The sequence below is a fragment of the Lethenteron reissneri genome, chromosome 31 (assembly GCF_015708825.2).
Source record: "Lethenteron reissneri isolate LAM-NWPU_2019-01 chromosome 31, ASM1570882v1, whole genome shotgun sequence".
NCBI lineage: Eukaryota > Metazoa > Chordata > Hyperoartia > Petromyzontiformes > Petromyzontidae > Lethenteron > Lethenteron reissneri.
In genome coordinates this window covers 275899-345105 of record NC_083809.1, presented here as the reverse complement: position 1 = coordinate 345105, position 69207 = coordinate 275899, and the positions used below count along the sequence as shown (strand labels likewise).

At 53.3% G+C, this 69207-nt stretch overlaps 1 protein-coding gene across 7 annotated transcripts; it reads right to left on the bottom strand.

The window, feature by feature from the left end:
* Positions 1–13461: 13461 nt before the first annotated feature.
* Positions 13462–67036, bottom strand: LOC133349613 (uncharacterized). Of its 7 annotated transcripts, XM_061563177.1 has the most exons (15): positions 64986–65066; positions 64495–64569; positions 63530–63805; positions 61892–61940; positions 61413–61462; positions 61166–61207; positions 55676–55721; positions 24213–24365; positions 22954–23156; positions 20429–21504; positions 19553–19652; positions 17329–17417; positions 14792–17213; positions 14395–14466; positions 13467–13566 (listed from the first exon to the last, which is right to left on the bottom strand). In XM_061563177.1, the coding sequence occupies exons 3-13, from the start codon at positions 63771–63773 to the stop codon at positions 15960–15962; spliced, it is 3306 nt and encodes a 1101-aa protein (XP_061419161.1). In that variant the 5' UTR covers positions 63774–63805; positions 64495–64569; positions 64986–65066; the 3' UTR covers positions 13467–13566; positions 14395–14466; positions 14792–15959. The 7 variants fall into 7 exon arrangements, with proteins under 7 accessions (XP_061419164.1, XP_061419161.1, XP_061419159.1 ...); XM_061563175.1 differs by lacking the exons at positions 64495–64569; positions 64986–65066 and adding an exon at positions 66867–67036; XM_061563178.1 differs by lacking the exon at positions 64495–64569 and having other exon boundaries at positions 64986–65081.
* Between the last annotated feature and the right edge of the window lie 2171 nt (positions 67037–69207).

The window sequence follows — 69207 nt, the reverse complement described above, 5'->3', positions numbered from 1 at the left end:
AACATGGACACGCGCCGGACAGCTCGAGCCGGGGTACCGGAGGCGGAGGACACCGCTGAAATTGTGGAGCCCGAGACGGCTGCAGGAGGCATCGAGCAGCCGGGGCCGGACACATCCTTACCTGGGCGTCGGGATGAAGAGGAGCCGGCATCAGAAGGACTGAGGCTGGCTCACGCGAGGCTGGTGGAGCTGCTGTACGCTGCTGCCGCCACGCTCGAACACATCACACGGCTGGGCGCTGCTGGACCGCCACGGGGCGAAGATAGCCGACGACCGGCGCGCCTTCCCGCCATTTCAACGGACGTCAACTTTGAATCTCCCGCCATCGCCGCTGCAGCTGCTGAGGGCGTGGCCGGCCTTAACCTCGGGTCCGACATCGGCCTCACAGGGGCTGCCGCGTCATCACCAGCGGACGGAGCGTCACCATTGGTGCGACCGGCGATGCCATCCGTCGTTCGCGCCGAGGCACAGACGACTCACGGGGACAGTAAAGTTCGAGCTTCCACGGCGACCGCTGCGCTGCACCAACGGCTGCCCCCGCTCAAAGAGTTTGTGGGCGAGGAGGGCGACTGGGGCGGCTTCCAGCGGCGCTTCCTAGCGCACCAGGAAATGGCGCAGTGGTCGGATGCCGAGGCGCTCTGCGCGCTGCCGGCGCTTCTCGACGGCGACGCCCTCGCCGCTCTTACATCAGCGCCCAAGGAAAAACGCTCCACGCTTCAGATGGCGCTGCAGTTGCTGGCTGCGGTCTACGGACCTTCAGCGGAATGCAGGCAGCGCTTTTATGATCGCCAGCGGGGGGCAAAGGAGTCGCCCCTCGCGTATCGTACGAGTCTCCTGGCGCTGGCGAAGACGGCCTTCCCTCGCATGGACGACAAAGGCGTGGACGCGATGGTTACGGAAAAAATCCTCCTGCTGGCGGACGACCTGGACATCGCCGTCGTTTGCACAGGAGGACACAGAAATGGGTTCCCTCCAGGCGGCGCGGCTCCTCCACGCCAACCTGCTGTCGCAGCGACGGAAGGCCAACAGAACGGCGGCCGGGCATGCGGTGGCTGCAGCCGCCCTCCCGACGGAGGACGTTTACGCCGTCGACCATCGACAGCAGCAGAGGGCAGGTGTATGGGCGGGCCGCGACGGGTCGAGCCGCTCCGACCGTCCCTCATTGCCGCCAGCGCTCCCGCGCTGTTACAACTGCGGCATCCGGTGCCGCTCTCCTCGGCAGCGCGGGGCGACACCTCGACAGGACACCGGACCTCCTCCTCCCAAGCTCCATCAACATAACCCGGCGAGTCGCAGCACCCCTCATGTTTGGCCCATGCACACGCCCGTCACACACTCGCACACCGCAACGAATGGGGGGCCGACATTGCGCACCGTCGGGCCAACACGCACCACTATGGGGACTCAAATCGAACCCAGCCAGTGGTCCATGTTGGCCCATCGCGTTGTGGCTGCATTGTCGGGCTCGTCGGCCGTGGTAGGGCACATTGACGGGGTTGAGGTGCACATCCTGGTCGATACAGGAGCATCGGCGACCATCATTTCGGAACTCATTTACAATATTCTCCCTGTCCAGAGCCGTCCTTTACTGCCGGTTAACGTCCCATTCTATGCTGCTAACGGGGGCTCACTTGGCATCATTGGACAGATTCGAGCCCAAATTTGTATCGGTGATATCAAATTGTCCGGCCCGATTTTTGTTTCCTCCTCGCTGGCGGTTCCGTGCCTGCTAGGGACGGACTTCTTGGCCAAAATGCCGATTCGTATTTTAATAGACCAGGGCTGCATTGAGCTCCCGTCGGGGCGACGCATGGCGTTTCTGCCTTCCCCTACTGCGGCTCGAACGGCGTTCGCGACAGTACCGGCGTTCGTCGTCAAAACGGTTCGCGTACCGCCAGGGGCACAAATGTTGGTGCCTCTCAAACTTCGTCGGCCCTTCGCTAAGGGCATTGGGGACCAGGGAATTCTGTTGGGGCCATCTAGGGCCGGAGTTAGCGGACCTCATTTAATTCCAGCCCAGACCATCGTTAAAGGGGACAGGGACCCTTTCATCGCGGTCCTCAATGTGGGGTCGCAGACAGTGGTAGTTCCTCAAGGGACCGTGCTTGCTCACGCAACGCCGGTGCCCTGTGAGGAACCTGTCGCGAATCACGTCGGCACTGTCCCTCTACCGCATCCACATTCGGACACCGATGAAGGGTGGCTCGAGGCGCTTTGTGCGGGATCGACGGACCTGTCGGATTTAGAGCGTCAAAAACTTAAAACACTGCTGCGCGAATTTTCCGACGTTTTCAGTCAGAACAAATTCGATTTAGGCTGTACCCATCTGCTGCGTCACCATATTGATACGGGTGACAGCGCGCCAATACGCCAAAATCCCTTTCGGTTAAGTCCCGCCGAAAAGGACCATGTCAAATCGGCTGTTGATGACATGTTAGCCGCCGACATCATTTCTCCCTCTACCAGCCCGTGGGGAGCGCCGATCGTCCTGGTTAAGAAACAGGATGGCTCGTTGTGGTTTTGCGTCGATTTTCGCCGCCTCAACAAAATTTCCGTTGCCGACGCATACCCGCTCCCGCGGATTGACGAATCGCTTGACGCCTTGGCGGGAGCGTGATTCTTCTCCACATTGGATTTGCTTTCGGGATTCTGGCAGCTTCCTCTGGACGATGATTCTAAGCCTAAAACTGCATTCCGTACACCGCACGGTCTCTTCCAATTCAACCGGTTGCCGATGGGACTCCACTCGGCGCCGGCGACTTTCCAGCGATTGATGGAATTGGTTTTGGCTGGATTGCAATGGGATTCGTGTTTAATTTATTTGGATGACGTTATCGTCTTTAGCAGAACATTTGACGAGCATCTCCAGAGGTTGCGGGCGGTTTTCCTCAAAATGCGGGCTGCTAATTTGAAATTTAAACCCCAAAAGTGTCATCTGTTACGCGAATCGGTGCATTATTTGGGGCACATCGTCGGACGGTCAGGTATTGCTACCGATCCCGCCAAAACGCAGTGTGTCAGCTCCTGGCCGACTCTCCACCTCTGTGGGAGAGGTCAGGAGTTTCATTGGATTCGCGTCATATTACCGACGCTTTGTCGCGGATTTTGCCACAATTGCTAAACCCCTACACGCTTTGACGTCAAAGGGGGTCCGCTTCCATTGGGGACAGGAGGAGGAGGCTGCTTTCAGCTCCCTTCGGGACGCTCTGGTTAAAGCCCCTCCCTTGATTTACCCCGATTTTTCTAAACCCTTTGTGCTCGACACCGATGCGAGCAACACAGGTATTGGGGGCGTGCTTTCCCAGGTGGTTGATGGCGTGGAAAGGGTAGTCGCGTATGGCAGTCGGGTGTTGTCTCCAGCAGAGCAACGATATTGTGTCACCCGTCGGGAACTGTTGGCAATTGTCTATTTCATCCAACAGTACCGGCCATATCTGTACGGTCAGCGTTTCACCGTCCGTACAGATCATGCGGCACTACAGTATGCCCTGCGAGTTCAACAACCATCAGGACAATTGTCTCGATGGTTGGAGGTTCTCCAGGACTTTGATTTTGAAACCACGTACCGTAAGGGCGTTCGCCACACCAATGCGGACGCTCTGTCGCGCATGCCAACCACCCCCGAATGCGCATGCCTCCTGGGGTCGGGTCGTTGCAGGCATCCGGTTGAAATATCTGTTCCGGTCTTGGCGGCCGCAGACGACGCAGCATCGATGACGAATTCGATCGCACAACAGGGATCAGATTCCCTGTTGGGGTTGCCTGTCACTGAATGGGGGCGCTTGCAGATGGAGGATACCTCCCTCCTCGCGTTGTGTCGTCGCGTCGGGGAGGCTGGACGGGGGAGGGGTGATGCCGACGCGTGGGAAATGCTCACGGGTCTGCTGATGCATTGGGACGGGAAATCCCATCGACACCGGCTGGTGGTCCCTTCGGGGTTACGGGGTAAGGTGGTGTGGGCCGCTCATGAGCGCCTCCTCCACCTGGGGACCCATAAGACCCTCGCCTTGCTCCAGCTTGATTTTTTTTGGCCGGGCATGACGAGGGACGTCGCAGATCTGTTGGGGTCATGCCCTCAGTGTGCGCAGCGAAAACCACCAGCACGGGAGTCAAACCCGCCTTTGCAGTCTATCAGAGTCTCCAGAGTGAACGAACTTGTCGCGCTGGATATTCTGGGCCCATTCCCCGCCACCCCCAGGGGAAATAGATATTTGTTGACCGGGGTGGAGTACTTCACGCGCTGGCCTATGGCCTGGCCCCTGGCCAACCAGTCGGCAACAGCCATCGTGGAGGCCTTTGTCCAGGGATACGTCCTGGACAAAGGTGCTCCGGAGCGGACTGCTGACCGACCAGGGCAAAAAATTTTCCGGCAAACTGCTCCAACAGGTCTGTGAGCTCCTGGGTACGAAAAAAATTCGTACCTCTCCCTATCACCCGCAAACTGACGGGATGGTCGAGCGTCTGCACCGAACCATCACGTCTATGTTGTCACAGCAGGTTTCGGACTCACAGACCGATTGGGACTTGCAAATTCAAGGGGTCCTCGCAGCATACAGATTGGCCCCCCATGCTGCGACGGGATTTTCCCCCTTCTTCCTCATGTATGGCCGCGAACCTGACCCACCTGTTCGGGCCCAGCTGCAGATCCCCGCGCCGCAGGGAAAAACTAAATTGGCCGACCATGTTAAATTTAACCTTGCAAAATTGACAGAGGCGCGGGATGCGGCCATGCAAAATTCCGACATGCGTCAGAAAGCTAATGAGCGGCTCAGGCTGGGTCGCGCGCACGTGCTACAGTGGAAGCCGGGAGACAGGGCATGGCTGCACTGTCCCCAGGTACCACTCGCGACCTCCTCAAAACTGGTGCGGCCGTGGCGGGGCCCCGTCGAGGTGGTTGAGGTTGTGCGCCCTCAGTGCGTGCGCATCAAATGGGGGAAGCGCCGGTGGTTTGTACACCCCTCCAGACTGAAACCCTTCATTGCGGCGCGAGATCCCACTCCACACACGCGTGGCCAAACATGTGGGGGGTCGACCGACTCAAAGGGTCCGTCTCCGCTGCTCTCGCCTGACGTGTTGCCAGCTGTCCCGCCCCCAGGTGCACCAGGAATGACGGGCTCACGCCCGACAACCCCGACGGGGGATGCCGAGGGTCTCGCGACATCAAGAACAGACCCACTCGGAAATGGACAGTTGCCACCCGACGGGCCGCCATCCGGGGTTGCCCCGTGTGACGGGCCAGCGGCAAGGATGCGTGCAAGAATGCGCAGACTCTTGTGATGAAAAAAAAAAATAATTCCCGTGTCATGTTCACTGTGTGCTGCGTCGGTGGCGTGTTCCTGGCACATTGGATCGTACGTATGTTGTGTTCCTGGTGTGTTGTGTGTGTGCTGGGGTTCCCTCCTGGCACATTGGATTGTACATATGTTGTGTTCCTGGTGTGTTGTGTGTGTGCTGGGGTTCCCTGAAAATTGTATATACGTTGGTTTTACGGTATTCGTATTTATTCGGGGGTGGGGTGCGTTGGGTTGTTTTCCCTTCTGGCTTTTCTGGTTTTTGTTGTTGTTCTCGTTGCGTTATGGTTCAATAATTGTGAGGCACACGCGGGGTCAAAGGGTAAATAAAACTTTTATTGTTGATTGATGCAGCCGGGACGGCTGCGGGCTATGTAGGGGGGGGTGATGTAGGGGTGTTACGGAGGGGCAGTATACATGGGATCACACGGGAAACAAACACAGTGGGCGGGGCTCCGTGAGCACACGGGGAGGTGCTCGCAACGACGTCCGCACCAGGCAGCCTGGGGGGCTGGCCCGGAGTGTGATCCCCCGGGGGGCCCCACCCCTCAGCGGGGGGTTGGGGATATAAGGGGATGAGCCGGAGGGCTCGGGGCACAATGTTACAGCTAAAGGAGTGAAGACCCAAGATCATCTAGCTAGAGCCCTGGACTCCCCTGGAACGCCGCCCTTGTCAGGGCCGCGCAGGACCGAGCCAGCGGCGTGGTCCCGAGAACCAGAGTTAGTGCTTTGGGACTCCGGGTACCGTAGCCCGACTCACCAGTGTCGGGCCAGATAGCCTCCCCTAGCTCTTTAGCGGAGGACTAGGAGGTAGGTTAGAGATAGCTAGCAGTGTATTCCTAGCTAGCCGGGTGAGGGGGCCGATACCCCCTCTAGTATTGTATGCCCGCGGTTGTAACCACTGTGCGGAATAAATACGTGTGCCTCAACCCCGAGTGTCCAAGCGTCCTCAACGGTACTACACATACGATCCATGTGACAATTATGTTATATATTTTTTTATCTTAAATCACGAAAACACGTCCAATACCGACGTTTATAAAGGTTTGGCTTCTCTCTCCATCTAACACTCATTTATTTAATATGTATCTGTATTATACTCTTTGGGTCTTTCGGTAAAGTCACGTCGATAGAAAAACAATAGATCACGACGTTTCGCTCGCAACACAGGCAATCGTCTTCAGGTGAGAGAGAGAGAAAGCTCCTGAAACTCGGTCTTGTGTAGGTCTGAGATGGGAGTCCCCTCAGGGTGAGAGGGCAGGGCTAGAGATGGTCTCCCTGGTGCTGTGGAAGTGGCTATTGTATTGTGAGAGATTAGCATGTCAATGATGCTTCAGGTGCAGATCGAGTCCAGACATCCAGCCTGTCAATACAAAGACATCCAACCTAGTGATGCAATTCAGAGAGTCAGCTAACATCGGCAGGAAGGATGGAAACATAACAGCAGGTTAAGACTTTACTGGGTTAATCACGTCCTTCCAATGATCGCTCAATTTGTACCTATCTTCTCGGTTGAAGTTGTGTCTGTGTTTATATATCTGGATGGCTTCATGAACAAAGCTTTGTTGATAGCCAGTGGGTTTGCATAGTACCTTCGTCTTGGAAAAATCAATTTCATGTGAGCCCACATCGTTAAAACAATGATCAGCCACGGCCGAGGAATTGGTCCTACCGTGTTTCAGATCCGCCTTGTGTTCACGAACACAGTCCGAGACATGTCGCTTAGTTTCCCCAATGTAACTACTGCCGCAGACACAATTTAGTTTGTAGACGCCGGGGTATTGCATATCAGGGATCACATCCTTCACAGATGGGATCAGATCACGAATGTTATATACTGTGTTAAATCGAACCTGGATCTTGTGTTTGTTCATGATTTTGGAAATATTTTTGGTAACCCCTGCTATGTATTGCAAGGTGATGGTTTTGATTGGGTCCTGAGATGGTTCTCTCCCCGAGGTTGGGGTGACAGCTTTGCGGATTTTGCGGTCCGAATATCCATTCATCTTGAGAGCTTGGTGTACGTGCTCGAGTTCACTGGCTAGGTGGTGCTGGTCGGAGATGCAACAGGCCCTATGGTGTAGGGTTTTGATGAGGGAATTCTTCTGGGCTGGATGGTGGTGGGAGTCAGGTTTTTGATAGGCATCCGTGTGGGTGGCTTTTCTGTAGACAGAGTGTCCCAATGAGCCATCTGGTCTCTTTTCGATTAAAACATCCAAGAATGGTAACTTGCCTTCCTCTTCCACTTCCATGGTGAACAACCACTTGATGTGAACAGCCAACGGATCAGCTGCAGAAGGAGCCCTATCTACACAGATTTCTGGATATTGCACAATTCGGATGAGCCCTGTGTGGGGTGAATGCCATCAAAACCCACCAATCTAAACCTCCACCTTCACTCGTGGGGAAATCGAGTCATTCTGCATGACTTCGCATAGGCGTGTCGCGAGGCTAATGGGATTGAATACAAATGGCACCGAGCAATAACAAAAAAACAAGTACACGACACTTATTAGTCATTCAATTAGCAGTAATTGCCGCATTGATGCGCGGTAATCGAGGCAGGAGTATGGATCGTCTCTGGGGCTCGTGCCGACGCTGGGGCCACGGCTCGGGGTCAGGGGTTAGAGTGGCGCTTAAGAAGCGGCACTCACCATGTGCTGCAGGAACGGACTCTTGGGGGATTTCGTGCTCCTCTCTGTGGCCGCCGCTCCCCATGTGGGCTCCGCCTGAGAGCAAGAGAGGGATTTAACACGGTGGCTAATTAGAATGGAAGAGAGCGAGGTTAGAGTTGTTTTGGAATGCTGGACTTAATAATGAAGAACATTTTAATCAATTCGTACTACCTGTTACGACATGGATTGAAAACAGACACAAACGATGACACTGAGAGACAGACAGAGGACCATGCGCAAGATAAATACAATCAGTCTCATTGAACAAAAGCAATGTGGGATCGGGTGGGACACATCACTAGAAGCGACAATGGCCAATGGTTTAGCATAATGACGTAATGGCAGCGAAGGGATGGAATGCATCTGAGAGGACATACATCTTGGAGATGGAGCATTTGTGCAGGTGCTAGGTGGGTTATTATATCACAGGAGTGTGAGATATGACAACGGCTTGTTGAGGCCTTCATCCAGCTGTGGATGGATCATGACTGATGATGCTAAAGGTGATTACGCATCTCTCACTTTGCAGTGACTGTCCGGGAATAATCTCAACCAACTCGGGCTGTTTGGTTTTGTTAACAATGCATTCTGCAAATGCGATGCAACGTTTTGAAATTAACACAAATGTGCCTGTGCGCCTCCAAAGCTGCCAGTACATTGCTCCCAGTGAAGCCCTTAAATATAACGCATTTGCGAACTGTCGCCCTTGATCATGAATGTCGCCGTGCGATCGCACACAGCTCCAGTTCGCCCGGGGCGGGTTCGCCTGCTCTGGGGAACGCGAGCGGTCGCTGTGAATGCGCTTTTCTCATCGCCACTACCACCAAGGCTGCCCGACCCGGGGAGGACCATTAGGGACACAGTTGTGACGTCACCAACGGCAGTGCGCCCTGCAAGTGTTATCAAACGTTATCAAGTGTTATCAAATGCTTTCAAAAGAATGTTCCATCTCTCGCAGAACATGCCTCACCCACTGAAGTATGGATACCGATTCCTCCACAAAAACCCTCACCTTGCTAACTCTTCATGCCAATAATAGTACTGTAGTCATAATTTATTTGGGAAAGCCTCACCAAGTCTCAAGACTCGTCAAGGAGCATGAACCATGACGCAAACTACGGGCACCCTTGCAGCAGATTTTGACTAACTATCAAACAAATACGGTCACTGCATCGCGTGATTTCAGATGCGCTGCTTCTGCGGCCGTCTGGAACGCTCTTCCTTCCGATATCAGGAAGCCACTGGAGCTATACACTTCTAAATCATCTAGATTAAAAAATAATTTACTTGGAACTGCTTTATGCGTTTAGTTTGTTATCCTTCCCCGACACCTCCGATTAGCATGGTTGGCTACGTATGGTGCGAAAGAAGTTCAGCATATAAACCTGATTAAAAAAATTCAACAAAGACTTACGTTGCAATGGTTGGCCAGTTCTGTACCCAAAGAGCACCAAGTATATGAGAAAATATCACGGAAAGCGCAACATGGATAGATTCAATCTATGGATTTAATTCACAAATCTCTCTGTGGACTGAACCCATTGCTGTACTGCCATCTACTGGCACATCGCAGCCTTAGGCCCATAACACCTGGTATGCACAGGTGGTCACGGATGCGAGCACCAACCAGGCTAAATCCTCCTTGGCTTCTGAGATGGGACCAGGTGAGGCGCGATGTCATTTGGTCATCGGCACCGATGTTCGTTCAGTGCATCGCCCGTGCTTTACTAGAATGCGCCAATGCAGTCAAACTCATTTTTAGGTCGTGGAATATTGATTTTTGCATCGGCGTTTTAGCATTTATTGATTCGAATTAAAATATTTCAAGATGGGATGGAGGAGACAATGATAAGGACAGCTTTCCGAACCTAATAGATAAGCAGTGCCTAGCCTCAGCTGTGGTGCTTTAATGACAGCTTGGCATTACAGGAAGAAACGAGTGCTATCACTTACGGACACTTGATATTTATTGCACGCCGAGAGCTGTGATTGATTTTCCATCAAACATGAGAGGAGGAGGAAATAAATAAATAAGGGAGACATTAGCGCGACGTTAATCGATCGGGTTGGGCCACTCTGCGCCTGCAACTGGAGGTGACGAGCGGGCCTGCGTGGGATTGGCCCCCACCCCGCCCTCTCAGCCCCGCCCCACCTTCTGTTATTGGACCGATTTACTTGAAGACTGATATAAATATATTCCCCGCATTCTGATTAGCATGATTGGCTATTTATCGTGTGAATGAAGTTCAACATGCATACAAAGACAAAGATTCCCCGTATAGCCTTAACAGATTGTTGAGGAAAGTGCGGTTAACGAACACCTACGAAGGCTGACACGGTATACGAGGGGGTGGGTGGCCAGCAGCGCGTCCAACCCCCTTTGTCTCTCCAGTGATGATGTTGACACACCGCACCAGGTGCTCATTTGAGGCCGAGTCGACCTAGGGGAGGAGGCCCAGGGCCAGTTCAGATAATCGTCGCTAGTGTTGGCCGTGACCGGGAATCGAACTTGGGTCGCTGGGTTTGTCGCGCAACACGCTAACCGCTGCGCCACATAGTACGCACACATACATACACACATACACACATACATACACACACACATACATACACACATACACACACACATACACACATACACACATACATACACACACACATACACACACACATACATACACACATACACACACATACACACACACACATACACACACACACATACACACACACATACACACATACATACATACACACACACACATACACACACACACATACATACACACACATACATACACACATACACACATACATACACACATAATAACCTTAATGCAACATTTGGCGGGCAATAAAAGCCCAAGCACCCAACGCGCACTGCACACAGTTATCGCTGATTGCCCCCCCCCCCCCCCCACCAGCTCAACGGCGCGCTACGAGGAACGACCCAAAAATAAAGTGAAAACAAAATCGTAACAAATCACGGCACATACCGCGACGTGTTACACAACGACGATGACACTTTGACAACATGTGGCATGGCTAGAAAAGGACCTTCCTGGATGGTCCAGGATTACACTATGTTGGTTATCACCGAGACCATTTCACAGTGCCGGATTAAGCTAGTGCGGGGTCTGTAGCATATGTTATAAAGGGGCCTAAATTAAAAAAATATATAAATGTTAAAACACAATTTTTTTACTTGCATACTAAACTTATTGTATTTTTTCACTTGCTATACAGCCAGATAATACCACAAATCTCTAACTTAAACACTTAGTCGTTCATAAAAGTTGAAGGCAGTATAGTCCTATAGTAAGAGCAAGTGCAGAATCACTGAACCGGAATTGATAGCTCGAAAGCATTTAGCGCGGGGCTCTTGAAAGTGCGGGGCCCATAGCATATGCTACGTTTGCTACTAGGATAATCCGGCACTGCCGTTTCAGCATTACATAGATGTAATAAAACATTATCTTTGTAAATTTGTATGCCCAATGAGGTTGATCGGACCCGATGTTAGATTCTGTCGACTTGCGTGATGCACACACGTGCCTCTTTAGTGACTGGTATTGACTCTTTTGCCATCGGTAAATTTGACAGGCGTTGCTGCTCTACACTAACTGATACCTTTAGATTTGCTAGACCAATGTCCAAAGCTATATTTGTTGCCTGATTTTTCGTCCCAGTTTAAAAAAAACAAGACAAACGGAAGTGATTACCGCCATCGATCGTGCAATTACAATCAACACAGCTCCGCTGCTTGGCCAGTGCTGCACCACACGTGACACAGATGCTAAAGCATCTCAACATGTGGAATTATCCACGCTGCAGGCGATCGAGCTCCGTTGTGAGTGCATGTGTGAGGTGTGTGTGGCATGGGGGTGTTGATACAGTTAGAAAATCATGCCACAATTCCAGCCATAGATGGTTCAGTTCCCAGCCATAGATGATAGAATACACAAGCAGGCGTTGTCTTCTTCATATATACGTCTTTTCACATGAAACATTTTACATTATTTTTACACAACCCATCAGCCCCGCGGCCCATCTGAGAGTGCAAACAGCTTCCAGGCCATATTTAACATCATGTCTCATCAGCAGATTCAGGATTGTTTTAACCAATGCTGGCGAACAGCCAGATGTTACAGGCAAGGACCTTCTTTATAAGACATAAGTCCCAGATAGGAGCAGTTGTAATTGGCTTCAAAGACTACCCAACGCTTCCCCTACATCCATATCAGGTGCGATGTATCAGTAAGTACTGCGGAGGCAGTATCAATACTGGGGAGACAATGACATGGTGCTGGTGACACCACCCTATCATGCACCGTGGCGGCCTGGATATGTGCGCGCAAATAGTACTTGTCCCAACAGTCCACGGAGGCTATACAGGTGCCCATCACTAGCAGAGCAGCGTGTGGCTAAAAGGCGGCACAGTGGGGGCACAGGGGGCGCCATTCTCCAGTCGTTTCAGTTGACTCATAACACCCAAGACTGTCCTGTGACCTCCTGCCGGTAAGGCAATGCCATTTCACGTGGCCTCAAGGAGCATCTATAAAATAAAAACTATTTAAATGTTTTTATTTAACCTGGTAAGGTCGACTGAGCTATATGGCTCTTTGTCAGAAGTGGTCTGACCACAAATGATAGGTCAGCAAAGGGGCTGATGTGGAAATGTAGAGCAGCCAAATACTCGAAAGGCATGTTTGTGAATGTGGAGGGAAACAACCAGAGGACCTGGAGAGAAATCCACGCGACCACGGGGTGAAAATGCAAACTCCAAATATACAGGCGTCGGGGTCGGGACCGAACCCATGATCTTCTGTATACCAGGCGACGTAGTTAACATCTCGCCACCTGGCAATAGTGCCGTGGTAACGCCATGGTCACTTACGGCCGAGTGGCGGCCGTTGCTGTCAATGTTTAACAAAGAAAAGCCAACATGCGCAGCCGTCCGATCCCACTGGTGACGAGTTTCATCCGACAGCCGCGGGCGACCAAGAGTCACGTGACCCACCTGCAGCTGCCCCTCGAGCACTCGCCTCCTGTCCCGCAGCCGCTCCTGCAGCTGGGCCAGCTCCCTCCGCACGTCTTCACGCAGGGCCCGCAGCCTCTCCCACTCCCGCCTGGACGCGTGCGGCAGACGTGCACGGCGTGAGACGTGGGGGTAGAGACACCTGCGTGGTGCTCCGATCACACGGCAACATCTCGAAGCGACGTTTCTCTGCTGTAGGCATCACTGGATGATCTAGGCCACAGGAGTCGGTGGCCGTAGGATGGCTGTGGGGCCGACACCACAGACGCTCCACCGCAGCAGGTACCCACTTGAGGCGAAGTCGACGTAGGTGAGACCCAGGACCGGTTCAGATCATCATCACTGGTGTTGGCCAAGAGTGGGAATCGACCTCTGGTCACAAGGTTCATAGCGCAGTGCGCCAACCACTACACAGCTGCTCTACCCAGACACACGCAACACGCACTCACCTGTGGCGCTGCGTCACCGCTGGCTGCACTGCCGTCTGCTGCTCCAGCTCACTCATCTCTCGCTCGAAGCGCAACAGGTCTCTCTGCACCGAGTCCATCTCGTGCAGGGCACACTGCCGCATCCGTGGTGACAAAACAGAGGACAGCGAGAACAGTTGACGACGCTCATCATCATTTCCGCTGTTCAGCGCAAAACACCTTCACGCCACAGACCCCGCGATTGTTTTAAACGGCCGTGAGATTTTGTTGTTTGCATGCACCTGTTGTACCTCTGTGTACATAGCCATGTAACACCAGTGTGCATGTGTGTACCTACGCATGCGTGTGCATATCAGTGTGTGCCATGCCGGCATTCATTAGGTGCTCGCTAACAGCACTTGCCCCAACAGTTAAGGCTGTATGGGGGATCTGTGTCTTTGTCTTATATCGGTGTGTAGGGAGCGGTAGTGCACCTCCAATTAGCACGGTTGGCTACGTGCAGTGCTAAAAAAGTTAAACATATATAGTGCAGCGGCTAGAGTGATGCGCTAAGAAACTGCTGACCTGAGTTCAATTCCCACTCATGGCCAACACCAGCAACAATTATCTGAACCGGTTCTGGGCCTGACTGCCTCAGTACCGAGTGCTGTTTATAAACATCGCCCCTGGGGAGACAAAGTCAACTGGGCGTGGTGCTCGCTAACAACACTTGCCCCAACGGTCTATTAAGGCTATGAGGGGGATCTTTGTCTTTGTATTTCTATGTAATAGGTGCTCACTAAAACAGCACTTGCGAATACACTCACGGCACTTTTGTCCTTGCCTCCATTTATAATCGACGTGATGGAAAACATTCCAAATTTGTGATTCTCTTTGAAGTGAACGCAAGCTCTGCGTGGGCACCCCAGGCAGCATGGCGTTTCATTTCATACTTTGAACGCTGCCCTTTCCATTCGTATCACCTCAGTCCGGAGCCGCCGCTCTTGAAATTCTTTAGAGGTTTCTGCCACATGACCCGCGTCTGCTCCGCCGATCTACAGGTCACCCAGATGAGATTTTAGTCAAAACCCAGTGTGCGACGCCAAAATCAAACTCATCCATTACCCACCAGCATGGAGCTGGAGGGAGGTGCCAGCATCACTGACATAAGCAGCAACTAGGATTTACAGCTCATGGGAATAAGAATATATCACGATACAGGAAGAGGGGAGAACTATACGGAACTGACAAAACTGGACTTTTAATGTTTAATGATCTGGAAGGACTTGCCCATTTACCAGGACAGTTAGCTACAAAGTAGGGAAATCCTGGGAAAACCAGGACAGGCGTCAAAACCAGAGCAGCAATGCGGGCACTCACCAGCGAGGCCGTGACGCTCCTCACGGCGAGCTGGATCCCGCACAGAACCTCCATAAGTCGGGCCTCCAGCGCCCGTGCACAAGACGCGCCGTGCCCACACGGTGCCCACGGGGAGCATGGCGCCGCGTGCCAGGGAACGACGCTGGCGCACACGGCAAGTGAGCACGGCGACCTCGCAGAAAGAACCTGAGCGGCGCCGCACTCGTCACACAACGGCACACTCTGGCGACGGTGGTGGTGGTGGCGAGCGTGATGGTACTCGGGACAGCAGGGCTGGCTGACAAGGTGCCAAGGGTGAACACTTGAGGAATTGCCCGTGCACGAGCGATGGTGGCCTGCGAAGACGTCGTTGTCTTCGCCGCATCTCGAGTGGAGTCGCGAGGGCTGAACACTGCCGTCCCAGAATTTGTGCCGCTCTCTTCGTAAAGGCACGAACAGTTCTGTCCGACACGTTTTCGCACGGTCGTCCATTCTACCGCCGCCGTCAGCGCCATCACCTCTATCAGAGTTCCTTTCGATTTTCCTCGTCGTGCTTTGCTCGTTCCTCTGAGGACATTTATTTTCTTTGCGAGATGCGGGAGAGCTGCTGGGTGCAAACTGGACGCGACGGGGAAGGCGTGCCGCGTGGTCGTCCGTGTCGTTCATTATGAGTGTCGCCGATACGACGCGAGGAGACTCAACCCGCTTTACCGTAGGTTTACCGGGCTCTGGGGAGGGTCTCTCACTCGAGAAGAGGCCACGGGGCATCGACAAACCTGGGCACGGTGGGGATGCTCCCTGCTGAGCTCTCGTGGCAGGAGGTGACGTTGCCTTCAGTGGCGAGGTCATGTTTTGCGGCGTCTCTGCTTCTCCAGCATCACCCTGCTGCCCGCGGTCCCTCACAGAAATGCGGTGCAGAGACGTCTGTATCTTCCGAGCGACCGAGGGTGGTACGTAAGGCACGCCGCTGCATATCAAGCGAGAGGATGGCACGAATGAGGCCATTTTGTGAGAAGTCAAATTTCGATTCCAAGTTCCAGGCCTGGCAATCATCCCGTGGTCGTCTTGTGAGCCCGAAATCTGCACCTTCCCTTCAGCTTCTCCTGCAGCATCAGAGCCATCCAGTACAGAGCTTTGTTCCGAATCACTTAATGATTCTTCTTGTTCCAAACCCTCTTGGATTTCCTCATCAAAAGCCTCCTCCAAATTCCGATTGGAGTGTCGATCGGACTCGAGATTCGCGAACACTTGCGTGCCTGGCTCCCAGCGCGCCTTGCCCATGACACGTCGCGTCTTTGGGTGACCAGATGTACTCGCAGTCCACTGCCGTGGACACCTCAGATGCTCCGAAATGCGCCTCTTCCTGCACTCGCAATTCAGGCCCCTCGGAAACACTTCGAGTTGCTCGTAAATCAACGACGCTTGGTCGCTGCAGGCATGACCTCCCCCTGGCAGGGTCACCCACATCGATCAGAGGAACATAGCCGCTCACTAACAGGTCACCGTTGCGCCCCAGCGGAATGCTATTTTTGCCCACATCGCTATGAAGCACGTCACGTGAATTTGTTAAACGCTCACCAATCGATGCGGGTTCTTGGGAGAGTTCTCCTCCGAGCGTGTCCTTGGGTTTAATGACGAGGTCTTCTGTTAAAACTCTGCTGGAATCGCGCTCCGTCTGTGGCTCGCCACTTGACTCAAACTCCGTTCCATACGTGTCCCTAGGGATGGGAGTCAAGGATCCCAAAGGCTTGAACTTCGTTTGTGAGCCGCGTTCCTCTCGAGGCTCCTCGCCGAAGATCATGTAAATCTCAAACACGGTGTCGACAACGCCCGCTCGGTTTTGCTCGCTCCGTGACAAACTGCGCCGACTTGAAGCCGTCGGCAAGTCGCCGCGGTCGACGCCGTTTAAATGTGCTCCATCCGTCTCCGACAAATCGCACAGGGATGTGGAGATAGCGTAGTCTGGGCCTGGTGACGCTACCGCGCTGTCCTCTTCCCATATCTCTTCCTCCTGCACCTCCCCGTCCTGCATTTCATCCTGACGGGACTCCACTTCCCACGTCACCACGTCCCGTGTCTCTTGTTCTTGCACGTCCCTGTGCGGCATCTCCCCTTCCTGCATCTCATCCTCTTGGGTCTCGCCGTTCTGCGTCTCCTCCTCCCGCATATGGATTTCCCTCATCCCCCCACGCCGTGCCTCCTGCTCTCGTGCTTCGCCTTCCCGCGTCTCCTCCCAGAGCTCCTCTTCCTGCTTCTCCCCGTCCCACGACTCCTCGTCCCAGTTGGACATGGTCGTGAGGAAACTCGCCTCGCTCGTGTCTGGCGATGCGGGGCTCAGGCGCGTGATAGCTTCGGCCTGCTTGGCACCGACCCACCGCACGGTCACGCAGCTGTCCGAGCTCTCCATGCTGCTGCCCATCTCCACGTGGGAAGTACAGAAGAGCTGCCAGGGGAACACACGGGGGGAGGAGGACGAGGAAGAGCGGTTCCCATCATGACTCTCGGGATCATAATGTCGCAGATCGATGGCCAAGCACCATTGGGCGGCTGCCGCATACCTCGGCGTTCCTCTTTGGGTTGAGGTCGACGCTCGAGTCGTCGACGAAGCCGCTGCTGTCCGACTGCAGGCTGTTGGTGCGGAAGTTTTCTGTCATTGGAAATAACACGCGCAGGCGAGAACGTTACGACGCGCTCCCAGAAAGAGATTCGTTCCGCTCACACTTTTGGGTCGTGCTCAGCGACGTGCAAATTCCCCTCAGGCAGAAACGTGAACGCATTGGCAGCTTTTGTTAAAAACTATTTATGCACACACTGTAAAATATACCAGATTAAAAGAAAAAAATACGTCAAGCAATCGGACTGGTAACACGACGGACTATAAATAGGTAGGTTGGCTTTGCGGTGGCCACCACACAAGCGAGTTTTGACAAACATCGAGGAGACACGACGCATCGCGGTGTAAATGTGACGCGGCATTAGCGTCTGTCGCCGCTCATGGAGTTTCGGGGCTCCGCAGAGCAGCGCTCTTGCTCAGCCACGCTTCCAACGATGGCAACCGTGGTCCTCGACGTGCACCACACAACTCGCTCGCGATTAGCACACTTCGCTACATATGGTGCGAAAGAAGTTTAACATACACACATATGTGCATATGTGTGCGTCACACCACTGTGGTAAAAAAAGCTCCAGATTATCCACTGTGTCGTCATTGCCAACGCCACTTTTCCCACAATTGCGCCAAGTTTTTGCACAATCACTTGTACCAGGCTGGGCTATGAGATGGCTAGAATATTGCAGCAGAGCAAGTAGGTTTGTGAACTCAACTGTGTCCTCTGCTGTATGTGTGGAATTGGCCAAATATCCCAAGGTCACAGAAGAGTTTAGTGACTCAAATAGAGGTTGTTGTTTATAAAGAACTAGCTGTACTACCCGGCTTCGCCCGGGACTTGGATCCACCACGCCCGGCCGCCTTTGTCTCCCCAGTGGCGATGTTAATACGCCACACCAGTTACTCGTTTTGAGGCTGAGTCCCTCCCTCACCACTCTCCCTCCCTCACCACTCTCCCTCCCTCACCACTCTCCCTCCCTGACCACTCTCCCTCCCTCACCACTCTCCCTCCCTCACCACTCTCCCTCCCTCACCACTCTCCCTCCCTCACCACTCTGTAGAGGACGTGAAACTTTGATGAATTTACCTCAGAGTTGCGTGGTAGGTGTCGAGGCCTAGCACCGTGCAGAGCTTCCAGCCTCGCCTAAATTGCCCACCCGGCTGAGGCTGGGTACGGGTGCCGTTCCCCCCCCCCCCCCGCGCTACAATAATACTGTGTAATCGCTATAATTTTATTATCTACCGACCCTATAATAGTAATTGCACACATTGTGGTGGGGGGGAGTGAAGAGGACGTGAAACTTTGATGAATTTACCTCAGAGTCGCGTGTTAATGCGTGCGCCTATTTGTAATGGGAATTAAAAATGGCGTCCACCCCGCGGCGAAGGCGTCGCTACCCGTTGCCAGGGGCAACCGCCGTCCAATGAAACTGCGTATGGTCCGGCGACCCACAGACAGACAGACAGATTCGCGATTTTATATATATAGATTATTATTATCATTATGTATGCATGATAGATAATACTGGTAGGAACCTCCTGGTTACACCAGCCCACAGGGGATTATTGTGTCCGTCCATCCGTCGTGCAGGGAGGAGCTGGGTGAGGAGGGAGGGGCTAGGTGGGGAGATTGGGGAGGGGCTGGGTAGGGAGGGTGGGGCTGGGTGGGAGGTGGGAGGGGTGCGGCTGGGTGGGGAGGGGCTGGTCACCCTGTGGTGCCCTTATAAAACTCAACGTTTAACCTACTCACGCCGGCTTGTGCCCGCCCTCACAGTCGGCCATATTTGCGGAATACACCACGCCGCCGTTGACCCTGGCCATTGACCGAGCAACCCAACGTTCCTACCAGCTCCCTCCGCAGGAATGTGTTTAAAAGGTGTGGATGTGCCATTTATTAAGGGACTGTTTTATCTTGATGTGGTTCTGGGATTGTTTTATTGTTGTTCTTGCTGCCTTGCAAAATCTTGATAATTTATTTTTACGTTTTATGTATTTATATTGAGTGGCTTGCTTACCTGTTTGTATATATTGAGCTCCTATCGTCGTCTGCATTGTTTGTCATTGTAACTTGCTGACCCCGCCCACACTGGACATCTGTGAAAAAGAGCTTCATAGCTCATCGGATTCCTCCTCCAGTCTAAATAAAGATTCGGACAGAGGAAAGAAATGCTCACCCATCAGGTGCCGTCTACACTGTTCCAGTGGCCCATCAGGCTTGTGCGCTACACAAGCCACCAGCTCCGGTGAGGCCTCTCGCTCGCCGTCCTCCCGATCCTTAAAAGCACGAGAGCACACATCACAGCATGTAAATCGCACGTTAGCCAGCGCAGGGGTCAAAGGTTGTCATTTGTTTCCCCAACGACCCCTCTGCTATCATCGTCATCATCCAAGAAGGGAATTAAACACCCGCTTCATTCGGGCAGCTCACCGCGAGCAAGGCTCTGCGCTGGATCGCCCCCCGCCATGCACCGAGCTCCACTCGCAGGGCCATGCATCTCCCTTGGCACTCGCCGCACATGCAATTTGCACGATGCAGCCCGGCTCGTTTTCTTGCAGCGCATCACAATAAACCTCAAATTGACACGATTTGCACAATGGTCGTTGGGGAGGTTCTCACATCGTTTGCTAGGCTGCTTCTGCCCCCAAGGCAGCACCAGGGGGAGGTCAAGCCGGTCGGCACAAGTGCCACGCCGCAGTGGAAATTTGTTTGCGTTGGATGAGGCCACGTGGCAATCCCCTGGCCGTGAATGTTTCTGCCCGACTGTTGCCCTTGGAAATGTAAAGCACGAGGCGGCGCTCACACCCGTTCCAAAGTCACCTTCAATCCTAGACCGACGACCGACTGCAGCCCCCCCCAACTCCCGCCACGTCCCCCTCCCCCACCGCACGCCCATCCTCGGCGACCAACGTACTCTGTTATCCGAACCCAAAATGGTCCATCATCATGCAATTAACCACATACACTCTTAACCACTAGGGGCATCCGCACAACTTAATTAGCTACTTAAGAGCATTCCTTGGAACCATGCCAACGCTGCCAGATGCCTTACCATGATTATTTCACCGTGATCGCAATCTTCGAAGGGCGTCGAAAGATCTTGGCTGTCATCCGACGATAACGAGCGCATTTGCCGTGGGCTCGCTGCGTGCCGTCGCCCCACATTCTGCCTGTACGGCAGCGGCCGCTGAGACAAAGCCTCTTTGGGGTCCAAAGGTTCCTGCCGCAGTTCATCAGCCGACTGAGAGGAGGCAGCCTTTGCAGTCTGCTTCCTTGCACGACTGTCCCCACCTTGCTCAACAGTTGCATGCGCCCGCTGATCATCGACTCCCTTGTCTGCGTAGGGACACACGGCGTGCGACTGGAGAACGCCAACGGGGTTGTCATTGTAATTCAGGGCATATTTTAATTCCATTGCAATGCCGCTTGGGTTCGAATTGCCAAGTGCGATTTTGTTATCGCACGCCGCATCGACACCATCAACGGACGTAGCAGGTGAGCCTAAGCTAAAGTCCTCCGCTTCCGGACTCGAACGAGGCACGTTTTCTCGATGGTCTTCCTCGTCAACAAATACCGGATAAGGATCATCGGCGGTAGCCTCCGCGACTCTATTCGCGAGCGTGCACGCAGGCTCGGGGCCCTCGGGCGTCAGGCTGATTCCCGACTCCGGGTCATTGTGCGTTGGTGCCGCCGCCGCCGCGAATCCCACAAAGCTGAACGCCGGTGCTCCGGGGAGCACGGGCGAGACTCCTCCGCCGACAGAAACCTCCTCCAGCAGTGGCTCCAGACGCAGGGGGCTCTCCACCAACCGCGACGGCTTCCTCAGCCGTCCCCCGCGCCTCCCCGGTCCCCCCGCTTCGCCGCCGCCTCCGTCCGTCGTCCCATCGTCCCTGTTGACCGACTCGTCCGCCGCGACGCCGCCGCCGTCGTTCCGCTTCTGCCAGCGCGTGCGGCACAGCAGGTTTTGAGCGGCCCGCGACGCCGCGGAGTTGGCGCCGCCGAGAAGCGGGGATCGGGGAGAGCTGGGAGTCTCCGCGAGCGACTGGTCGCGGCGGACTCGCACGTGCGAGTAGAGGGAGGAGAAGGTGTCCGTCACCTTGGCCAGCACCTCCACCTGTCGGAAACGACCTGCACACGGGTCCAACGGAGAGACCGTGAAGGAAGATTCCAATCGGAGAGCGGCAATCGCGTAAAGTGAAGCAACGTGGCCGCGGGCGACAGCGCATGGAAAAAGCAGACGCCTCATTTGGGAATGGAAGTAATATTTTTGCGAGGTGCTGAGCGTATCTACAATTGGTCATGCCACTGTGTGCGAGTATGGAACATTAACCGGCACATAAAAGAGGCACGGTGTTGAGAACCAAGCCAGAAAGTCAAGGCAGACTAAAGAATGATAAAGACATAGCTGCATGAAGCATTCTATAAGCAATATAAACAATAATTATTGGCATGTTTATAGGTCTTCTTGTCATAGCATCTCGTATCGCTCAGACTCCTCACTGGTCGTTCCAAAACAAAAACAAAGATACCCCATATAGCCTTAACAGACTGTTGAGGAAAGTGCTTTTAGAGAGCTCCTATGAAGGCCGGCACGGCACACGAGGAGGAGGGTGACCAGCACCACGCCCGATCGCGTTTATCTCCCCAGTGACGATGCTTACACACATTACACCAAGTACTCATTTCAGGCTGAGTCAAGCTATGGGAGGCCCAGACCGGTTCAAATAATCGGCCGTGAAAGGGAATCGAACTCGGGTTACCAGATTCGTTGTGCAGCACACTAACCTCTACACACACACATATTATTATTATAGAAGCAGTGAAAGATATGTTCCATGAATATCTCAATGCTTCAATAATAATTTGGATTTTGTTTTTCCCAGGAAGATATTCGTGAGTCTCAAAACTGTCCCTGGCATGTTGGGCCAGTGCTTTGAAGATAATCTTTCAACTTATGTAAAAGTCGAGCAGCTGAGGTTAACACGAGGGGGTGTACTCTGAGAATAGGTTTTCCCCTTTTTTTCTGGCAACAAACAGGTGTTACAATGTTAGAACACCAAACTGAAACATTTTACAAGGACTCATGTCTGCATTAACCACGTATACTTGTGGTCAGAATGCAAACAAAAAACATACTCTGATAATAAATGCATTGTCTTTGAAACGTATTGGTCCACACCAGAGACAGCTTTCTTTTGAGCCTAGTCTTAAAAAAGGGGAAAACCTATTCTCATATTTTGGCACTGGCAAAGGAGGTCCCACCGCATGGTCACTCCAGCAGCGACGCATGGAACTACACTCCTTGCAACCCCCCCCCCCCCCCCCCCCCCCCCCCCACTGTGCAGCCTTCCCTAATTTCCAACCATGTGCACACCACGGGTGGGTCCCGACGACTGCCGTTTACGGAACATTGTACTACAGAAACCTACTTGCTGTACTCCCATCAACCGGCAACCTCATCTCCTACTGTTCTTCTCTTAGGAGGAGGCTGCTGCAAAAGAGAGGGGGGGAGGACGGCGAGAAAGGGGGAAGCTTGACACGAAGGGGGCGGCACGGCGAGAGAGGGGGGGCACTGACTGGCGATCGTAGGGCTCTCCTCGTCCATCCGCTGGAGCTGTGCGCGCAGGAAGAGGCGCAGGTCGATTCCGCGGGCGGCCGAGGGCGCGCTGAAGAAGCGTGGCGGCACACGCGCCGCCACGTCCTCCTCCTCCTCGCCGAAGCCCAGCTCCAGCAGCAGCCCCTCGGGGTCGTCGCCTCGCAGCTCCAGCAGGTCAGACAAGCTACGCGCCGACAGTGCGTGCGTGCGTGCATGCACCACGGCGGGGAGTGGTGGTGTTGAGGTTAGCGAGCTGCGCTACGAACCCAGTGACACGAGCTCGATTCCCGCTCATGGCCAACACCAGTAACGATTATCTGAACCGGTCATAGGCCTCCCCTAGATCGACTTGGCCTCAAATGAGTACCTGGTGTGGTGTGTAAACATCGCCACTGGGGAGACAAAGGCAGCAGGGCGTGGTGTTGGCCACCCACCTCCTCGTGTGCCGTGCCGGCCTTCATTAGGTGCTCGCAGCACTTGCCCTAAAAGTCTATTTAGGCTATACGGGGGACCTTTGTACACCACGGTGATCCATTTATGAATGCCCCACACATTTCTCACATCTCTTACTTTCCTCTCCTAACAGGTGGTCGAATATCGATTGATATTGCAAAAGACAACTCCGTATCTTGCAGAGGAAAATGTTAAAACATTAACGAGTGAATTGATATTGGTGGAAGGATATGTAGCAGCTTTGAAAGAAAATGATGTTCTCTGTATAATATATCACTATCACTTTAGTGAGTTATCTATGAATTGATCACCTGTATTCAGATATGTAGTGTATATGTAATATTAGCACGGTACGGTGCAAAAGAGGTTCAACAGACATTGGTGCTGCTCTGGCTTCCCCTGGGGGTCAGCGTTATTGATGGCACTGGGCCCCAGATTCTGTGTGCTGGGTTGTGCTGCGGTGTTGCTCTCTCTCCGATCTCCACTCTGCTCTGACCCTTCCCAATCCCTCTTTTGTCACAATGTAGTTTCCTGTATTTTTTTCTCAGAGAAATAAACAGACCTCCCATTTGTATCTCCACAAGCATATCTAACTACCTGCCAAGTCCATCAGCCAATTCAGCAAACCATTAACCAGTTTCGACCTGCAGGCTCTCACCAGCATTCACATATGTTTTACATGGCGAGACGGACAAAGTCCGCTTCATCTTGCGCCATTTGTGGAGGGTAACCAGACGGCCCTGGAGCAACTAGATTCATATGAGGGGGGGGGGGTGGTTGTGCTCACTTGGAGACGGACCCGCCGCTGAGGATCGAGTGGCACGAGTTGAAGCTGCTGCCCATGTTGGCGCCACCGAGCAGAACGTTCCGAGTCGGCGACAACAGCGCCATGGGTGGTGTGGAGTGCCCGGCGCCCGGCACACCACATCGCACGCCAGCACTGGGGGGGAAAACAACGCCGTCGCATCACGACAGCAAGAATAATAATACATGAGCACACCACTGTTTCCCGTGGTGTAGTCACACTGAAAACAATTATTGCTGTGTCATTTGGCGATGATGAATCAAGGACAAAGGACCCCCCCTCCCCGTGTTGCTGACATATGTAGAGGAGAGAAATACGTGGTGCGCACTGTTAAGCGGGTGCAACAGAGGTCGAACAGGTGGGTACGCTGTGACCAGAGGTTGGTGTCTAGGAGACGGGAGATAGGGGGTGATGATAAGGGATTCATGGGGCAACAGGCACCGGGCTTGCGGCGACTTGAGGGGGAGCACGTGATGACTCGGAATGAGGAGGGATGTAAAAGGGGAGTGGGCGTAAGCGGAGAGGGAGTTTTTCCCAGGAACCAAGAGTGAAGACATCTCACCGCTGCCGCTCAAGCCGTCAACGGGACCTCAACCGTCAAGCCGTCGCCGGTTGGGTGTTGGCTGAACCCCCCGCCCGGGACAGACAGGTGAGCGGGTATGAGGGAGCGTAGGTGAGCGCAGCGGTGGAGATGCAGAGTGGCTGAGTGCAGAGTAGCTGAGTGCAGAGTAGCTGAGTGCAGAGTGGCTGAGTGCAGAGTAGCTGAGTGCAGAGAGGCTGAGTGCAGAGTGGCTGAGTGCAGAGTGGCTGAGTGAGTCGCTGAGTGCAGAGTAGCTGAGTGCAGAGTGGCTGAGTGCAGAGTAGCTGAGTGCAGAGTGGCTGAGTGCAGAGTAGCTGAGTGCAGAGTGGCTGAGTGAGTCGCTGAGTGCAGAGTAGCTGAGTGCAGAGTGGCTGAGTGCAGAGTGGCTGAGTGCAGAGTGGCTGAGTGCAAAGTGGCTGAGTGCAGAGTAGCTGAGTGCAGAGTAGCTGAGTGCAGAGTGGCTGAGTGTAGAGTGGCTGAGTGCAGAGTGGCTGAGTGCAAAGTGGCTGAGTGCAGAGTAGCTGAGTGCAGAGTGGCTGAGTGCAGAGTAGCTGAGTGCAGAGTGGCTGAGTGAGTCGCTGAGTGCAGAGTGGCTGAGTGCAGAGTGGCTGAGTGCAGAGTGGCTGAGTGCAGAGTGGATGAGTGCAGAGTAGCTGAGTGAGTCGCTGAGTGCAGAGTGGCTGAGTGCAGAGTGGCTGAGTGCAGAGTGGATGAGTGCAGAGTAGCTGAGTGAGTCGCTGAGTGCAGAGTAGCTGAGTGCAGAGTGGCTGAGTGCAGAGTCGCTGAGTGCAGAGTGGCTGAGTGCAAAGTGGCTGAGTGCAGAGTGGCTGAGTGCAGAGTGGCTGAGTGCAGAGTAGCTGAGTGCAGAGTGGCTGAGTGCAGAGTGGCTGAGTGCAGAGTAGCTGAGTGCAGAGTCGCTGAGTGCAGAGTAGCTGAGTGCAGAGTGGCTGAGTGCAGAGTGGCTGAGTGCAGAGTAGCTGAGTGCAGAGTGGCTGAGTGAGTCGCTGAGTGCAGAGTGGCTGAGTGCAGAGTGGCTGAGTGCAGAGTGGCTGAGTGCAGAGTGGCTGAGTGCAGAGTAGCTGAGTGCAGAGTGGCTGAGTGTAGAGTGGCTGAGTGCAGAGTGGATGAGTGCAGAGTAGCTGAGTGCAGATTGGCTGAGTGCAGAGTAGCTGAGTGCAGAGTGGCTGAGTGCAGAATGGCTGAGTGAGTCGCTGAGTGCAGAGTGGCTGAGTGCAGAGTGGCTGAGTGAGTCGCTGAGTGCAGAGTGGCTGAGTGCAGAGTAGCTGAGTGCAGAGTGGCTGAGTGAGTCGCTGAGTGCAGAGTGGCTGAGTGCAGAGTAGCTGAGTGCAGAGTGGCTGAGTGAGTCGCTGAGTGCAGAGTGGCTGAGTGCAAAGTGGCTGAGTGCAAAGTGGCTGAGTGCAGAGTAGCTGAGTGCAGAATGGCTGAGTGCAGAGTAGCTGAGTGCAGAGTAGCTGAGTGCAGAGTGGCTGAGTGCAGAGTAGCTGAGTGCAGAGTGGCTGAGTGAGTCGCTGAGTGCAGAGTGGCTGAGTGCAGAGTGGCTGAGTGCAGAGTGGCTGAGTGCAGAGTGGCTGAGTGCAGAGTAGCTGAGTGAGTCGCTGAGTGCAGAGTGGCTGAGTGCAGAGTGGCTGAGTGCAGAGTGGATGAGTGCAGAGTAGCTGAGTGAGTCGCTGAGTGCAGAGTAGCTGAGTGCAGAGTGGCTGAGTGCAGAGTCGCTGAGTGCAGAGTGGCTGAGTGCAAAGTGGCTGAGTGCAGAGTGGCTGAGTGCAGAGTGGCTGAGTGCAGAGTAGCTGAGTGCAGAGTGGCTGAGTGAGTCGCTGAGTGCAGAGTGGCTGAGTGCAGAGTGGCTGAGTGCAGAGTGGCTGAGTGCAGAGTAGCTGAGTGCAAAGTGGCTGAGTGCAGAATGGCTGAGTGCAGAGTGGCTGAGTGCAGAATGGCTGAGTGCAAAGTGGCTGAGTGCAGAGTAGCTGAGTGCAGAGTGGATGAGTGCAGAATGGCTGAGTGCAGAGTGGCTGAGTGCAGAGTAGCTGAGTGCAGAGTGGCTGAGTGTAGAGTGGCTGAGTGCAGAGTGGCTGAGTGCAGAGTAGCTGAGTGCAGAGTGGCTGAGTGAGTCGCTGAGTGCAGAGTGGCTGAGTGCAGAGTGGCTGAGTGCAGAGTGGCTGAGTGCAGAGTAGCTGAGTGCAGAGTGGCTGAGTGTAGAGTGGCTGAGTGCAGAGTGGCTGAGTGCAGAGTAGCTGAGTGCAGATTGGCTGAGTGCAGAGTAGCTGAGTGCAGAGTGGCTGAGTGCAGAATGGCTGAGTGAGTCGCTGAGTGCAGAGTGGCTGAGTGCAGAGTGGCTGAGTGAGTCAGTGAGTGCAGAGTGGCTGAGTGCAGAGTAGCTGAGTGCAGAGTGGCTGAGTGAGTCGCTGAGTGCAGAGTGGCTGAGTGCAGAGTAGCTGAGTGCAGAGTGGCTGAGTGAGTCGCTGAGTGCAGAGTGGCTGAGTGCAAAGTGGCTGAGTGCAGAGTGGCTGAGTGCAGAGTAGCTGAGTGCAGAATGGCTGAGTGCAGAATGGCCGAGTGCAGAGTCGCTGAGTGCAGAGTGGCTGAGTGCAAAGTGGCTGAGTGCAGAGTGGCTGAGTGCAGAGTGGCTGAGTGCAGAGTAGCTGAGTGCAGAGTCGCTGAGTGCAGAGTAGCTGAGTGCAGAGTGGCTGAGTGCAGAGTGGCTGAGTGCAGAGTAGCTGAGTGCAGAGTGGCTGAGTGAGTCGCTGAGTGCAGAGTGGCTGAGTGCAGAGTGGCTGAGTGCAGAGTGGCTGAGTGCAGAGTAGCTGAGTGCAGAGTGGCTGAGTGTAGAGTGGCTGAGTGCAGAGTGGCTGAGTGCAGAGTAGCTGAGTGCAGATTGGCTGAGTGCAGAGTAGCTGAGTGCAGAGTGGCTGAGTGAGTCGCTGAGTGCAGAGTGGCTGAGTGCAGAGTAGCTGAGTGCAGAGTGGCTGAGTGAGTCGCTGAGTGCAGAGTGGCTGAGTGCAGAGTAGCTGAGTGCAGAGTGGCTGAGTGAGTCGCTGAGTGCAGAGTGGCTGAGTGCAAAGTGGCTGAGTGCAGAGTGGCTGAGTGCAGAGTAGCTGAGTGCAGAATTGCTGAGTGCAGAGTAGCTGAGTGCAGAGTAGCTGAGTGCAGAGTGGCTGAGTGCAGAGTAGCTGAGTGCAGAGTGGCTGAGTGAGTCGCTGAGTGCAGAGTGGCTGAGTGCAGAGTGGCTGAGTGCAGAGTGGCTGAGTGCAGAGTGGCTGAGTGCAGAGTGGCTGAGTGCAGAGTAGCTGAGTGCAGAGTGGCTGAGTGTAGAGTGGCTGAGTGCAGAGTGGATGAGTGCAGAGTAGCTGAGTGCAGATTGGCTGAGTGCAGAGTAGCTGAGTGCAGAGTGGCTGAGTGCAGAATGGCTGAGTGAGTCGCTGAGTGCAGAGTGGCTGAGTGCAGAGTGGCTGAGTGAGTCGCTGAGTGCAGAGTGGCTGAGTGCAGAGTAGCTGAGTGCAGAGTGGCTGAGTGCAAAGTGGCTGAGTGCAGAGTGGCTGAGTGCAGAGTAGCTGAGTGCAGAATGGCTGAGTGCAGAGTAGCTGAGTGCAGAGTAGCTGAGTGCAGAGTGGCTGAGTGCAGAGTAGCTGAGTGCAGAGTGGCTGAGTGAGTCGCTGAGTGCAGAGTGGCTGAGTGCAGAGTGGCTGAGTGCAGAGTGGCTGAGTGCAGAGTGGCTGAGTGCAGAGTAGCTGAGTGAGTCGCTGAGTGCAGAGTGGCTGAGTGCAGAGTGGCTGAGTGCAGAGTGGATGAGTGCAGAGTAGCTGAGTGAGTCGCTGAGTGCAGAGTAGCTGAGTGCAGAGTGGCTGAGTGCAGAGTCGCTGAGTGCAGAGTGGCTGAGTGCAAAGTGGCTGAGTGCAGAGTGGCTGAGTGCAGAGTGGCTGAGTGCAGAGTAGCTGAGTGCAGAGTGGCTGAGTGAGTCGCTGAGTGCAGAGTGGCTGAGTGCAGAGTGGCTGAGTGCAGAGTGGCTGAGTGCAGAGTAGCTGAGTGCAAAGTGGCTGAGTGCAGAATGGCTGAGTGCAGAGTGGCTGAGTGCAGAATGGCTGAGTGCAAAGTGGCTGAGTGCAGAGTAGCTGAGTGCAGAGTGGATGAGTGCAGAATGGCTGAGTGCAGAGTGGCTGAGTGCAGAGTAGCTGAGTGCAGAGTGGCTGAGTGTAGAGTGGCTGAGTGCAGAGTGGCTGAGTGCAGAGTAGCTGAGTGCAGAGTGGCTGAGTGAGTCGCTGAGTGCAGAGTGGCTGAGTGCAGAGTGGCTGAGTGCAGAGTGGCTGAGTGCAGAGTAGCTGAGTGCAGAGTGGCTGAGTGTAGAGTGGCTGAGTGCAGAGTGGCTGAGTGCAGAGTAGCTGAGTGCAGATTGGCTGAGTGCAGAGTAGCTGAGTGCAGAGTGGCTGAGTGCAGAATGGCTGAGTGAGTCGCTGAGTGCAGAGTGGCTGAGTGCAGAGTGGCTGAGTGAGTCAGTGAGTGCAGAGTGGCTGAGTGCAGAGTAGCTGAGTGCAGAGTGGCTGAGTGAGTCGCTGAGTGCAGAGTGGCTGAGTGCAGAGTAGCTGAGTGCAGAGTGGCTGAGTGAGTCGCTGAGTGCAGAGTGGCTGAGTGCAAAGTGGCTGAGTGCAGAGTGGCTGAGTGCAGAGTAGCTGAGTGCAGAATGGCTGAGTGCAGAATGGCCGAGTGCAGAGTCGCTGAGTGCAGAGTGGCTGAGTGCAAAGTGGCTGAGTGCAGAGTGGCTGAGTGCAGAGTGGCTGAGTGCAGAGTAGCTGAGTGCAGAGTCGCTGAGTGCAGAGTAGCTGAGTGCAGAGTGGCTGAGTGCAGAGTGGCTGAGTGCAGAGTAGCTGAGTGCAGAGTGGCTGAGTGAGTCGCTGAGTGCAGAGTGGCTGAGTGCAGAGTGGCTGAGTGCAGAGTAGCTGAGTGCAGAGTGGCTGAGTGTAGAGTGGCTGAGTGCAGAGTGGCTGAGTGCAGAGTAGCTGAGTGCAGATTGGCTGAGTGCAGAGTAGCTGAGTGCAGAGTGGCTGAGTGAGTCGCTGAGTGCAGAGTGGCTGAGTGCAGAGTAGCTGAGTGCAGAGTGGCTGAGTGAGTCGCTGAGTGCAGAGTGGCTGAGTGCAGAGTAGCTGAGTGCAGAGTGGCTGAGTGAGTCGCTGAGTGCAGAGTGGCTGAGTGCAAAGTGGCTGAGTGCAGAGTGGCTGAGTGCAGAGTAGCTGAGTGCAGAATGGCTGAGTGCAGAGTAGCTGAGTGCAGAGTAGCTGAGTGCAGAATGGCTGAGTGCAGAGTAGCTGAGTGCAGAGTGGCTGAGTGAGTCGCTGAGTGCAGAGTGGCTGAGTGCAGAGTGGCTGAGTGCAGAGTGGCTGAGTGCAGAGTGGATGAGTGCAGAGTAGCTGAGTGAGTCGCTGAGTGCAGAGTGGCTGAGTGCAGAGTGGCTGAGTGCAGAGTGAATGAGTGCAGAGTAGCTGAGTGAGTCGCTGAGTGCAGAGTAGCTGAGTGCAGAGTGGCTGAGTGCAGAGTCGCTGAGTGCAGAGTGGCTGAGTGCAGAGTAGCTGAGTGCAAAGTGGCTGAGTGCAGAATGGCTGAGTGCAGAGTGGCTGAGTGCAGAATGGCTGAGTGCAAAGTGGCTGAGTGCAGAGTAGCTGAGTGCAGAGTGGATGAGTGCAGAGTGGCTGAGTGCAGAGTGGCTGAGTGCAGAGTGGCTGAGTGCAGAGTAGCTGAGTGCAGAGTGGCTGAGTGTAGAGTGGCTGAGTGCAGAGTAGCTGAGTGCAGAGTGGCTGAGTGAGTCGCTGAGTGAGTCGCTGAGTGCAGAGTGGCTGAGTGCAGAGTGGCTGAGTGCAGAGTGGCTGAGTGCAGAGTAGCTGAGTGCAGAGTGGCTGAGTGTAGAGTGGCTGAGTGCAGAGTGGCTGAGTGCAGAGTAGCTGAGTGCAGATTGGCTGAGTGCAGAGTAGCTGAGTGCAGAGTGGCTGAGTGCAGAATGGCTGAGTGAGTCGCTGAGTGCAGAGTGGCTGAGTGCAGAGTGGCTGAGTGAGTCAGTGAGTGCAGAGTGGCTGAGTGCAGAGTAGCTGAGTGCAGAGTGGCTGAGTGAGTCGCTGAGTGCAGAGTGGCTGAGTGCAGAGTAGCTGAGTGCAGAGTGGCTGAGTGAGTCGCTGAGTGCAGAGTGGCTGAGTGCACAGTGGCTGAGTGCAGAGTGGCTGAGTGCAGAGTAGCTGAGTGCAGAATGGCTGAGTGCAGAATGGCCGAGTGCAGAGTCGCTGAGTGCAGAGTGGCTGAGTGCAAAGTGGCTGAGTGCAGAGTGGCTGAGTGCAGAGTGGCTGAGTGCAGAGTAGCTGAGTGCAGAGTCGCTGAGTGCAGAGTAGCTGAGTGCAGAGTGGCTGAGTGCAGAGTGGCTGAGTGCAGAGTAGCTGAGTGCAGAGTGGCTGAGTGAGTCGCTGAGTGCAGAGTGGCTGAGTGCAGAGTGGCTGAGTGCAGAGTGGCTGAGTGCAGAGTGGCTGAGTGCAGAGTAGCTGAGTGCAGAGTGGCTGAGTGTAGAGTGGCTGAGTGCAGAGTGGCTGAGTGCAGAGTAGCTGAGTGCAGATTGGCTGAGTGCAGAGTAGCTGAGTGCAGAGTGGCTGAGTGCAGAATGGCTGAGTGAGTCGCTGAGTGCAGAGTGGCTGAGTGCAGAGTGGCTGAGTGAGTCACTGAGTGCAGAGTGGCTGAGTGCAGAGTAGCTGAGTGCAGAGTGGCTGAGTGAGTCGCTGAGTGCAGAGTGGCTGAGTGCAGAGTGGCTGAGTGCAGAGTGGCTGAGTGCAGAGTGGATGAGTGCAGAGTAGCTGAGTGAGTCGCTGAGTGCAGAGTGGCTGAGTGCAGAGTGGCTGAGTGCAGAGTGAATGAGTGCAGAGTAGCTGAGTGAGTCGCTGAGTGCAGAGTAGCTGAGTGCAGAGTGGCTGAGTGCAGAGTCGCTGAGTGCAGAGTGGCTGAGTGCAAAGTGACTGAGTGCAGAGTGGCTGAGTGCAGAGTGGCTGAGTGCAGAGTAGCTGAGTGCAGAGTGGCTGAGTGAGTCGCTGAGTGCAGAGTGGCTGAGTGCAGAGTGGCTGAGTGCAGAGTGGCTGAGTGCAGAGTAGCTGAGTGCAAAGTGGCTGAGTGCAGAATGGCTGAGTGCAGAGTGGCTGAGTGCAGAATGGCTGAGTGCAATGTGGCTGAGTGCAGAGTAGCTGAGTGCAGAGTGGATGAGTGCAGAATGGCTGAGTGTAGAGTGGCTGAGTGCAGAGTGGCTGAGTGCAGAGTAGCTGAGTGCAGATTGGCTGAGTGCAGAGTAGCTGAGTGCAGAGTGGCTGAGTGCAGAATGGCTGAGTGAGTCGCTGAGTGCAGAGTGGCTGAGTGCAGAGTGGCTGAGTGAGTCAGTGAGTGCAGAGTGGCTGAGTGCAGAGTAGCTGAGTGCAGAGTGGCTGAGTGAGTCGCTGAGTGCAGAGTGGCTGAGTGCAGAGTAGCTGAGTGCAGAGTGGCTGAGTGAGTCGCTGAGTGCAGAGTGGCTGAGTGCAAAGTGGCTGAGTGCAGAGTGGCTGAGTGCAGAGTAGCTGAGTGCAGAATGGCTGAGTGCAGAATGGCCGAGTGCAGAGTCGCTGAGTGCAGAGTGGCTGAGTGCAAAGTGGCTGAGTGCAGAGTGGCTGAGTGCAGAGTGGCTGAGTGCAGAGTAGCTGAGTGCAGAGTCGCTGAGTGCAGAATAGCTGAGTGCAGAGTGGCTGAGTGCAGAGTGGCTGAGTGCAGAGTAGCTGAGTGCAGAGTGGCTGAGTGAGTCGCTGAGTGCAGAGTGGCTGAGTGCAGAGTGGCTGAGTGCAGAGTGGCTGAGTGCAGAGTAGCTGAGTGCAGAGTGGCTGAGTGTAGAGTGGCTGAGTGCAGAGTGGCTGAGTGCAGAGTAGCTGAGTGCAGATTGGCTGAGTGCAGAGTAGCTGAGTGCAGAGTGGCTGAGTGAGTCGCTGAGTGCAGAGTGGCTGAGTGCAGAGTAGCTGAGTGCAGAGTGGCTGAGTGAGTCGCTGAGTGCAGAGTGGCTGAGTGCAGAGTAGCTGAGTGCAGAGTGGCTGAGTGAGTCGCTGAGTGCAGAGTGGCTGAGTGCAAAGTGGCTGAGTGCAGAGTGGCTGAGTGCAGAGTAGCTGAGTGCAGAATGGCTGAGTGCAGAGTAGCTGAGTGCAGAGTAGCTGAGTGCAGAATGGCTGAGTGCAGAGTAGCTGAGTGCAGAGTGGCTGAGTGAGTCGCTGAGTGCAGAGTGGCTGAGTGCAGAGTGGCTGAGTGCAGAGTGGCTGAGTGCAGAGTGGATGAGTGCAGAGTAGCTGAGTGAGTCGCTGAGTGCAGAGTGGCTGAGTGCAGAGTGGCTGAGTGCAGAGTGAATGAGTGCAGAGTAGCTGAGTGAGTCGCTGAGTGCAGAGTAGCTGAGTGCAGAGTGGCTGAGTGCAGAGTCGCTGAGTGCAGAGTGGCTGAGTGCAAAGTGGCTGAGTGCAGAGTGGCTGAGTGCAGAGTGGCTGAGTGCAGAGTAGCTGAGTGCAGAGTGGCTGAGTGAGTCGCTGAGTGCAGAGTAGCTGAGTGCAGAGTGGCTGAGTGCAGAGTGGCTGAGTGCAGAGTGGCTGAGTGCAGAGTAGCTGAGTGCAAAGTGGCTGAGTGCAGAATGGCTGAGTGCAGAGTGGCTGAGTGCAGAATGGCTGAGTGCAAAGTGGCTGAGTGCAGAGTAGCTGAGTGCAGAGTGGATGAGTGCAGAGTGGCTGAGTGCAGAGTGGCTGAGTGCAGAGTAGCTGAGTGCAGAGTGGCTGAGTGTAGAGTGGCTGAGTGCAGAGTGGCTGAGTGCAGAGTAGCTGAGTGCAGAGTGGCTGAGTGAGTCGCTGAGTGCAGAGTGGCTGAGTGCAGAGTGGCTGAGTGCAGAGTGGCTGAGTGCAGAGTAGCTGAGTGCAGAGTGGCTGAGTGTAGAGTGGCTGAGTGCAGAGTGGCTGAGTGCAGAGTAGCTGAGTGCAGATTGGCTGAGTGCAGAGTAGCTGAGTGCAGAGTGGCTGAGTGCAGAATGGCTGAGTGAGTCGCTGAGTGCAGAGTGGCTGAGTGCAGAGTGGCTGAGTGAGTCAGTGAGTGCAGAGTGGCTGAGTGCAGAGTAGCTGAGTGCAGAGTGGCTGAGTGAGTCGCTGAGTGCAGAGTGGCTGAGTGCAGAGTAGCTGAGTGCAGAGTGGCTGAGTGAGTCGCTGAGTGCAGAGTGGCTGAGTGCACAGTGGCTGAGTGCAGAGTGGCTGAGTGCAGAGTAGCTGAGTGCAGAATGGCTGAGTGCAGAATGGCCGAGTGCAGAGTCGCTGAGTGCAGAGTGGCTGAGTGCAAAGTGGCTGAGTGCAGAGTGGCTGAGTGCAGAGTGGCTGAGTGCAGAGTAGCTGAGTGCAGAGTCGCTGAGTGCAGAGTAGCTGAGTGCAGAGTGGCTGAGTGCAGAGTGGCTGAGTGCAGAGTAGCTGAGTGCAGAGTGGCTGAGTGAGTCGCTGAGTGCAGAGTGGCTGAGTGCAGAGTGGCTGAGTGCAGAGTGGCTGAGTGCAGAGTGGCTGAGTGCAGAGTAGCTGAGTGCAGAGTGGCTGAGTGTAGAGTGGCTGAGTGCAGAGTGGCTGAGTGCAGAGTAGCTGAGTGCAGATTGGCTGAGTGCAGAGTAGCTGAGTGCAGAGTGGCTGAGTGCAGAATGGCTGAGTGAGTCGCTGAGTGCAGAGTGGCTGAGTGCAGAGTGGCTGAGTGAGTCACTGAGTGCAGAGTGGCTGAGTGCAGAGTAGCTGAGTGCAGAGTGGCTGAGTGAGTCGCTGAGTGCAGAGTGGCTGAGTGCAGAGTGGCTGAGTGCAGAGTGGCTGAGTGCAGAGTGGATGAGTGCAGAGTAGCTGAGTGAGTCGCTGAGTGCAGAGTGGCTGAGTGCAGAGTGGCTGAGTGCAGAGTGAATGAGTGCAGAGTAGCTGAGTGAGTCGCTGAGTGCAGAGTAGCTGAGTGCAGAGTGGCTGAGTGCAGAGTCGCTGAGTGCAGAGTGGCTGAGTGCAAAGTGGCTGAGTGCAGAGTGGCTGAGTGCAGAGTGGCTGAGTGCAGAGTAGCTGAGTGCAGAGTGGCTGAGTGAGTCGCTGAGTGCAGAGTGGCTGAGTGCAGAGTGGCTGAGTGCAGAGTGGCTGAGTGCAGAGTAGCTGAGTGCAAAGTGGCTGAGTGCAGAATGGCTGAGTGCAGAGTGGCTGAGTGCAGAATGGCTGAGTGCAATGTGGCTGAGTGCAGAGTAGCTGAGTGCAGAGTGGATGAGTGCAGAATGGCTGAGTGCAGAGTGGCTGAGTGCAGAGTGGCTGAGTGCAGAGTAGCTGAGTGCAGAGTGGCTGAGTGTAGAGTGGCTGAGTGCAGAGTGGCTGAGTGCAGAGTAGCTGAGTGCAGAGTGGCTGAGTGAGTCGCTGAGTGCAGAGTGGCTGAGTGCAGAGTGGCTGAGTGCAGAGTGGCTGAGTGCAGAGTAGCTGAGTGCAGAGTGGCTGAGTGTAGAGTGGCTGAGTGCAGAGTGGCTGAGTGCAGAGTAGCTGAGTGCAGATTGGCTGAGTGCAGAGTAGCTGAGTGCAGAGTGGCTGAGTGCAGAATGGCTGAGTGAGTCGCTGAGTGCAGAGTGGCTGAGTGCAGAGTGGCTGAGTGAGTCAGTGAGTGCAGAGTGGCTGAGTGCAGAATAGCTGAGTGCAGAGTGGCTGAGTGAGTCGCTGAGTGCAGAGTGGCTGAGTGCAGAGTAGCTGAGTGCAGAGTGGCTGAGTGAGTCGCTGAGTGCAGAGTGGCTGAGTGCAAAGTGGCTGAGTGCAGAGTGGCTGAGTGCAGAGTGGCTGAGTGCAGAGTAGCTGAGTGCAGAATGGCTGAGTGCAGAATGGCCGAGTGCAGAGTCGCTGAGTGCAGAGTGGCTGAGTGCAAAGTGGCTGAGTGCAGAGTGGCTGAGTGCAGAGTGGCTGAGTGCAGAGTAGCTGAGTGCAGAGTCGCTGAGTGCAGAGTGGCTGAGTGCAGAGTGGCTGAGTGCAGAGTAGCTGAGTGCAGAGTGGCTGAGTGAGTCGCTGAGTGCAGAGTGGCTGAGTGCAGAGTGGCTGAGTGCAGAGTGGCTGAGTGCAGAGTGGCTGAGTGCAGAGTAGCTGAGTGCAGAGTGGCTGAGTGTAGAGTGGCTGAGTGCAGAGTGGCTGAGTGCAGAGTAGCTGAGTGCAGATTGGCTGAGTGCAGAGTAGCTGAGTGCAGAGTGGCTGAGTGCAGAATGGCTGAGTGAGTCGCTGAGTGCAGAGTGGCTGAGTGCAGAGTGGCTGAGTGAGTCACTGAGTGCAGAGTGGCTGAGTGCAGAGTAGCTGAGTGCAGAGTGGCTGAGTGAGTCGCTGAGTGCAGAGTGGCTGAGTGCAGAGTAGCTGAGTGCAGAGTGGCTGAGTGAGTCGCTGAGTGCAGAGTGGCTGAGTGCAAAGTGGCTGAGTGCAGAGTGGCTGAGTGCAGAGTAGCCGAGTGCAGAATGGCTGAGTGCAGAGTAACTGAGTGCAGAGTAGCTGAGTGCAGAGTGGCTGAGTGCAGAGTAGCTGAGTGCAGAGTGGCTGAGTGAGTCGCTGAGTGCAGAGTGGCTGAGTGCAAAGTGGCTGAGTGCAGAGTGGCTGAGTGCAGAGTAGCTGAGTGCAGAATGGCTGAGTGCAGAATGGCCGAGTGCAGAGTGGCGGAGTGCAGAGTGGCTGAGTGCAGAGTAGCTGAGTGCAGAGTAGCTGAGTGCAGAGTCGCTGAGTGCAGAATAGCTGAGTGCAGAGTGGCTGAGTGCAGAGTGGCTGAGTGCAGAGTAGCTGAGTGCAGAGTGGCTGAGTGAGTCGCTGAGTGCAGATTGGCTGAGTGCAGAGTGGCTGAGTGCAGAGTAGCTGAGTGCAGATTGGCTGAGTGCAGAGTAGCTGAGTGCAGAGTGGCTGAGTGCAGAATGGCTGAGTGAGTCGCTGAGTGCAGAGTGGCTGAGTGCAGAGTGGCTGAGTGAGTCAGTGAGTGCAGAGTGGCTGAGTGCAGAGTAGCTGAGTGCAGAGTGGCTGAGTGAGTCGCTGAGTGCAGAGTGGCTGAGTGCAGAGTAGCTGAGTGCAGAGTGGCTGAGTGAGTCGCTGAGTGCAGAGTGGCTGAGTGCAAAGTGGCTGAGTGCAGAGTGGTTGAGTGCAGAGTAGCTGAGTGCAGAATGGCTGAGTGCAGAATGGCCGAGTGCAGAGTCGCTGAGTGCAGAGTGGCTGAGTGCAAAGTGGCTGAGTGCAGAGTGGCTGAGTGCAGAGTAGCTGAGTGCAGAGTCGCTGAGTGCAGAGTAGCTGAGTGCAGAGTGGCTGAGTGCAGAGTGGCTGAGTGCAGAGTAGCTGAGTGCAGAGTGGCTGAGTGAGTCGCTGAGTGCAGAGTGGCTGAGTGCAGAGTGGCTGAGTGCAGAGTGGCTGAGTGCAGAGTGGCTGAGTGCAGAGTAGCTGAGTGCAGAGTGGCTGAGTGTAGAGTGGCTGAGTGCAGAGTGGCTGAGTGCAGAGTAGCTGAGTGCAGATTGGCTGAGTGCAGAGTAGCTGAGTGCAGAGTGGCTGAGTGAGTCGCTGAGTGCAGAGTGGCTGAGTGCAGAGTAGCTGAGTGCAGAGTGGCTGAGTGAGTCGCTGAGTGCAGAGTGGCTGAGTGCAGAGTGGCTGAGTGCAGAGTGGCTGAGTGAGTCGCTGAGTGCAGAGTGGCTGAGTGCAAAGTGGCTGAGTACAGAGTGGCTGAGTGCAGAGTAGCTGAGTGCAGAATGGCTGAGTGCAGAGTAGCTGAGTGCAGAGTAGCTGAGTGCAGAGTGGCTGAGTGCAGAGTAGCTGAGTGCAGAGTGGCTGAGTGAGTCGCTGAGTGCAGAGTGGCTGAGTGCAGAGTGGCTGAGTGCAGAGTGGCTGAGTGCAGAGTGGATGAGTGCAGAGTAGCTGAGTGAGTCGCTGAGTGCAGAGTGGCTGAGTGCAGAGTGGCTGAGTGCAGAGTGGATGAGTGCAGAGTAGCTGAGTGAGTCGCTGAGTGCAGAGTAGCTGAGTGCAGAGTGGCTGAGTGCAGAGTCGCTGAGTGCAGAGTGGCTGAGTGCAAAGTGGCTGAGTGCAGAGTGGCTGAGTGCAGAGTGGCTGAGTGCAGAGTAGCTGAGTGCAGAGTGGCTGAGTGAGTCGCTGAGTGCAGAGTAGCTGAGTGCAGAGTGGCTGAGTGCAGAGTGGCTGAGTGCAGAGTAGCTGAGTGCAAAGTGGCTGAGTGCAGAATGGCTGAGTGCAGAGTGGCTGAGTGCAGAATGGCTGAGTGCAAAGTGGCTGAGTGCAGAGTAGCTGAGTGCAGAGTGGATGAGTGCAGAATGGCTGAGTGCAGAGTGGCTGAGTGCAGAGTGGCTGAGTGCAGAGTAGCTGAGTGCAGAGTGGCTGAGTGTAGAGTGGCTGAGTGCAGAGTGGCTGAGTGCAGAGTAGCTGAGTGCAGAGTGGCTGAGTGAGTCGCTGAGTGCAGAGTGGCTGAGTGCAGAGTGGCTGAGTGCAGAGTGGCTGAGTGCAGAGTAGCTGAGTGCAGAGTGGCTGAGTGTAGAGTGGCTGAGTGCAGAGTGGCTGAGTGCAGAGTAGCTGAGTGCAGATTGGCTGAGTGCAAAGTAGCTGAGTGCAGAGTGGCTGAGTGCAGAATGGCTGAGTGAGTCGCTGAGTGCAGAGTGGCTGAGTGCAGAGTGGCTGAGTGAGTCAGTGAGTGCAGAGTGGCTGAGTGCAGAGTAGCTGAGTGCAGAGTGGCTGAGTGAGTCGCTGAGTGCAGAGTGGCTGAGTGCAGAGTAGCTGAGTGCAGAGTGGCTGAGTGAGTCGCTGAGTGCAGAGTGGCTGAGTGCAAAGTGGCTGAGTGCAGAGTGGCTGAGTGCAGAGTAGCTGAGTGCAGAATGGCTGAGTGCAGAATGGCCGAGTGCAGAGTCGCTGAGTGCAGAGTGGCTGAGTGCAAAGTGGCTGAGTGCAGAGTGGCTGAGTGCAGAGTAGCTGAGTGCAGAGTCGCTGAGTGCAGAGTAGCTGAGTGCAGAGTGGCTGAGTGCAGAGTGGCTGAGTGCAGAGTAGCTGAGTGCAGAGTGGCTGAGTGAGTCGCTGAGTGCAGAGTGGCTGAGTGCAGAGTGGCTGAGTGCAGAGTGGCTGAGTGCAGAGTGGCTGAGTGCAGAGTAGCTGAGTGCAGAGTGGCTGAGTGTAGAGTGGCTGAGTGCAGAGTGGCTGAGTGCAGAGTAGCTGAGTGCAGATTGGCTGAGTGCAGAGTAGCTGAGTGCAGAGTGGCTGAGTGCAGAATGGCTGAGTGAGTCGCTGAGTGCAGAGTGGCTGAGTGCAGAGTGGCTGAGTGAGTCGCTGAGTGCAGAGTGGCTGAATGCAGAGTAGCTGAGTGCAGAGTGGCTGAGTGAGTCGCTGAGTGCAGAGTGGCTGAGTGCAGAGTAGCTGAGTGCAGAGTGGCTGAGTGAGTCGCTGAGTGCAGAGTGGCTGAGTGCAAAGTGGCTGAGTGCAGAGTGGCTGAGTGCAGAGTAGCTGAGTGCAGAATGGCAGAGTGCAGAGTAGCTGAGTGCAGAATAGCTGAGTGCAAGGTGGCTGAGTGCAGAGTAGCTGAGTGCAGAGTGGCTGAGTGAGTCGCTGAGTGCAGAGTGGCTGAGTGCAAAGTGGCTGAGTGCAGAGTGGCTGAGTGCAGAGTAGCTGAGTGCAGAATGGCTGAGTGCAGAATGGCCGAGTGCAGAGTGGCGGAGTGCAGAGTGGCTGAGTGCAGAGTGGATGAGTGCAGAGTAGCTGAGTGAGTCGCTGAGTGCAGAGTAGCTGAGTGCAGAGTGGCTGAGTGCAGAGTCGCTGAGTGCAGAGTGGCTGAGTGCAAAGTGGCTGAGTGCAGAGTGGCTGAGTGCAGAGTGGCTGAGTGCAGAGTAGCTGAGTGCAGAGTGGCTGAGTGAGTCGCTGAGTGCAGAGTAGCTGAGTGCAGAGTGGCTGAGTGCAGAGTGGCTGAGTGCAGAGTAGCTGAGTGCAAAGTGGCTGAGTGCAGAATGGCTGAGTGCAGAGTGGCTGAGTGCAGAATGGCTGAGTGCAAAGTGGCTGAGTGCAGAGTAGCTGAGTGCAGAGTGGATGAGTGCAGAATGGCTGAGTGCAGAGTGGCTGAGTGCAGAGTGGCTGAGTGCAGAGTAGCTGAGTGCAGAGTGGCTGAGTGTAGAGTGGCTGAGTGCAGAGTGGCTGAGTGCAGAGTAGCTGAGTGCAGAGTGGCTGAGTGAGTCGCTGAGTGCAGAGTGGCTGAGTGCAGAGTGGCTGAGTGCAGAGTGGCTGAGTGCAGAGTAGCTGAGTGCAGAGTGGCTGAGTGTAGAGTGGCTGAGTGCAGAGTGGCTGAGTGCAGAGTAGCTGAGTGCAGATTGGCTGAGTGCAAAGTAGCTGAGTGCAGAGTGGCTGAGTGCAGAATGGCTGAGTGAGTCGCTGAGTGCAGAGTGGCTGAGTGCAGAGTGGCTGAGTGAGTCAGTGAGTGCAGAGTGGCTGAGTGCAGAGTAGCTGAGTGCAGAGTGGCTGAGTGAGTCGCTGAGTGCAGAGTGGCTGAGTGCAGAGTAGCTGAGTGCAGAGTGGCTGAGTGAGTCGCTGAGTGCAGAGTGGCTGAGTGCAAAGTGGCTGAGTGCAAAGTGGCTGAGTGCAGAGTAGCTGAGTGCAGAATGGCTGAGTGCAGAATGGCCGAGTGCAGAGTCGCTGAGTGCAGAGTGGCTGAGTGCAAAGTGGCTGAGTGCAGAGTGGCTGAGTGCAGAGTGGCTGAGTGCAAAGTAGCTGAGTGCAGAGTCGCTGAGTGCAGAGTAGCTGAGTGCAGAGTGGCTGAGTGCAGAGTGGCTGAGTGCAGAGTAGCTGAGTGCAGAGTGGCTGAGTGAGTCGCTGAGTGCAGAGTGGCTGAGTGCAGAGTGGCTGAGTGCAGAGTGGCTGAGTGCAGAGTGGCTGAGTGCAGAGTAGCTGAGTGCAGAGTGGCTGAGTGTAGAGTGGCTGAGTGCAGAGTGGCTGAGTGCAGAGTAGCTGAGTGCAGATTGGCTGAGTGCAGAGTAGCTGAGTGCAGAGTGGCTGAGTGCAGAATGGCTGAGTGAGTCGCTGAGTGCAGAGTGGCTGAGTGCAGAGTGGCTGAGTGAGTCGCTGAGTGCAGAGTGGCTGAGTGCAGAGTAGCTGAGTGCAGAGTGGCTGAGTGAGTCGCTGAGTGCAGAGTGGCTGAGTGCAGAGTAGCTGAGTGCAGAGTGGCTGAGTGAGTCGCTGAGTGCAGAGTGGCTGAGTGCAAAGTGGCTGAGTGCAGAGTGGCTGAGTGCAGAGTAGCTGAGTGCAGAATGGCTGAGTGCAGAGTAGCTGAGTGCAGAATAGCTGAGTGCAAGGTGGCTGAGTGCAGAGTAGCTGAGTGCAGAGTGGCTGAGTGAGTCGCTGAGTGCAGAGTGGCTGAGTGCAAAGTGGCTGAGTGCAGAGTGGCTGAGTGCAGAGTAGCTGAGTGCAGAATGGCTGAGTGCAGAATGGCCGAGTGCAGAGTGGCGGAGTGCAGAGTGGCTGAGTGCAGAGTAGCTGAGTGCAGAGTAGCTGAGTGCAGAGTCGCTGAGTGCAGAATAGCTGAGTGCAGAGTGGCTGAGTGCAGAGTGGCTGAGTGCAGAGTAGCTGAGTGCAGAGTGGCTGAGTGAGTCGCTGAGTGCAGATTGGCTGAGTGCAGAGTGGCTGAGTGCAGAGTCGCTGAGTGCAGAGTGGCTGAGTGCAGAGTGGCTGAGTGCAGAGTAGCTGAGTGCAGAGTGGCTGAGTGTAGAGTGGCTGAGTGCAGAGTGGCTGAGTGAGTCGCTGAGTGCAGAGTGGCTGAGTGCAGAGTGGCTGAGTGCAGAGTGGCTGAGTGCAGAGTGGCTGAGTGCAGAGTAGCTGAGTGCAGAGTGGCTGAGTGTAGAGTGGCTGAGTGCAGAGTGGCTGAGTGCAGAGTAGCTGAGTGCAGATTGGCTGAGTGCAGAGTAGCTGAGTGCAGAGTGGCTGAGTGCAGAATGGCTGAGTGAGTCGCTGAGTGCAGAGTGGCTGAGTGCAGAGTGGCTGAGTGAGTCGCTGAGTGCAGAGTGGCTGAGTGCAGAGTAGCTGAGTGCAGAGTGGCTGAGTGAGTCGCTGAGTGCAGAGTGGCTGAGTGCAGAGTAGCTGAGTGCAGAGTGGCTGAGTGAGTCGCTGAGTGCAGAGTGGCTGAGTGCAAAGTGGCTGAGTGCAGAGTGGCTGAGTGCAGAGTAGCTGAGTGCAGAATGGCTGAGTGCAGAGTAGCTGAGTGCAGAATAGCTGAGTGCAAGGTGGCTGAGTGCAGAGTAGCTGAGTGCAGAGTGGCTGAGTGAGTCGCTGAGTGCAGAGTGGCTGAGTGCAAAGTGGCTGAGTGCAGAGTGGCTGAGTGCAGAGTAGCTGAGTGCAGAATGGCTGAGTGCAGAATGGCCGAGTGCAGAGTGGCGGAGTGCAGAGTGGCTGAGTGCAGAGTAGCTGAGTGCAGAGTAGCTGAGTGCAGAGTCGCTGAGTGCAGAATAGCTGAGTGCAGAGTGGCTGAGTGCAGAGTGGCTGAGTGCAGAGTAGCTGAGTGCAGAGTGGCTGAGTGAGTCGCTGAGTGCAGATTGGCTGAGTGCAGAGTGGCTGAGTGCAGAGTCGCTGAGTGCAGAGTGGCTGAGTGCAGAGTGGCTGAGTGCAGAGTAGCTGAGTGCAGAGTGGCTGAGTGTAGAGTGGCTGAGTGCAGAGTGGCTGAGTGCAGAGTAGCTGAGTGCAGATTGGCTGAGTGCAGAGTAGCTGAGTGCAGAGTGGCTGAGTGCAGAATGGCTGAGTGAGTCGCTGAGTGCAGAGTGGCTGAGTGCAGAGTGGCTGAGTGAGTCGCTGAGTGCAGAGTGGCTGAGTGCAGAGAAGCTGAGTGCAGAGTGGATGAGTGAGTCGCTGAGTGCAGAGTGGCTGAGTGCAGAGTAGCTGAGTGCAGAGTGGCTGAGTGAGTCGCTGAGTGCAGAGTGGCTGAGTGCAAAATGGCTGAGTGCAGAGTGGCTGAGTGCAGAGTAGCTGAGTGCAGAGTGGCTGAGTGCAGAGTGGCTGAGTGCAGAGTGGCTGAGTGCAGAGTAGCTGAGTGCAGAGTGGCTGAGTGCAGAGTGGCTGAGTGCAGAATGGCTGAGTGCAGAGTGGCTGAGTGCAAAGTGGCTGAGTGCAGAGTAGCTGAGTGCAGAATGGCTGAGTGCAGAGTAGCTGAGTGCAGAATAGCTGAGTGCAAGGTGGCTGAGTGCAGAGTAGCTGAGTGCAGAGTGGCTGAGTGAGTCGCTGAGTGCAGAGTGGCTGAGTGCAAAGTGGCTGAGTGCAGAGTGGCTGAGTGCAGAGTAGCTGAGTGCAGAATGGCTGAGTGCAGAATGGCCGAGTGCAGAGTGGCGGAGTGCAGAGTGGCTGAGTGCAGAGTAGCTGAGTGCAGAGTAGCTGAGTGCAGAGTCGCTGAGTGCAGAATAGCTGAGTGCAGAGTGGCTGAGTGCAGAGTGGCTGAGTGCAGAGTAGCTGAGTGCAGAGTGGCTGAGTGAGTCGCTGAGTGCAGATTGGCTGAGTGCAGAGTGGCTGAGTGCAGAGTCGCTGAGTGCAGAGTGGCTGAGTGCAGAGTGGCTGAGTGCAGAGTAGCTGAGTGCAGAGTGGCTGAGTGTAGAGTGGCTGAGTGCAGAGTGGCTGAGTGCAGAGTAGCTGAGTGCAGATTGGCTGAGTGCAGACTAGCTGAGTGCAGAGTGGCTGAGTGCAGAATGGCTGAGTGAGTCGCTGAGTGCAGAGTGGCTGAGTGCAGAGTGGCTGAGTGAGTCGCTGAGTGCAGAGTGGCTGAGTGCAGAGAAGCTGAGTGCAGAGTGGCTGAGTGAGTCGCTGAGTGCAGAGTGGCTGAGTGCAGAGTAGCTGAGTGCAGAGTGGCTGAGTGAGTCGCTGAGTGCAGAGTGGCTGAGTGCAAAATGGCTGAGTGCAGAGTGGCTGAGTGCAGAGCTGAGTGCAGAGTGGCTGAGTGCAGAGTGGCTGAGTGCAGAGTGGCTGAGTGCAGAGTAGCTGAGTGCAGAGTGGCTGAGTGCAGAGTGGCTGAGTGCAGAATGGCTGAGTGCAGAGTGGCTGAGTGCAAAGTGGCTGAGTGCAGAGTAGCTGAGTGCAGAGTGGCTGAGTGCAGAATGGCTGAGTGCAGAGTAGCTGAGTGCAGAGTGGCTGAGTGCAGAGTAGCTGAGTGCAGAATGGCTGAGTGCAGAGTGGCTGAGTGCAGAATGGCTGAGTGCAAAGTGGCTGAGTGCAGAGTAGCTGAGTGCAGAGTGGATGAGTGCAGAATGGCTGAGTGCAGAGTGGCTGAGTGCAGAGTGGCTGAGTGCAGAGTAGCTGAGTGCAGAGTGGCTGAGTGTAGAGTGGCTGAGTGCAGAGTGGCTGAGTGCAGAGTGGCTGAGTGCAGATTGGCTGAGTGCAGAGTAGCTGAGTGCAGAGTGGCTGAGTGCAGAATGGCTGAGTGAGTCGCTGAGTGCAGAGTGGCTGAGTGCAGAGTGGCTGAGTGAGTCGCTGAGTGCAGAGTGGCTGAGTGCAGAGTCGCTGAGTGCAGAGTGGCTGAGTGTAGAGTGGCTGAGTGCAGAGTGGCTGAGTGAGTCGCTGAGTGCAGAGTGGCTGAGTGCAAAGTGGCTGAGTGCAGAGTGGCTGAGTGCAGAGTAGCTGAGTGCAGAATGGCTGAGTGCAGAGTAGCTGAGTGCAGAATGGCTGAGTGCAGAGTAGCTGAGTGCAGAGTAGCTGAGTGCAGAGTGGCTGAGTGCAGAGTAGCTGAGTGCAGAGTGGCTGAGTGCAGAGTGGCTGAGTGCAGAATGGCTGAGTGCAGAGTGGCTGAGTGCAAAGTGGCTGAGTGCAGAGTAGCTGAGTGCAGAGTGGCTGAGTGCAGAATGGCTGAGTGCAGAGTAGTTGAGTGCAGAGTGGCTGAGTGCAGAATGGCTGAGTGCAGAGTGGCTGAGTGCAGAGTGGCTGAGTGCAGAATGGCTGAGTGCAAAGTGGCTGAGTTCAGAGTAGCTGAGTGCAGAGTGGCTGAGTGCAGAATGGCTGAGTGCTGAGTGGCTGAGTGCAGAGTGGCTGAGTGCAGAATGGCTGAGTGCAAAGTGGCTGAGTGCAGAGTAGCTGAGTCCAGAGTGGCTGAGTGCAGAATGGCTGAGTGCAGAGTGGCTGAGTGCAGAGTAGCTGAGTGCAGAGTGGCTGAGTGCAGAATGGCTGAGTGCAGAGTGGCTGAGTGCAGAGTAGCTGAGTGCAGAGTGGCTGAGTGCAGAATGGCTGAGTGCAGAGTGGCTGAGTGCAGAATGGCTGAGTGCAAAGTGGCTGAGTGCAGAGTAGCTGAGTGCAGAGTAGCTGAGTGCAAAGTGGCTGAGTGCAGTCGCTGAGTGCAGAGTGGCTGAGTGCAAAGTGGCTGAGTGCAGAGTGGCTGAGTGCAGAGTGGCTGAGTGCAGAGTAGCTGAGTGCAGAGTGGCTGAGTGCAGAGTAGCTGAGTGCAGAGTGGCTGAGTGAGTCGCTGAGTGCAGAGTGGCTGAGTGCAGAGTGGCTGAGTGCAGAGTCGCTGAGTGCAGAGTGGCTGAGTGCAGAGTGGCTGAGTGCAGAATAGCTGAGTGCAGAGTGGCTGAGTGTAGAGTGGCTGAGTGCAGAGTGGCTGAGTGCAGAGTAGCTGAGTGCAGATTGGCTGAGTGCAGAGTAGCTGAGTGCAGAGTGGCTGAGTGCAGAATGGCTGAGTGAGTCGCTGAGTGCAGAGTGGCTGAGTGCAGAGTGGCTGAGTGAGTCGCTGAGTGCAGAGTGGCTGAGTGCAGAGTAGCTGAGTGCAGAGTGGCTGAGTGAGTCGCTGAGTGCAGAGTGGCTGAGTGCAGAGTAGCTGAGTGCAGAGTGGCTGAGTGAGTCGCTGAGTGCAGAGTGGCTGAGTGCAAAGTGGCTGAGTGCAGAGTGGCTGAGTGCAGAGTAGCTGAGTGCAGAATGGCTGAGTGCAGAGTAGCTGAGTGCAGAATAGCTGAGTGCAAGGTGGCTGAGTGCAGAGTAGCTGAGTGCAGAGTGGCTGAGTGAGTCGCTGAGTGCAGAGTGGCTGAGTGCAAAGTGGCTGAGTGCAGAGTGGCTGAGTGCAGAGTAGCTGAGTGCAGAATGGCTGAGTGCAGAATGGCCGAGTGCAGAGTGGCGGAGTGCAGAGTGGCTGAGTGCAGAGTAGCTGAGTGCAGAGTAGCTGAGTGCAGAGTCGCTGAGTGCAGAATAGCTGAGTGCAGAGTGGCTGAGTGCAGAGTGGCTGAGTGCAGAGTAGTTGAGTGCAGAGTGGCTGAGTGAGTCGCTGAGTGCAGATTGGCTGAGTGCAGAGTGGCTGAGTGCAGAGTCGCTGAGTGCAGAGTGGCTGAGTGCAGAGTGGCTGAGTGCAGAGTAGCTGAGTGCAGAGTGGCTGAGTGTAGAGTGGCTGAGTGCAGAGTGGCTGAGTGCAGAGTAGCTGAGTGCAGATTGGCTGAGTGCAGAGTAGCTGAGTGCAGAGTGGCTGAGTGCAGAATGGCTGAGTGAGTCGCTGAGTGCAGAGTGGCTGAGTGCAGAGTGGCTGAGTGAGTCGCTGAGTGCAGAGTGGCTGAGTGCAGAGAAGCTGAGTGCAGAGTGGCTGAGTGAGTCGCTGAGTGCAGAGTGGCTGAGTGCAGAGTAGCTGAGTGCAGAGTGGCTGAGTGAGTCGCTGAGTGCAGAGTGGCTGAGTGCAAAATGGCTGAGTGCAGAGTGGCTGAGTGCAGAGTAGCTGAGTGCAGAGTGGCTGAGTGCAGAGTGGCTGAGTGCAGAGTGGCTGAGTGCAGAGTAGCTGAGTGCAGAGTGGCTGAGTGCAGAGTGGCTGAGTGCAGAATGGCTGAGTGCAGAGTGGCTGAGTGCAAAGTGGCTGAGTGCAGAGTAGCTGAGTGCAGAGTGGCTGAGTGCAGAATGGCTGAGTGCAGAGTAGCTGAGTGCAGAGTGGCTGAGTGCAGAGTAGCTGAGTGCAGAATGGCTGAGTGCAGAGTGGCTGAGTGCAGAATGGCTGAGTGCAAAGTGGCTGAGTGCAGAGTAGCTGAGTGCAGAGTGGATGAGTGCAGAATGGCTGAGTGCAGAGTGGCTGAGTGCAGAGTGGCTGAGTGCAGAGTAGCTGAGTGCAGAGTGGCTGAGTGTAGAGTGGCTGAGTGCAGAGTGGCTGAGTGCAGAGTGGCTGAGTGCAGATTGGCTGAGTGCAGAGTAGCTGAGTGCAGAGTGGCTGAGTGCAGAATGGCTGAGTGAGTCGCTGAGTGCAGAGTGGCTGAGTGCAGAGTGGCTGAGTGAGTCGCTGAGTGCAGAGTGGCTGAGTGCAGAGTCGCTGAGTGCAGAGTGGCTGAGTGTAGAGTGGCTGAGTGCAGAGTGGCTGAGTGAGTCGCTGAGTGCAGAGTGGCTGAGTGCAAAGTGGCTGAGTGCAGAGTGGCTGAGTGCAGAGTAGCTGAGTGCAGAATGGCTGAGTGCAGAGTAGCTGAGTGCAGAATGGCTGAGTGCAGAGTAGCTGAGTGCAGAGTAGCTGAGTGCAGAGTGGCTGAGTGCAGAGTAGCTGAGTGCAGAGTGGCTGAGTGCAGAGTGGCTGAGTGCAGAATGGCTGAGTGCAGAGTGGCTGAGTGCAAAGTGGCTGAGTGCAGAGTAGCTGAGTGCAGAGTGGCTGAGTGCAGAATGGCTGAGTGCAGAGTAGTTGAGTGCAGAGTGGCTGAGTGCAGAATGGCTGAGTGCAGAGTGGCTGAGTGCAGAGTGGCTGAGTGCAGAATGGCTGAGTGCAAAGTGGCTGAGTGCAGAGTAGCTGAGTGCAGAGTGGCTGAGTGCAGAATGGCTGAGTGCAGAGTGGCTGAGTGCAGAGTGGCTGAGTGCAGAATGGCTGAGTGCAAAGTGGCTGAGTGCAGAGTAGCTGAGTCCAGAGTGGCTGAGTGCAGAATGGCTGAGTGCAGAGTGGCTGAGTGCAGAGTAGCTGAGTGCAGAGTGGCTGAGTGCAGAATGGCTGAGTGCAGAATGGCTGAGTGCAGAGTAGCTGAGTGCAGAGTGGCTGAGTGCAGAATGGCTGAGTGCAGAGTGGCTGAGTGCAGAATGGCTGAGTGCAAAGTGGCTGAGTGCAGAGTAGCTGAGTGCAGAGTAGCTGAGTGCAAAGTGGCTGAGTGCAGTCGCTGAGTGCAGAGTGGCTGAGTGCAAAGTGGCTGAGTGCAGAGTGGCTGAGTGCAGAGTGGCTGAGTGCAGAGTAGCTGAGTGCAGAGTGGCTGAGTGCAGAGTAGCTGAGTGCAGAGTGGCTGAGTGAGTCGCTGAGTGCAGAGTGGCTGAGTGCAGAGTGGCTGAGTGCAGAGTCGCTGAGTGCAGAGTGGCTGAGTGCAGAGTGGCTGAGTGCAGAATAGCTGAGTGCAGTGTGGCTGAGTGTAGAGTGGCTGAGTGCAGAGTGGCTGAGTGCAGAGTAGCTGAGTGCAGATTGGCTGAGTGCAGAGTAGCTGAGTGCAGAGTGGCTGAGTGCAGAATGGCTGAGTGATTCGCTGAGTGCAGAGTGGCTGAGTGCAGAGTGGCTGAGTGAGTCGCTGAGTGCAGAGTGGCTGAGTGCAGAGTAGCTGAGTGCAGAGTGGCTGAGTGAGTCGCTGAGTGCAGAGTGGCTGAGTGCAGAGTAGCTGAGTGCAGAGTAGCTGAGTGAGTCGCTGAGTGCAGAGTGGCTGAGTGCAAAGTGGCTGAGTGCAGAGTAGCTGAGTGCAGAGTAGCTGAGTGCAGAGTGGCTGAGTGCAGAGTGGCTGAGTGCAGAGTGGCTGAGTGCAGAATGGCTGAGTGCAGAGTGGCTGAGTGCAAAGTGGCTGAGTGCAGAGTAGCTGAGTGCAGAGTGGCTGAGTGCAGAATGGCTGAGTGCAGAGTAGCTGAGTGCAGAGTGGCTGAGTGCAGAGTAGCTGAGTGCAGAATGGCTGAGTGCAGAGTGGCTGAGTGCAGAGTGGCTGAGTGCAGAATGGCTGAGTGCAAAGTGGCTGAGTGCAGAGTAGCTGAGTGCAGAGTGGCTGAGTACAGAATGGCTGAGTGCAGAGTGGCTGAGTGCAGAGTGGCTGAGTGCAGAATGGCTGAGTGCAAAGTGGCTGAGTGCAGAGTAGCTGAGTGCAGAGTGGCTGAGTGCAGAATGGCTGAGTGCAGAGTGGCTGAGTGCAGAATGGCTGAGTGCAAAGTGGCTGAGTGCAGAGTAGCTGAGTGCAGAGTGGCTGAGTGCAGAGTAGCTGAGTGCAGAGTAGCTGAGTGCAGAGTGGCTGAGTGTAGAGTGGCTGAGTGCAGAATGGCTGAGTGCAAAGTGGCTGAGTGCAGAGTAGCTGAGTGCAGAATGACTGAGTGCAGAGTGGCTGAGTGCAGAGTGGCTGAGTGCAGAGTGGCTGAGTGCAGAGTAGCTGAGTGCAGTGGCTGAGTGCAGAGTAGCTGAGTGTAGAGTAGCTGATTGTGGAGTAGCTGAGTGCAGAGTGGCTGAGTGCAGAGTAGCTGAGTGCAGAGTGGCTGAGTGCAGAGTGGCTGAGTGCAGAATGGCTGAGTGCAGAGTAGCTGAGTGCAGAGTAGCTGAGTGCAGAGTGGCTGAGTGCAGAGTAGCTGAGTGCAGAGTAGCTGAGTGCAGAGTAGCTGAGTGTGGAGTAGCTGAGTGCAAAGTGGCTGAGTGCAGAGTAGCTGAGTGCAGAGTGGCTGACTGCAAAGTGGCTGAGTGAGTCGCTGAGTGCAGAGTGGCTGAGTGCAGATTGGCTGAGTGTAGAGTGGCTGAGTGCAGAGTAGCTGAGTGCAGAGTGGCTGAGTGCAGAGTGGCTGAGTGCAGAGTGGCTGAGTGAGTCGCTGAGTGTGGAGCGGCTGAGTGCAGAGTGGCTGAGTGCAGAGTAGCTGAGTGCAGAGTAGCTGAGTGCAGAGTGGCTGAGTGCGGTGTAGAATAGATAATAACGGGGAGAAGTCCAGTGTATGTGACCGTACAGATAGTTATAGCAATGCCTACAAGTGGCGTGAAAACAGGTTAAATAAAGTGTAAGCAGGCGACTTGTTACAACGTGTCAGTGGGAGTAATTTAACAAGACACTACACATAGAATGTTGGGGTAAGTGCTGTTCGAGAGCACCTATGAAGATCAACATGGTACACGAGGGGGTGGGTGGCAAACACCACGCCCGGCCACCTTTGTCTCTCCATTGAGGATGTTTACACACCGCACCAGGTACTCATTTAAGGCCGATTTAAACTATGGGACGCCAGCAGCGGTTCAGTTATCCGTCACCGATGTTGGCTGCGAGCGGGAATCGAACTTGGGTCATCAGGATCGTAATGCGCTAACCACTGCGCCGCCACTTCCCACAAAGTCAACGAAGAACCCGCACACATCAATGTCATGTGACTGTCATGTGACGCAGCGACGATGATGGGACATGCATCGCTGTGTCACGTCATATGGTGACACTGCGACACTCGGCAGCACTAAAGATCGAGGCATCATTGCGTCACATTAGGGCCGAAATCACCAGGAATGTGCCCGAGGTTTGAATTTTTGCTCAACTCTGGTCAGATCACGGAAGTCAAGCAGGGCTGAGCGTGGAGAGTGCTGCTCACACGTGCGGCCAGCATGCGTGCAACAGGTCGTCGTCATGGGGTGTGGAGCTACGTGGTGGTGGTCAGTCGAGGGCAGTGCAGCAAAAGCCATTGTTTCCATGCTCTGGCATCTATGGTCTGCACCTTCGCCAAACCGCACTGACCAGCGTGGTGAAGTATGGTTACACGATCCAACAACTGGCACGGCGTGGGGTGGCCCTCATCCAATAGTGGACTGGCACACGCCCGGGTCTTATAATGGCAATTTAATGACATGCAATGACACTGAAGCACAAGTCATGTTCGTGATGTTCACCACCAAGGCCATCCCAACACTCCACTCAGCAAACATGAGATAAATATTATTGATGTGTTTGAAAATGCCACACCTGCCAAGAACACGCTATTCGCTCAGAATACGAACAAGCATGCCTTATTTGCAGCGGTTAACGTGGCTTTAGAGTTTAAATTAGATCCCAGCTCGACCTTATCAACCAACTTCAAACCCACAGATAAGACGTTGATAATTCCTTTTTATTTAATTGGTAATGATACGTGTCAACAGCAGCTAGTGTGGCGTTCACAAGACTATCAAACCTTAAACCCAAAAGGTTTTGTTGTATGCATGTTCGTGGAACTTCTTTCACACCATATGTAGCCACCCGTGCTCATCAGGTGCCAAACACGACAAGACAGTTCAAGTAATTTGCTTTGTTTAAACAAATACAACGTTCTGAGCAAGAAAATAAGTCATGAGTCACCACGCAGCACGACAGCTCCACACAAGTGTAATAAAAGGACTCAGACACTTCTTGCTGACTCCGTGTCCTTTATTTGGGGTTCGCGTTCTCCTTCCCACACGGCACTCCTCCTGAGACTCTCTCCCTGGCAGCCCCACATCTGCCTTCGCTCCCGTAGCCTTCCACGCTCCTGCAGCTCCGCTGCAGGCTCTTGGTACAGCCCTCTGGCTGCTCCCCCAGCAGCTCCATCTCTGCTCCCTGTTCCTCCGTGCGTGGCGATCTCGCCACCTCCCAATGTCAGCCCTTCGTGGCCTCTATGGCTATCTCGCCATTTCCTACCTCAATCCTCCACTCTCTCTTCCACCCCGCTGGCTGGCGCCGTCATGAGCCCCTCAGCCACCAGGCTGAGGCACGGCGACCACCCAACGTGTTCACCACCCTTCACTCCCCCGACTGACCCAGATAGCTTCCTGTCTCCCCGCTATAACTTCTCCCCCACGTCACCCTGACTCCTCCCTCTCGGATCGTCATATCCGCCCCGCCCATTTACGCCCGCATTACACTACCCTCCCCCGTAGAGAAAATCCCAGCCGTCCTCGGCTGAAACAGAACAAAATAATGCGGGCGAAGGCATCACAATCAGGAGTCCCCCAGACACAACGGAGATTATAACAACAACAACACAAGCAACGAAAGGGGAGGTATCAGGAACTGGAACAGAACACCGGCCTGTCCTCCGCACAACAACAACAAGAATAAGAATGGCACAATGAACAAAAACGGCAACTGACACGCAAGAACGGCCAACGCGCACAACCCAGAAATGTGATGTTTTAGTGCGTGTCCATGTTGCAGTTCCATCCGCTCGGCTCAAGTCCAACGTCAAAGAGCAAGTGGTAGAGCAGAACGACGAACGGTGCTCAATTGCTCCTTCAAGTCCTCATCCAGCTAGCACACCAGGTAACACCCAGTGCGACGGGAGCTGAAGAATCTGTGACGAGAAGGAGAATCCAATCCCCTGAGGCACAGCACAACAACGCACATCCGCATGTCGTACACGACAGCCACCCGGCCTCAGGGTAGTGGAGATGATGTAAATCCAGCCCGCTTAAAAAAAACTCCCCATAAATACCCAAAATAACGCAATGGATGCCCCAGTATTTACATTTTAACAACAATATTATTTACACGTGACAACAACAACAACAAAATTTTCTGCTCTTACCCACCAGCAGTCCTCCCTTGAGGACCAGCACAGACATCGCACGTACACAGCATGTACCCACGGTCACTCTCAGCAACCCAACAAAACGCCTAATCGCACACCCTCGCGTGGAGAGAGCCACGCTCCCCAGCGGTAATGTTTAACTCGCCCTAACCCCCACCGTGGTCGTCAACCCACAGCAACATCCACTGACCATACTCTCAGCTAGTGCAATTTCGGGGATGAGCAGCAACTCGGCCACGCTCCTCCCTTACTATCCCATCAGAGATGGACACACACCAGCCTCGTATAGTCCGATGCTTTATAGCCCAGGGAAGGTTCATCCCCCAGCAATGCCAGACCCCCTGTACTCCCCCCACGGGGCAATGTTCTCTTATAGAGACAATAACACCCTAACCCAGATCCCGTGAGCCCCCGGCACACCAGGTTCAGTCTGCCACCGCACAACTGAACCATGACTCCCCGAGCCATATGAGCACATGGCCCATTAGTTTAAGACATACCACGGAGGTTTCGCCTCCGGGCTGTCAGGTCAGCCATCAGCCATAGCCCGATGTGACCACAACTCGTGCATCACCCAATCAACAATGGCAGGCATAACAGATGGAATATTTGCCCCACCCCGGTTTTTCCCGCGCGCTCAAAATGGCATCCCCCTTCGCCCAGCGCGTTCGCGCAATCTCTCCCGCGCACTCAAAATGGCGGCCCTTTCCGCAAAGCGCATCGTCACCATACCCCGCGTGCGCGCAAAATGGCGGCCCAACGTGCGAACACGTGGCCAGTTTTCTCCATTCGTGCACCCCAGCTTCCCTTAACTGGGGGTCACAAGACGCATCCCCCGTCACGTTATAACAACCCCACCAACGATAGACGCACAGCCCCAGCTTGCTGCGCACAGCTGTCATATCGTGGAATTTTTAACCAATATTTTACCAACCACATTGGTTACACAACCCAACTCGCAAAGCAACTCGTGGCTGCATGCGATCAACCGAATACGCGACGCCACTTGGCGCCAATTTACGGTCCCATTAGCATTAACCTTTGAGACACCCACAACGGCGTCATCGCGCACCCTCATTTTCAAAAAGCTCAATTACCCCTATAATATACACGCAATCTCGTGTGCACAACACCCATACAACCAAATTTTTGGGTCCCCCTCTATAATATACACGCAATCTCGTGTGCACAACACCCATACAACCAAATTTTATGGTCCCCCTCTATAATATACACGCAATCTCGTGTGCACAACAACCATACAACCAAATTTTTGGGTCCCCCTCGAATTTGTTACCAATTTCCAACAGGTACGCACAATATAATAACAATCCCAATTCCAATAATCAACCACTGCATCGCACCCCATAACCATACAGAACAGTATAACAGCACATACAATCAGCATATTGCGATCACACGCGTACATTTAAACACAATAGCAAGCAGATCTGCAGGCAACCAACACACCATTAATCCTGTCGTAACTTTGCAGCAACAACACAATTATTCTCTCTCTTGCAACAATCGCATCGCACACAGCACCTCGCAGCACAATACACCAAAAAAAAATATTTTTTTTTTTTTCCCAATTAAGCCCATCGCACAAGGTAACCCACAATATACAGCGCAAGATACCCGACGCTCCCAAGTTAATAATTAACTTCACCATCAAGATAACAACTCCACGCAGCAGCCCACACACACAATTTGACACTCAGCAACTACAGCAGACTCTCCGTCCATTCTCAACACACGCACACACTTATATTGACACCAAGCAACAAGCAGATAGCGCGTTCATCGTTATTACACACACATACACACAGTCCGAACCGCGCTCCGCACAATCGAGTCATAAGAGAAACCCAAAATAGCCCCCCGGCCCTCGAAAGATGAGTGAGGTGTGTGTTAAGGCCGGGTGCGTATCGTTATGACTCGCCCGGGGCTGCAGCAAGAAGAGGACGGCAGGGTGGCAACTTGAGACGCCTCGCAGAACTCGTTCGGCGACTTGACGGCTCCGTTGTCACGCACCCGAGCCAGGACGGGAAGCTCCCGCCCCAGCAGCTGCAGCATCGGCGTCTTCTCCTCGCAGCACCCCCTCGAAAAACAGCAGCTCACAGCAGGCTGCTCACCCCGTGGCACCTCCAGATGGCAGCGCAAGGCTGCCTCTCCGCCGCGATGTTGAAGATGGCGGCGTCCTCCCGCCGCGGTGAAGACAAGATGGCGGCTTCCCGCCGTTTCTCCCCTGCCACGCCCAAGATGGCGTCTTCGTGCCACGTGGCAATGGCGCTGGCAGCGCAGGAAAGGCAGAGGCCTGCGGATCACCACCGGGCCTCCCCGACGTCGTCCTCGGCGTGGTGAACTCACACAGTCGCGCCAGCACGATTTTCAAGGTCCCCATCTGCATCACCATCTGTCTCCATCGTAAGTTGGCATCCTCCGGCACAGACAGGTCCACCGACGCGGCGACACCTTGCTCACCCGGACCCGTACTCGTTCCAGAACGGATCTCCTCTTCCATCGCAGGCAGGTCCACTGTCTGAGGAAGGTCGTCGTCGTCGGATGATGTAGCAGGAATATTTTTTTTTTCTTCTTTCTCTCAGTTGTTTTGAGATGCCGTTTCACTTCTGACTCCAGTGTAATAAAAGGACTCAGACACTTCTTGCTGACTCCGTGTCCTTTATTTGGGGTTCGCGTTCTCCTTCCCACACGGCACTCCTCCTGAGACTCTCTCCCTGGCAGCCCCACATCTGCCTTCGCTCCCGTAGCCTTCCACGCTCCTGCAGCTCCGCTGCAGGCTCTTGGTACAGCCCTCTGGCTGCTCCCCCAGCAGCTCCATCTCTGCTCCCTGTTCCTCCGTGCGTGGCGATCTCGCCACCTCCCAATGTCAGCCCTTCGTGGCCTCTATGGCTATCTCGCCATTTCCTACCTCAATCCTCCACTCTCTCTTCCACCCCGCTGGCTGGCGCCGTCATGAGCCCCTCAGCCACCAGGCTGAGGCACGGCGACCACCCAACGTGTTCACCACCCTTCACTCCCCCGACTGACCCAGATAGCTTCCTGTCTCCCCGCTATAACTTCTCCCCCACGTCACCCTGACTCCTCCCTCTCGGATCGTCATATCCGCCCCGCCCATTTACGCCCGCATTACACAAGGAAAGTCCACACTTAAAACGACTCGCACGGCACCTCCCGTAATTGGAGTGGGTGTGTGAAACGCTAAATAAATATATTCGTCATCGTCTCCGTACCGACAAGGATAAAAAAGGAACAAGTGACGTTCACAGGAACACAAAACGAACGTGTCAACTTAGATGAATAGTTAAAAGCACTTAAAGCAAGTGTGGGGGGCAGGGTTTGGTGGAAAATTACTCGGAGAATCGCCAGGCGCGGCGGTTGCAGTCACTGACCTTGAGGGGTCAACGCCGTTGGCGAGAGACTCCCGAATGCTCCCGGCTGAAATGGAACAAATTAGCGTCAACATCTTCACACTGGGTTTTATTCCCCAGGACTGCTGCATGATCGTTATTCATTCTTTATTGTAAAATGTCTCCGCGGTTTGTTAGTTTTATGATTTTTACAATGTGCGCCTTTATACATTTAGTGCTTTCTGATAGACTTTGCTTGTTAGATATAAAGAGCGCGGCTGAACAAAGAGAAGACGACAACGTTTTTCTTTTCAAACAAAGTGCCGATCTGCAAATTAAACACGGAGATAAGCTGAAGGTGCACTTTGTATATTTTGAAGAGGATGAGACAATGTGGAAATATGCAGTGCATGTATGGTGAGGAGATGGCAGTGCTGAGTGTTCAACCCTCGTGGTGAGGAGATGGCAGTGCTGAGTGTTCAACCCTCGTGTGTGTGTGGGTTTCTACGGGAGCTCTGGTGTACTCCCACACGCCAAACACCGATTAAATAGATTTGGCAAAAATATCGCAAGACAAAAGCCCCCTGGAAAAAGAGTATTGAGACTCGGTGAGGCTTTCCTGGATAAATAAAGGGCATTTACCATCATAAGCCAATGACGAAATCATCTTGAATGCACCCATAACCAAATCTTGGAAGCTAAGCAGGTCTGAGCCTGGAAGGTGCTCGGATGCATGACCACCGTCCACAAGCAGGTTGTTATCGGGATCCAGGGCTATGTGGTGGTGTGCCAGAGGACAGTGCAGCAAAACACACTCGAGTTCACTCTATTGAAATGCTACCACATATATGCTCCTCCTCAGCTTCAACCCACGCTGACCGGCATGGTGAGTTATGGTAAAATTACCCCCAGAACTCACACGATATGGACAGCCCCTCATCCAGCAGTGGATTTACAAATTGACTGTCCATGTATATGCGTATGCTACTTCCATAATAGAGACGCATGCTACATATTATATGTTCGTTTACAACAAACCAGAAGAGGCTACACTCACAAAGCCAGTTACAAATTATGTAAGCAAATGATGAAAGTCTCTTTGAAAAAGGGATGGAACGGAAAACTGGCAGCAGTAAATCCAGATGCATGGGTCCCAGTCGTCGGGGATGGGAAGGAGGAAGCGAAAGTGCCATCCCATGCCACGGTAAATTACACGAGACAGGAACATACACGGTGCACAGAGCGCACACACACACACACATATCCAGTGATAGAAATGAACTGGTATTAACGAATGCATAGGTACTCAGTAGATGCTCTGCAATTGGCATTAGGCTGCCAGTGGGGTGGGGGAGGCAGTGATTGCTACTTGTAATTCCAATTTAGTTATCTGCAGGTAAAAATGTTCTTAATTCTGCAAATTTGGACACAATGACCTATTTTGTACACCCACTTTATGGATACGATGGCACATTTTACGATACACTCGCAGTAATAACCAGGGTGGCCTGTCGGATTAGAATAGGGGACCTTCTGCAACAAGCTGTGAACGCGCTACTGGGCCACGTCACCGCCCATGATGATGGTGCGGTCGACAGGCCACACACAGGGTTGTGCAAACAACGCGATGCAGCTCAACTCAAATGCCAAACCATTCCCCCTACCACATCACTTAAGAGATGATTCGCTAGTCCGCTTCATCAAAAAGATGCGTGGCCCACAATGGATTTGGAGGAGGGAAGTGAAGCCAGAGGCGACAGGCGATTGGCTGTGACAGACGGGACGACACCGAGTGTGTTTTCGCGCATTCGCGAGTGGTAACGCACGCGGACGGCAATTAGCCAGCAGAAGCAGATGGCCCTTTTCATTCAATTGAACAATACTCCTGGTACCTTTCTGCGTAAACAAGGTTAACTAATACTTTCCGCACAATAAGAACATTCATTAAAAGGCTTTATTTTTAGAATTGCGAGTGCCGCAAGAACAAATTCTCGTGATTTATGCAACGTGTAATAAAGTTCCTTTGATTTGAAAACTGCCTTCGATTTTTTTCTTTAAAATAACAGCAGGATATCAATCATCGCAGTGATTTGTCACCATCAAACATGAATATTGGATTCATGTAACAAATCAAATAAAAGTGTTTGCGGAATGGAAACAAATAATGAAAGTGACTTGTTTTTTTTATTTCGCAAAGAGGGAATCGTGATCCATGTGGACATGATCCACGTGGACAGATGCTGAGACAAGCGGCAAAGTGACCGAGTTCCACCAGCGCGGTGACATTAGCTGCCACCAGGCGCCAGGACCGTTCGTCAAATTCAGTAATTTGTCAACAACAGATGACATCACGGAAAGACGATTGTTTGTATACCGCAGTCTTTGCTCTGCTTCACGACATTCGGTAGTGCATTTATAGTTCATTATTACTGCAATCAATACCACATTGACGATACGAGCTCAGCCACAGACCGTACGAGGGCCTGTGCCCACGAATGGCCACCATCACTGGTCTGTCTATGGTGGCCCGATAGACACGAAATGATTGAATCCTCATCACGTTAATAAATGATCGGTTTGCCTCCTTTTCCCTGCAAAGCTCGAGCAGTACTAACGTGATTGTTACATAGTCAAAACTAGTCAGAGGTGATGGGCCAAGCAGTGGCACGGTGGTTTGCGCACCGTGCTATGAACCCAGCAGCCACGGCTACTAATCAGTGGTGTGTCATATCGGAACCAGCCCTTGACACTTCAACTCGATTCCAGCCTTGCACTGAGCAGCAGTGGTCAGCCGTGCATTTATTGAAACAGTGATTGGGTACCAGGGATGCACTAGCAGGGGGGTTGAGCCTTGTTTGTCCTTACAAGAATAAACCTTCCCACAATGCATTGTGCCAGCAACATGAGTTTTTTAAAATGTAAATGCACTTGTTAAATAATACTTTTGACTATTAAAGGGTATATCTAATACTAAATAATATTTTAAAAATTAACTTCCCATCAGCCTCCATGGTGTTAAGTTAGTCTCAACTCTATCTCTCTAGCCTCTCTGTTTATGTACTTTCATGAAAGGCCATTTCTCAAAACGTTGCCGATTGTATGTATTCATGTTTTCACTTAAGGCAGTGTTTTTGACAAGGGACATACGTTTTTTGTTAATTGTGCTAGTGCACCACTGCCAACGCAGCTTTAAGATGTTCTCTGTTCATATTTTGTTTGTTGTGGTTGCACCCGACTCAAGAGCCGCATGGCTCACAGGGCTCTACCTAATAAATGAAACTTGAATAAACTTGAACCAAATAATTAGTGCAGGTTAAGTGCAGTCAAACAACCACCACGAACCGATACTGTGTGGGAACCCTTCATCCTGTAATGGATTTAAAAAGTGTCTGTAAGTTAGTTGGAGGTGACCTCCAATCACATGATCATGTTTGTTTTTTGAGCAGCATGAGGGGTCTCTGCTGGATGCTAAACACGACTAAATTGTAAACTTCCTGAGCAGATGTCACTGACCATGCATTACTAAACCTCCAACAGCGAGCCGAGGGAGGCTCGAATTGGCTCTAGCGGAGCAGCAACGCGGTCTAGCGGGTGACCTAATGACCGGCGGTGCTGTTCAAGAAGACACCAATTCCCAGAAACTGCAGCAACAGTGAAGGCGCAGTTAATCTCACATTAGTTTTTCCGTAATGGCATGTCGGCTGCGTTCGAATCGTTATGAATTAACTGTGGCACACGGCTGCGTTCATTCCCATCCGGCCAATGCCAGTCAATAACCACCGGCGAGTCCTGAAGCAACGCCAACACCTGTGGCAGCTCCCAGCAGCCAGCGGCTCCTCGAGTTTCGCGATCATCGTTCTGCTAAACACCAGTGAGCAGCTCACGCGAACGAGAGTTCAGGATCAACGTTGCCGGAAGTGCCGATAAAGGTTATCAATAAATGTTATGACTTGGGGTGCACGCTGGTCAGTCGTCAGACAAGCCGGGAGAGAAGTTCGCAGGACTGTGTGCTTGTCACGCTGGGAATGCCTGACATTGTGACACCGAGCCGTGACCCAGAAATATCACCGAGGTCCGCGATGCAGCGGGGGTACATCAGTCGCGTAGACGTCGAGTGTGCAGGCAGTGAAAGTGCACAGGGGGCCCTTGGGCCAGAGGGGCCTCTCCAGCTGATACAATTAAATTCTATTCCTTGCACTACCAGGACCCCTGCCACCGTTGAACAATTTGACGTAATTATCTTTTCACTAAAGCATTGCCGTGGTGGGCAGGATACAGCAGACCCCTTTAGCATGCACATATTTGAGCCCCTTTAAAGTTACCTCGAGTGATTGGAAGATGTTAATCTCCAGAGTCCAAAGTTTAACCATTTTTCGCGGCACTACCCAAATGGTTACAGCTATTTTACTGCAGGCAGTAAACCGGATAAAGAAAAAGTCATGATGAGTACAGACAGTGCTCGAACTTCTAACACCAGGAACTTCCAACACCAGGACCTGGTGTGGTGTGTAAACATTGCCACTAGGGAGACAAAGGCGCTGGCCACTCATCCCCTCGTGTGCCATGCCGGCATTCATATACACTGCTCGCTATCAGCCCTTGCCCCACCAGCTTGTTGAGGCTATATGGGAGATCCTCATAGTTAGGGTGTGTGTGTATCTGTCTTTGTGTATGTATCTGTCTTTGTGTGGGGAGCGGTAGTGTAGCGGTTAGCGTGCTGCGCTACGAACCTGGCGATCCGAGTTCGATTCCCACTCACGGCCAACACCAGTGACGATAATCTGAACCGGTCCTGGGCCTCCCCTAGGTCGACTCAGCCTCAAATGAGTACCTGGTGCAATGTGTAGACATCTCCACTAGGGAGACAAAGGCGGCCGGGCGTGGTGTTGGTCACCCACCCCCTCGTGTGCCTTGCCACCGTTATAGGTGCTCGCTAACAGCACTTGCCCCTACAGTCGATTAAGGCTATACGGGGGATCTTTGTCTTTTTTGTGTATGTGCTCCCATGTGTTTGTGTGTGTCTGTGTGCACGCGCGCGTGCCCCGTGTGTGTGTGCGCGCAATTGTGACGACTCCTTGCCCCCCCTTCCGACGACAAACTAGCATCAGGACTCAAGGTAAGTGAAAATAAATCAGGTTTTTTTCTATGTATGTTACTTTATTTCATGTTTTATTTACTGTACAGTATTGTATATGGTGTTACATGCAATTTCATAACACTGACCACATGGGGATTTAAAAACAGTGCATTATCGTGTTCAGACTTACGAACCGTTGAACTTAAAAACGGGTCTCAGGAACAAATAATGCTCATAACCCGAGGGCTGTCAGTATGCTCTCCGTGCTCAGGCTTAAAGGCAAATCTACAAACCACATTCCAGTAAACCGGTTGAACTTAAGAGATTATATGAAAGCTATTTTGATATTTGCTGCACTCAAAAATACAAGTGCTAACTGCACAGGAAGCAAATATGGCTGTGAAACATTTCAAAGTTATACAAGCTCATTAATGGGATGGAGATCCAAGGCCTACCTTCAGCCCCAAGTGAAAGGTCATCTTCTGATCCTATTGATCCTGAAAACAATGTTGAATAAAGAAAATCAACTCCAGCAACAAAACAATTTCAATTGGGCGGGGGGGGGGGGGGGGATAAAACACGATTTGACACTTTGTACATGAAAAGCAAAAAACTGAGTGAATTCAGTTTGAATCAATGTCCTGTATTGTAACTGGCACAACATAAAACACAATGAAGCAGAAGCACAGCAACATCGCTCACCTCTGTTGCACAAGTTACTCGTCTCTGCTGCGCTGCTCTCATCACAATTCCTTGAATAGAGGAAGGGATATCCAGGGTTTGGCCTCTCATTAAACACATCACGACTCATCTTTATAGAGCAGTGTAATTTTACATTGCGGTGCAGCACTGCTGCTAGGAACCCGGCAACCCAAGCTCATCGTAGTTCCACGAGCCCAGCAGAGCCAATGTTTGTAGGTGAGCTTATATAATTACGTGATAAATGAGTGAGTTTTCAACTCTTCTTAGGTAATATGAATAAATCGGTATGACTCAAGTTGTGATATTTTAGGTAGTGCCAATCTCTCCTCTGACCCATGGACTATCAGTGCTGGGATGGAACTGCCTCATGCACCAATTCCTCAAACTCTGTCGTGGCCCCTGACGCAATGTTCTGGCAAGAGGCAGTATCGGTGTGGTAATGCAAGTGTAATGTGTACATTCAAGAACACACGACTTACGCACTGTCATCCAGCCACTCGTGCACGCTCGTGTGGATGCTGTAGCCTCCTGCAACACAGACCAAACATGTTTGTAGTCACGTGAAGCAGCACCTATGCCATCGCTGTATTGCACTGCATGAGCCATCGAAGACAATCCTTTAAAGCCTTTAAAAATGGCTCATACGACCAAATGCACCGCCACGCATACCAGCAACCCGTTTTGTTTAGTACGCCTACGCCACCATGAACCGACAGGGGAGGTAACGTCGACAACAAACCACTCAGTTTATAAGTTCTCAATGTGCACAAATATTGGCCGATTTTCCACAGCACACAACCTGATCGGGCACAAATTAAATGTAAATTATGGACGGCATAATTCTTGGCTTTTTAAACGCCATGATTAGAACGCTGGCACTGGTCGTTAACAACCACAAACCACCCCATGTAAGCACGCTGGAATTAAGAGTGGCTCACGGTTAATAAACACATGGCCATTGATGCCATATCAGAGCCAGCGGCAGACGCCGCATCTCACCAAGGCCTCGCGAGTGCACCGAGTGGGAGCACAGCTCACCGACTCGCATGCACCCGGAGTGTGTGAATTCTGAAGCACAAATTCCACCACGGGTTGTAGCGCTCAGAGCATGAGGGCTCAGTAGCTTCGCCGATGATATAACCACTGGCAGCGCAAGGCAGTGCATACACACAGCAGGCCCGCAGCAATGTGACACTCACACGCAACTCGTGACTCGGTCCACAACGCCAGGCGCAAAATCCAATGTAAAATCCGTGCAGGAGGAATCTACCAAGGAATGCAATCATCTATGTGTGTATTCTCATATTTTCTATGCCTTTCAATTAACCCCTACTCTTGGCTGTGGACGATATTCAATATCACTTAGGGTTTTATCAGAGCCTGATAAAACTACAAATCTACCAGTCATGGACTGAACCATATGAAAAAATAAATGCAATAAAGCGTCGAAAAATATAGATTTTTGCATAAAACTCACATGCACACGAGGGTGTTACCGGGCAAGGAAAATGAACACCACAGAGTTTGATCGAGAAGCAAAGAGTGCCCATGTGCCTGTAGGCTCTGGTTTTGACGTTATGCCACATCCGGTGATCATATCACACGAAACGCAAAGCGAGAGAGACGAAGGGGAGCCACCTCCACAAACTCTCTCTAGCACGACTCGAGAATCCTCGTGCAGAGTGTTGTTGGTCCTGCAAGGTGAATAGTCCGAGTGGGATGTGATCGGTAGGAGGGAACTTAAGCCATGGACCCGTCCTTGGGCAGAGTACTTGAGAAGCAATCAGTGTGTACATGTTGAAAACATGGCCAACAGCTTTTTGTCTGCCATGCAACCATCAACCCCGTGCATCAGAGATGGGAATTTTTAGTCATCGGGAATTCATCTGGATCAGTTGTGCGCCCAAAGAGCTGTGCAAAACACCACTGCACACTGCAAGGCCATGGTGCACGGGTCAACATTGCATTCCTTCCCTAAAGCATTACCACATCAACCACCAACGGTAGATGTTTTGAAGCGCCAAACGTATTCAAACATGCGCACCTTCTCGCTGGGAAATCACCTGGTGCGCTTTATTTAGAGAGTAAACTCGCAAGAGGCTTTTTGTTGTTGTTACCATTCTGAGCCGGTGAAGCCTCCGCCGAAACATTGCCATCGTAGCTGTGCTTGCGCGACGACCCATCGCGCCACGACTCGCTCCCTCTCGCCCACGACAGCCGCTTTGTGTGGACGCGGCCGGGCTTGCGGACGGTGCCAGGGAAAGGGTCGGATGCCAGCGCAGGGTCAGGAGGAAGAGCAGGAGAGGTCATGATCGGGTCAGGCTCGCCCTGAACGATGGCACCGAAGGCCACCGAGAGCATCTTTTCATGTTACTCGGGACAACACGAAGGACCTGAAAACGAGCAGAATTCATCTTGTTAATTATGCTCTCTGTTAGCGCTTCAGAAATAGCAAGGCAGAGTTGAATAAGCAGGACTAGTTATGCAGCAATGCTGTCCGGAGAATGTTTGTCGAATTATTCAAAATAGAGTTGTGTTATTTGCCGGAAATTATTTTTGTCAAACAATTAGCCGGTTCAATTGCAGTCAAAGTATCTGTGAACTGATGACACGAGACCGAGAGAGCAATGGACAGCAAAACAGAAACAGAGCCACATGAGGGAGTTTCCACAAACAAAAGCAATCACAGTGGTGGAAGGGCTGTGGCAAATGTTGACATTACCTGCCACGTCATTACTCAGCAGGGGACAGCGAGTGACTGGCCACTAACGAGCTGGTGCGGTGTGTAACCCCCAGCAACATCAAAAAGAAATACCCCAGCAAAACCACCTCGCTAATCCATGCAGCATTAGGTGCGCGAGGCAAGTACCCCCCCCCCCGCCCTGGCAGTTTCAATAAACAAATAGTCCACTGGTTCAAACCGACCACGGGCAAAGTTGACGCATCCAAGCATGATTACAGTTGATCTGCCGTGATTAGTTAGTGGTATCTGAACTATACACATCAATTTCATAATCGTTATGTAATGTTATGCAGTGGTAACATTTACACCTCACAGGAATAAGGAGTAAGGAATAAGGACCTGGGTTAGGTTCCCAATTCGGGCACCTTTCTGAGTGGAGTTTATGTTCTCCCCGTGTTCTGCATGGCTTTCTTCCTGTTTCTCCCGGTTTTCCCCGACAACAACAAAAAATTACAATGTCAAGCTCAGTTAAAATTTGTAAAAATATTTAAAGTGTACCCATAACTTACACACATCGCTGTTGTCGCCCCCCCCCCCCTACTGGCAGATTGATGCCAGTCGGGGCACCTGTACCACGAGAAGTTGTGTTAGGTGATGGGAAGCACGCAGTGTCAATGCCAGTTCATCCATTCATTGGATTGTAAAACAAGTCCGAAAACGCCAATGCAATTAAGAAGCAGAGTCTGATAGGCAACATGCCTGGAAGTTAAAAACCACCACAGCAGGTAAAATTTTGACCCTGAATAAGCACCGAGTAGTTTCGGTGTTGTCATTTGTTGTTGTTGCGCATATTCTAAATACATGACCAATAGCAAGAAATCATGACTTACCAAAGCAATCGAGGAAAAGCTAGCCTCACGTGGCAATTCGAAGTTGTGTTTGTCCCCGAAGCAAAATGGATGTCAACACAAAGCCAAGGCAACCTATACGGATGACCTTTACTTATGAGCAGGTAAGACCCCCCAGAGAGCATCTCGGTGCAAAAAAGCAACGATCACCACCACAGCTGGACAAAAACACTTTCCACGGACTATTCCAGGCCATCTGTCCTCCCGCGACGACAGGTCACAAAGATTTACAAGCAGTATCCTGTAGCTACAGTCTCCATGTTATGCAACCTTGCACGAGGTCCTTGTTGCCAAACAATAGCGTTCTGGACACTTCTTATCCATCCGCTTAGACTCGAGATGCCTAATTCATTTATTGTTTGGCTTAGACTCGTCGCCACGACAGTTAAGGAACAGATTTATGATCATTGCACCCGCAAAAGCCTGTACGAGCACCAATTAAGTGTGGTGTTTTTTGCAACAATTTTTATTTTGATATTGGTACCTAAATGTGTCCTGCTTGCGCTATCAGTGTCATGAGCTAACAAACCATTCGCAACTCTCACAGAGCAGTACAACTCCCCAGAGCTACCACTGAGGCCCCTTCAAGCGACCTCTGGTCCACGCATTAGGAGGTGGCACTTTCCCACCCGCTTGGCCATAAAGACCAGGGTTTGTTCCAAGACCGCCAAACTCATATTGGACATTCTTTAAGCTGGAATTTAACCAAATTAAGTTCTTTAAAAAATTGAATGTAATGGGGCTTTTGTACAGTCATTGGTGACTGGGCTAAGACCATTAACATACTGTACTTGTCGTCCATGGCCAGAACCAGAGCCGTTCCTAGGTTATGGCGAATTGGGGCGACTGTCCCGGGGCCCGTGCTTTGGGGGGCCCGTGCTTTGGGGGGCCCGTGCTTTGGGGGGGCCCGTGCTTTGGGCGGCCCATGCTTTGGGGGGCCCGTGCTTTGGGGGGCCCGTGTTTTGGGGGGCCCGTGCTTTGGGGGGCCCGTGCTTTGGGGGGCCCGTGCTTTGGGGGGCCCCGGCGCTTCGACGTCACGGCGTCAGATGTAAATACTTCCGGTTTAGTTTCCCCAGCCAGCCCGGGCCAGAGCAGAATTGGTACTAAGTTAGAAAAACCTTAGTAGCCGATTGATTTAATTCTCTGTAATTGGCCATATTAAAACATTGGAACCACGAAATTGATACCAGTGCAGGTGGTACCAACAGTAAAACATATGGTCTGAAGCTCCTGAACTAATGAGTACCAGATTTAATCACGGGGAGTTGAAAACCCTGTATTTAAACTCAGGGTTTAAGTGGGAATGGTTAAGCACGGACCTGTAGCATACAGAAGAACACCTCAACTTGTCACAGAAGCCACCGAGTGACAATGAACCATAGGGTACACATGATATAAAAACCTACAGACTCAACTCTTTCAAACCGCATTCTCTTTTGGCTTGTGTTTAGAGATGTTAGCTATTGTATTTTCCTACCATGTACATGTTATTTATTCCCCTTATACCTGACACAAAGTCATGAATCTGACACTGTAAACATGCCAGGCAAGTTATATAAACATATTAGTTTAAACTTTTAAGACAATCGTTGCTCATATTATCACATGGTCCAAATACTGTACACGATCAAGTTGAGTTCCAACATGGGTTTTCCAAATGCGCTGCACCACGTCATACAACGTATACACCCTACCTGTGTGCTGATCTTGCCCAACACCAGCTTTGTAAACGCACGCATACCACCACCACAACCACCATTATCATCACCACCACGGACTGCCCACACTGACGACCCACTCTGGCTAACACCATCTCGACTCGGTATCCGAAAACACGAACGAGGAACGGCAAGGATTACTCACGGTGGCGGGGTGTTTTGTTGTTGCTCTCGGGACGTCAGCAGCGAGCTTTCACAGCGGCAGACAAAGCGCCCATGCCGCAGTTGCGAGCGACTTGCCACACACTCGAAGCAGCAACACAGGTGAGCGAGCCGATTGACGGAGGCTAAAGATAGCACGGCGCGTACACACACGTCAACGCGAGTTCGTCCGCCCTGCCCTTTGCACCACTCCCTCCCTGCGTCACGCTTTTCGCCGACAACCAAAGCCCTCGAGGCCCGGATTGAGCAGTGCATTATTATTATTTACCAAAGAGTGCAAATTAAGACGCATGTTCAACGCGTGATCCACGTAGCCCCCGAGGCGAGAGTTACCGAGGCACAGTCGTATTGACTATCCACGTATGTATGTACTGTATGTGGAACTTCTTTCGCACCGTACGTACCCAAACCGTGCTAATCGTCTGCCAGTCACAATCGCCGCTTGGAGTCATGCGCCTAATGCGCGGACCGTGCGAAAAAAAATCGAAACTCATTTTCGGCCACCTCGGCATGGGTGGCGTCTCGAGTTCGGAGAGAGGAATGAAAGCCTGCCCGTCTGCATTTATTTCACCAACACACAAATACTCACACACAAACGTAAATAAACACTCGCGCACAAAAAAAAAACGCGAGAAGAAGCTTCTGCAAGTGTGGTCATCTGTCCACTCAACAGTACATGGCAAGATAAGCTCACAGATGCTTACGAGAGGTGACATTTCCCTATGGAATGCTTTTTCCGGATTATGCAACTAAGCAAACATTTAAGCATGAGTCAATATAATGCAACATCAATTAATTTTTCGATTTAAAGCTTTCGTGACTGCATGGATTCATATTATTGGTTCTTTCGGTAAAGTGACGTTGAAGGGAAATCATAAAATAATAAAAATTTAACAATTAAATTATCGCGACGTTTCGATCGCAACACAAGCAATCATCATCAGGTGTGAAACCCACAGCAAGAAAATTTGAATAAAAACCGCCATTTTTTTCACATTTTCTTACTGTGGTTTTCACACCTGAGAATTTTATTGTTTAAGAAAGAATCAAGAATACATCAATTCATGTTTAAAAACTGCGGTGGCGAGATGTTAACTCCCTCGCCTGGTATGAAGGAGGTAGTGGGTTTGATCCCGACCCTGACGCCTGTGTATTTGGAGTGTGCATATTCTTCCCGTGGTCGCGTGGATTTTTCTCTTGGTCCTCTGGTTGTTTCCCTCCACGTTTACAAACATGCGTTTCGAGTATTTGGCTGCTATAAATTTCCACGTGATTAGCCACTTCGTTGAGATATTATTTGTGGCCAGGTCGCTTTCAAAAAAGAGCTCCATAGCTCAGCGGGATTTACCTGGGACAATGAAAATCATTTTAAATAGTTTATTTAACCAACTCTTCATGGCATCCTTAACTCGCTCTGCAAACACCAGCGGTAGCTTTCATAGTCAGAAATAGCACCCATTGGGGTGGAGATCAATGATTAACAGGCATCTTGTTTCTCCTCCACACAGACGGATTATTTTCCCCCAGATGGCACTTTTCGCCACGATAATTTTCACGCTTTCGAAAGTTGGAGAAATCACCTGGGAGCATTTGTGTGTGGCCCACCTGGCGCGCGGGTGGGGGGTATTGCGAGTGATCATTGTACGAATTAGAGGCATCGTTACATGCGGATTGGTTACCACCCCACCAAAATTCGGTAGGATCTTTGCTATAAGTTCACCATCATTTATTATTTACACCGCACCTTTCATGCATCTCGAGGCTAAATACTTTGCAGCTGGGTGGTGTAAATGCATCGTCACTTGTGCGAGATATTGCCACGTGAAATTAAATGGGCGACAGAGTGGCGCTGCGGAGTACACTTGCACCTCGCAGCACGGAGCTCCTTGGCTTCGATTCCCGACTCGGTTGCCTTTCTGTGTGAATGTTCTCCCTCTGTCCTATATGGGTTTCCTCCGGATCTCCCGTAGCTAAAACAACACACAATATGATTAGTATTGACCAAACATCTCAAAAGTTTACCTCCAAAATATGCTATTTGAATTACACAAACTTGCAACATTGCCCCCTCCTGCAAAAACTTGGCAGGGCGATCCTCAAAAGATAGTATTGAGACTCGGAGGGTTTCCTGGGTAAACAACAAGCACAGTAATACACGTTCAGTCAGAAGCTTTGATTGGGCAGGCCGCTTTGCTCTAACTAGGCCAATCACATGCCAAACCCGTGAACTTTCTGAGGCATCAATCAATGAGTCATCTCGATCGCGCAGCTATTTGCCATGGTTGCTCGTTAAGGCATGAGATAGAATCAACCAACTAGTGACC

Bases quoted from the DNA above. Each gene is read 5' to 3' on its own strand.
- LOC133349613 (XM_061563180.1), bottom strand. From the start codon at position 63,773: ATGCTCTCGGTGGCCTTCGGTGCCATCGTTCAGGGCGAGCCTGACCCG. The intron at 61,463-61,891 runs GTAAGTCGTGTG...CCTCTATTCAAG, and splicing joins GAGTGGCTGGATGACAGTGC to GAATTGTGATGAGAGCAGCG. The intron at 24,366-55,675 runs GTCAGTGACTGC...TTTCCCCCCCAG, and splicing joins AACGGCGTTGACCCCTCAAG to TGCTGGCGTGCGATGTGGTG.